At 38.1% G+C, this 72,089-nt stretch overlaps 2 protein-coding genes across 2 annotated transcripts; both read left to right on the top strand.

Moving 5' to 3' along the window:
- Positions 1–8,719: 8,719 nt before the first annotated feature.
- LOC138881576 (uncharacterized) lies at positions 8,720–12,277 on the top strand. Its single transcript, XM_070161812.1, has 4 exons — positions 8,720–9,598; positions 11,500–11,558; positions 12,005–12,071; positions 12,173–12,277. The coding sequence occupies exons 1-4, from the start codon at positions 8,720–8,722 to the stop codon at positions 12,275–12,277; spliced, it is 1,110 nt and encodes a 369-aa protein (XP_070017913.1).
- Positions 12,278–28,197: 15,920 nt separating this feature from the next.
- Positions 28,198–33,236, top strand: LOC104246605 (serine/threonine-protein kinase D6PKL2). The gene is made up of 2 exons (XM_009802450.2): positions 28,198–28,897; positions 31,823–33,236. The coding sequence occupies exons 1-2, from the start codon at positions 28,290–28,292 to the stop codon at positions 32,619–32,621; spliced, it is 1,407 nt and encodes a 468-aa protein (XP_009800752.1). The 5' UTR covers positions 28,198–28,289; the 3' UTR covers positions 32,622–33,236.
- Positions 33,237–72,089: the final 38,853 nt, after the last annotated feature.

Raw genomic sequence — 72,089 nt, forward strand, 5'->3', positions numbered from 1 at the left:
GTCTTTTATTTTTGGAAGTGTTTGTTGAAAAAAAAAAGTCTTTTATTCTTAATTTGGAAAAATAGGTTGTTTATTGTTTGTTGAAAAAGAAAAATGAAAATGAAAAGAGTATTGTCTTAAAATAGGTCAGTTAATTTGCCCGAACTACGCCGGTTTGATTCTCACAGGGTGTGAGATACGTAGGCAATCCTCAACGGATCCAACCTTTCCTTTGCAAAAATAGCCACAAAAAATGTCAAAATTTTTATTTTTCGTTATAACAAAATTGGGTGATGTTGTTTTGTCAAAAATAGCCAAATGTTCCCAAACGGAACGCCGGAAGGCTGACCTTGCATAAATAGCCACCTTTGGTCATGTTTTCATTTTTTTCGACCCTCACAGCCTTAAGTTTTCGTCCTCGAGGCGTTGAAAGGCCGTGTTGCAATACCAGGTCTTTTATCTTAAATAAAAACAAATAAAGAGTTGTGAATAAGCTAAGTAGAGTCGTCTTGTCATAAATAGCCGAATGTCCCCAAAAGGGATGCTGGAAGGCTGACTTTGCAAAAACAGCCATCTTGGTCAATTTTTGATGTGTGACCGGTTGACTTCCGCGGCCTTAAAGTCTTTGTCCCCGAAGTGCTGAAAGGCCGCGTTTGAGAATTGAGTTCTTCATTTGAAAATATAGGGGTAATTTTGAGTCGGCAATGTAGATAGTTTTTTTTTTGGAGTCGAATAAAAGTTTTTCGTTTTTACTTAATCGCCTTAATAAATGTGCAGGATGAGCACGATGATAAATGAGCCTTTTTCAATAATGACCAAAATCCCTTTTGAGCTGCAATTATGGTGGAATGATTTAGGCAAAGAAGGGCAAGATGAAATGAAAAAATATTTGAAAGATCATCCGGATTTATTAGACATTCAGCCTCGGGGGGATATTATCAGGGCATTGGTCGCTTATTGGGATTCAGCACATAATTTATTTCATTTCTCGGACTTTGAGCTCACCCCAATATTGGAAGAAATAGCGGGGTATATTGGAAGTGATCAAGCTCCATTGAGGTTCAAATACTTGATTGCTCCTAGGGCCATTACCATACACCGGTTCTTGGATTCCTTGAAAATACCCCGAACAGTTCATCATCCAGATTTTGCAAAGGGTTTCTGCAGTTTCCGCTTCATATATGATAGATATGGCCACGTGGGCGGGTTCAATAATCCAGACTTTAAGCTATGCAGTAGAAGTAACCGACAAAAATGGGAGGAACACAGACGGGTGGCTTTTATGATAGCCTTTTTGGGCCTCATAATATTCCCAAGGAAAGATGGTAATATTGATTTGAAAGTAGCGGGGGTCGTCAGTACCTTGCAAACCATGGGGAAAAGCACTTTAGCACCTATGATCGTGGCTGACATCTTCCGGGCTCTCACTGCGTGCAAAGCTGGGGGCAAATTTTTTGAGGGATGTAACTTGTTGTTACAAATGTGGATGACTGAGCATGTGCCCTCGCTCTCAGCTATTGAGTTATGGTTCGGTTGAGAAAACTTGTATAGGAGAATTTTACACAAGAATCAAAGGGTCTAGTCTACCCGAAGGAGTCACGGCCTGGACATCATTATTTCGGAACCTTAATGCCAGCCAGATACAGTGGGTGCTTGGATGGTTACCTGTCGAAGAAGTCATATATATGCCAGCAGCCTAGCCGCATTTTTTGTTGATGGGACTCAAAAGCATCCAGCCCTATGCACCATATCGGGTTCTGAGGCAACTCGGGAGGTATCAAGTAGTACCGAGAGATGAAGATCGGAGTACCCAAGTGGTCTAAATTAGTCCTGACGGTCGGTTCCCCGAGGAAGAGGTTCGCCAAATCTGGAGTGAGTGTCAACATTTGATGGCGAACACTTGTGTGTCAGATAGGGTCAAAGGGGAAGTTGCCCCATGGTATCATGATTGGTTCAAAGGTAACGTGGCATGTGGGAGACCGGCTAAAAGACCTCATCTCGAAGATTTCGCCAAGTCGTCCCAAGAGCAGTGGGATTGGTTAGCAAAGGAAGAAGGCTATCGAGTTGAGATTAGTAAACTGAAGCAGCAAGTTGAGAGTCTGAAAGTCGAGAACAGTGTACAGGTTGCCGCGGATCAAGGTGAAAAGAATAGACTGGCTCGAGAAAACGAGGCGCTTAGGGCCCAAATCAGGCAATTGAGGATAACCGTCAATAAGCAACCAAGGAGCCGATCAGATGAGCAATTGATAAAAAGGCTGGAAAATAAAGTCAGGGAATGGCGGGATGAATTAGAAAAATCTGAGAATATCATGGCAGAGCTTAAAGCGCAGTGGGATACAAGAATAGAGGAGCGTCGCCAGTACTTGAATCAGTTGAAAAGGGACCATGAGAAAATTGTTGCCAATTTAAAGAGAAAAGTGGTTGCCCTTGAGGGTAAAGCGGTTAGGCAGGCTAGAGATTTTGGAATTGAAAGTGGACATTGTTACGACTTGTTGGCCCAAATGGAGGTAGAAGTGCAGCAGTTGCAAGATCAACACCTGCAGGACTCTCGAGCTTTAAAGACGTGCAGCGATCAGATAAGACGCTTGCTTATAGAAAAGAAGCAAACAAAAGACAGGATTAGAGCCATTGCTCATGCCATTTTCAGGAGATGCCGGGTTTGTGAAGACATGACCTATACTAATTTTTTCTCAGCAGTAATGATCTATGTGAAGCGAACCATGAATGAATTAGAGCAGCTTGAAAGGGATTTGGATCCTAGGACCGCGGCGAGGCCGAACGACGCCCCGCGGACACCTAAGTTTGAAGCACTAGAGTATGCATAGTCCGTGTCTGTAATTTTCTACCATTTTGAGTCAGTCTTTCGTATGTCCGTAATCTTTCCAGGTCAAGTATGTCTGCAGTCTTAGAGTCTGTGTTTGCTTTTAATTTGCGTCTGTTAGTTTCATTCCGAAAAGTGTTTAGTTTGTAATAGTTTGTTTTAGTAATGAAAATTGAAATTTTCAACAAAAAAAATTCTTATTTCCACCCTTTATTTTTGCATTTATTTTCATGAACTATGCTTGGTCTGATTCGTGCGGGGTCACGATACGTAGGCAATCTCCATAGGATTCGACCGTAATCGTAAGGAAAAAAGAAGAAGAAGAAAAACCAAAGAAAGAGACAAAGAAAGAAAAGAGCGGAAAAACAAAAAGAGAAATGAGCGAGAACACAAAAGAGAAAGAAATAAAAGAAAGAGAAGAGCACAAGAGAGGGATGAGGTGATGAAATTTGAAAGAAAGGTAAAAAGAAACAAGGAACGAAATGTCGGGATGACGCATGCAATCGAGCAAACGCATAATAGAAATGATTAACTGTATAAGTGCATTCATGCCAACATGCGGTTGTCAAATCTGTTAAGACTTAATCGCTAAGAAAGTGGCTGCTTAAATGTGCGAGTTCAGACAAGTGGTTAGTTGATTGGCAAGTCTGGCAACTCACCCGTACAACACTCGGTCGAAAGATAAAGTAAAAATGACAGGGCGGGATTTGGAAATCAGCATCATAGACCCTTCGAATGAAGTTGAGGTAACAGATGTGGGTGCTATGAAAGAAGAGATGAGGAAACTAAAAGCACAAATGGCTGAAATGCATCGGGCATGGTCTCAGGAACATCCGGCACCACTATATCCCGCTAATCCATCTTACATCCCACCCCTGGCTCAGGCTCAGGAACCTACCACTCCCCACGCATCTTCAGCCTTCCCCTATCACGCCCAGGGCTATGGTACCACTTCATATGCTCCCCCATCTCCACCCCCCAAACAGAACCCTCCCCCACCCATGGTTCCAGTCTTTGTGGCACCTCCCCCAGCCCTACTACATAGATCGTCCAGTGAGCCGCTATTCCAAGCTCACGACACCCAATATTACCCTCCCGAACCCACTTTCAAAGCGCCTGATCCATATACCTATTCTCCCCATTTTGAAATCCCGGGAGAGGTTAAGAAACCGGTTAAGAATACAGAACAGGAGGAAGTGATTTGTAAAGTCAAAAGCCTGGAGCAATCCTTCAGGAACATGCATGGTTTAGGTAACCAAGTCAGCATTGCATACAAAGATTTGTGCCCTTTCCCTGATGTTCAGTTGCCTGCGGGGTTTAAAATGCCGAAATTTGACTTGTATGAGGGGCACGGTGACCCAGTAGCCCATCTGCGTGGTTTTTTGTAGCAAAATGAGAGGTGCTGGGGGGAAGGATGAATTGTTGATAGCATATTTCGGTCAAAGCATGAGTGGATCCGCACTAGAATGGTACGCGAGACAGGACCCCGGCCGCTAGTATACATGGGATGATTTGGCACAGGCATTCATTGGACATTTTCAATATAACCTTGAGATAGTCCCCGACCGTCTGTCATTGTTGAAACTGGAAAAGAAGCCTGGGGAAAGTTTTAGAGAGTTTGGTTTCCGCTGGAGGGAACAAGCAGCAAGGGTTGATCCTCCAATGAGGGAGAGTGAGATGGTAGATTACTTCTTGCAAACATTGGAGCCTACCTATTTTGGTCATCTGGTGACATCTGTCGGAAAGTCGTTTAATGAAGTGGTAAAGATGGGAGCCATGATTGAAGAGGGATTGAAATCTAACAAGATCTTGAGCTACTCGGCATTGAAAGCAACCACCCAGGCCATCCAAAGCGGTACTGGTGGTGTGCTTGGAAAGAAGAAGAAGGAAGAAGTTGTTACGGTTGAAGCTAGTGCTTGGTCCAGGCCCAATAACCCTCCACTCTACTACAACCAACCCAGACCCCACCACCCAAACTACCAATATACCCCATATGGCCCACCGCAACACTACTATCCACCACCAGAACCACACTTTTCTATCCACCACGCCCAGACCTACATTCAGCCTCCGGTGCACTCGCAATGGCGTGCACCGAATCCTCAAAACACACATCCACCCCCACAAAACACCTATCCACCTCCCAGGGCAAACAAACCAGGAACCAGCTTCCGCCCAAACCAAGCTTTTAGAAGTGAGAAGGCCCCAAACAGAAAAACATTTACTCCGGTGGGAGAATCTTACACCGCTCTCTTCCATAGATTGAAACAGTTAGGAATGTTGACCCCAATTGAGTCCAAAGCACCAAACCCCTTCCCAGAAACCTGGACCACTCTGTTAGCTGCGAGTATTGCTCAAGGATGCCGGGGCACGATACTGAAAAATGTTGGAAGTTGAAAAATGCGATACAAGAACTCATTGATAATCGCCGTATTGAAGTACAGGCTCCAGAGGCCCCAAACATCTATCAAAATCCGTTACCAGCGCATTATGAAGCCAATATGATCGAGCTGATACATAAGGGGACAGAGCCTAAAAAACCCTCACAGACGGTTATGGTGATCCGTTCTACGGAAGCCAAGGTTCAAGAAAAGACAGTGAGCGCAAGGCCAGTGGTTCAGTTAAAAGCAATAAAAGATAAGCCAGTGTTGGCAATGGGAAAAGGACCATTTGTTGCTGCAAAAAAGCCAGATCCTGTCAAGTTAGTGGTACCAAGGTCATCATCTGCACCCGTGGTTGTTGTGAAAGGGGCCTACATAGAGCCAGTTGTCATAAAACTGGTAGTCCAATTACCCGTGGTTGATAGCAAAGCCGTACCGTGGAAATATTACAAGGTAGTGGTAACGTACAAAGGAAAGGAAATTGAGGAAGAGAGTTGTGAAGCACAAGGACTAACTCGGTCGGGACGTTGTTTTGCTCCCGAAGAGTTGAGAAAGGCTAAGGGTGCTAAAGACAATCCAGTGCTAGTCAAAAAAGCTGTGACGGAAGAAGAGGCAGAAGAGTTTCTGAAAAAGATGAAAGTGCAAGATTATTCCATTGTTGAACAATTGAGAAAAACACCGGCCCAAATCTTGTTTTTGTCATTATTGATCCATTCTGACGAGCATTGCCGAGCTTTGATGAAGATATTGAATGAAGCTTATGTGCCCGATAAAATTTCAGTGAACCATCTAGAGACAATTGCCAACAAGATCTTTGAGGTAAACAGGGTAGCATTTTCTAATGATGAATTGCCTGTGGAAGGCACAGAACACAATAAAGCTCTCTACTTGATGGTCAAGTGTGAAGGTTCAATGGTTACTCGGGCACTGATCGATAACGGGTCAAGTGCTAATATTTGTACGTTGTCCATATTGAACAAGTTGAAGATTGACGATGATAGAATCCGCAAAAATAGCATTTGTGTTCGAGGGTTCGACGGGGGGGGGACAAATACAGTAGGGGATATTGTACTCGAATTGACTATTGGCCCAGTCGAGTTCACTATGGAATTTTAGGTGTTGGATGCTGCAGTATGCTACAATCTTTTGTTGGGTCGACCATGGATCCACGCGGCCAAAGCCGTGCCTTCCACACTGCACCAAATGGTCAAGTTCGAGTGGGACAGACAAGAAATTGTGTTATATGGGGAAGATCCCACATGCGTCATGAATGATGTCATTGTGCCCTTCATAGAAACTGAAGATAATAAGGGATTCAGGTCTTCGACACGGTCCCGATGAGCAGAGTGCCCGAGGGTAAAATCATTCCATGTCCCAGGGTGGCAGCTACGACTGTCACAGTAGTATCAGAAATGCTGAATAACGGGTTCGTGCCAGGAAAAGGTCTAGGGGCTGAACTTCAGGGCATTATTCAACCTGTTTCTCTACCCAAAAATCTGGACACCTTCGGATTGGGGTTCAAACCAACAACAACAGATGTTAGAAGGGCTCGTAAATTGAAAAAGAAAGCTTGGGTTCTCCCCAAACCGATTCCACGCTTGTCCAGGTCTTTCATCAGGCCGGTTAGCAAGAAGCAGTCATTGGCAAAGGTGTCGGGTCCACTGATTGGGGCAGAAGAGAATTTGGATAAGGTGTTTGAGAGAGTATTTGCTGAAGTGAACATGGTTCAGGCTGAGGAAGGGTCAAGCGGAGCAGACATACAGTACATCGGACCACATGCTAACATCAACAATTGGGAAGCTACTCCTCTTCCAGTTCAGAGGGAGTCATGGTAGTGGGTTTTGTTTTCCTTTTGTCACCTGGATTATTCCAGGGTTTGTAATCCAGTTGCTATGTTCCGTCTATTTGGATGAGTTAAAAACCCTGTTATCTTTACATTCAATGAAATGCAATTTTCTTTGTTCCTAATTTTGTTTCCATTTTTTTCTTTCTTTTGTACAGTTCTTTTTATGCTGATATCAATGATATGACATGCATGAGGAATCTGCGGCCCAGTTTTAAAAGCCAATCTAGCTCAAAAATAATAATACAAGAAATCGAGTGTGATGATGGGGTGGATTGTAACAACGATGAAGCTTATGAGGAAATTAGTAAGGAATTAAGCCACTTTGAAGAAAACCCCAAACCTAACCTAAATGACACAGAAACAGTTAATCTAGGGGATCAAGACAATGTGCGGGAAACTAAAGTAAGTGTTCATCTGGAGCCACAACTCAAGGAGGAGATAATTAGAGTATTGCATGAGTACAAAGATGTTTTTGCATGGTCGTATGATGATATGCCAGGTCTAAGCACCGATTTGGTAGTCCACAAGTTGCCCACTGATCCGGCAGTCCCTCCTGTCAAGCAGAAGTTGAGAAAGTTCAAAACGGACATAAGTGTGAAGATCAAAGAGGAAATTACCAAGCAATTTGACGCGAAGGTCATTCAGGTTACACGGTATCCCTCTTGGTTAGCTAATGTTGTGCCTGTGCCGAAGAAAGACGGCAAGACCAGGGTATGTGTCGATTATCGGGACCTTAAAAAGGCAAGTCCAAAAGACAATTTCCCACTGCCCAACATCTATATACTGATTGACAATTATGCCAAACATGATATTGGTTATTTTGTGGATTGTTACGCGGGTTATCATCAGATTCTAATGGACGAGGAAGATGCAGAAAAGACGGCATTCATCACGCCGTGGGGAACGTATTATTATCGGGTCATGCCGTTTGGTTTGAAAAATGCTGGGGCAACTTATATGAGGGCCATGACAACCATATTTCATGATATGATACATAAAGAAATCGAGGTGTATGTGGATGATGTGATCGTGAAATCTAGACAGCAATCCGACCATGTCAGAGATTTGAGAAAGTTCTTTCAAAGGCTTCGCAGGTACAATCTTAAGCTCAATCCTGCAAAGTGCGCTTTCGGGGTGCCATCTAGGAAGTTGTTGGGGTTTATAGTCAGTCGGCGGGGTATTGAATTAGACCCGTCGAAGATCAAAGCTATTCAGGAATTGCCCCCTCCAAGAAACAAAACCGAGGTGATGAGTTTGTTGGGAAGATTGAACTATATCAGCAGGTTTATGGCTCAGCTCACGACAACCTGTGAGCCGATTTTCAAATTGTTGAAAAAATCGGTCAAATGGACTGATGAATGTCAGGAGGCTTTTGATAAGATAAAGGGGTATTTGTCGAACCCACCCGTGTTGGTCCCGCCAGAACCAGGGAGGCCCTTAATTCTATATCTGACGGTTTTGGATAATTCATTCGGTTGTGTACTGGGGAAGCACGATGTTACGGGTAGAAAGGAGCAGGCTATCTACTATCTCAGCAAGAAGTTCACGTCTTACGAGGTTAAGTATACTCATCTGGAGAGGACATGTTGCGCCCTAACTTGGGTGGCACAGAAGTTGAAACATTATTTGTCATCCTACACTACTTACCTCATATCTCGCTTGGACCCGTTAAAGTATATTTTTTAGAAGCCCATGCCCACCGGGAGGCTTGCAAAGTGGCAGATCCTGCTTACAGAGTTCGACATTATCTATGTGACATGGACTACTATGAAAGCACAGGCATTAGCCGATCATTTGGCTGAGAACCCCGTCGATGAAGATTATGAACCTTTGAAAACTTATTTCCCTGATGAAGAGGTGATGCACATTGATGAATTGGAACAAGCCGAGAAGACGGGATGGAAACTTTTCTTTGATGGGGCTGCAAATATAAAAGGCGTGGGAATAGGAGCAGTACTTATTTCTGAAACAGGTCAGCATTACCATGTTACAACTCGGCTTCGTTTCTACTATACAAACAACATGGCAGAATATGAGGCGTGTATATTGGGATTGAGATTAGCTGTAGATATGGGTGTACGGGAAGTCTTGGTCATGGGTGACTCGGACCTACTAGTACACCAAATTCAAGGAGAATTGGAAACACGATATTTAAAACTTATACCGTACCGGCAATGTCTGCATGAGCTTTGTCAGCGATTTCAGGCTATAGAGTTCAGGCACATTCCAAGGATTCACAATGAGGTTGCCGACGCTTTGGCTACTTTGGCGTCGATGTTGCATCATCCAGACAAGGCTTATGTTGATCCGTTGCAAATTCAGGTCCGTGATCAGCATGCTTACTGTAACAGGATAGAAGAGAAAATCGACGGCGAGCCGTGGTTCCATGATATCAAAGAGTACATCAGGACGGGAGTATACCCGATACAGGCCACCGGTGATCAGAAAAGAACGATTCGGCGATTGGCAAGCGGGTTTTTCTTTAGTGGAGGAGTGTTGTACAAAAGAACTCCAGACCTCGGGTTGTTGAGATGCATGGATGCAAGACGGGCCACATCTATTATGACTGAGGTACATTCCGGAGTTTGTGGACTGCATATGAGTGGGTACGTTCTAGAAAAGAAGATTCCCCGAACAGGTTATTATTGGCTCACTATGGAGCGGGATTGTATCAGTTTTATGCGTAAATGTCATCAGTGCCAAGTGCATGGAGATTTGATTCATTCTCCACCATCAGAACTACATACGATGTCCGCGCCATGGCCTTTTGTTGCATGGGGCATGGATGTTATTGGGCCAATTGATCCAGCAACGTCAAATGGTCACAGGTTTATTCTGGTAGCTATAGACTATTTTACCAAATGGGTGGAAGCTAAGACGTTCAAGTCTGTGACTAAGAAAGCTATGGTCAACTTCGTGCACTCAAATATCATCTGTCGGTTTGGGATTCCGAAGGTAATCATCACGGATAATGGAGCTAATCTTAATAGCCATTTGATGAAAGAGACATGTGAGCAGTTTAAGATTACCCATAGGCATTCTACTCCATACCGTCCCAAGGCAAATGGTGCGGTTGAAGCAGCCAATAAGAATATAAAGAAAATACTCCGGAAGATGGTTGAAGAATCTAGACAGTGGCATGAGAAATTACCTTTTGCATTGTTAGGATACCGCACCACCGTTCGTACCTCGATGGGGGCGACTCCTTATTCACTGGTGTATGGCACCGAGGCAGTAATACCTGCAGAGGTGGAAGTCCCGTCTCTGCGAATCGTTGCGGAGGCTGAGATCGATGATGATGAATGGGCGAAAAGCCGCCTTGAGCAGTTGAGTTTGATTGATGAGAAAAGATTGGCATCAGTGTGTCATGGTCAACTGTACCAACGAAGAATAGCAAGAGCATATAATAAGAAAGTGCGTCCAAGAAAATTCGAAGTCGGACAGTTAGTATTAAGGCGGATTTTGCCTCATTGGACTGAAGCAAAAGGAAAATTTGCCCCAAACTGGCAGGGACCATTTGTAGTAACCAGAGTGTTGTCTAACGGGGCATTATACTTGACAGATGTAGAAGGAAAATGTATAGAAATGACCATCAATTCCGATGCAGTCAAGAGATATTATGTATGATTTCTTTATTTCTGAATGTATCTGTTGGTATTTGGCATATCTTAAAGATTGAAATGACGAAGGCATTTTATCCTGCTATCCAAACACTTTTATCCCTTGTCATCCCCTATGAGCCTTACTTATTTTTCATACCCCTCTTTCGGAATCAATGACACTATCAAGGAACACAGGTGTTGAACATAAAAAAAAAGCAAAGGGAAAAAGAGAAAAAGAGAAAGAAGAAGGAAAAAAAAAATGAAAGGTGAAGGGAAAGAGAAAGAGAAGGAAAAGAAGAAGTAAAGAAAGAAAAGAAAAAGAAATAAACACACAACAACAAAGGTGACTATGATAAAGTGAACTACGTTTGACTTGATCCCGAAAGGGTACGTAGGCAGCCTTACTCCGAGGTTCAGTCATACCAAAATAAAATTCCAAAAATCCCCAAGCAAGAAACTGGGGCAGAAGTTGTGATTTTGTGAAAATTGGATTCCGAAAGTTGTAATTTAAACCCATTTGAATTGTTTTGAGCCTTTTATACCTTTCTTTCTAACCCAATCCAAAAGCCTACACTGCGGTCCAAAGAAAGACCTTCTGATCAATTTCTAAGAAATGCCAGGTCGAGCAGGTAGCAGTAATTCGTAGCAGTGGCAACACTCTGGTTCAAGCAAGAAAGAACAAAAGTAAAAATGAGAGAGTCTTATTGGTGAAAACCTTCACGGGCACCGTAAGGCGACGGGAGCTGAGAGAAAATAAAATGAGAGAGTCTTAGTGGTGAAAACCTTCACAGGCACCTCAAGGCGAAAGTGAGTGGAGGAATGACAAACTGAGAAAGGTCTGGTGATGGAAACCGTTGCATGATACTGCAGGAAAACAGGGTTAAGGTCTGGGTAATTCAAACAATTGATGGAAGTTCTGAGCAACAAAAGTATGGCAATTGAAAGTTGGTTAGTTGGATAGATTGGGCCGATTAATCCAAAATGCATGTCATGACCATTGGTACCAGTTGTCTCGCTCAGATAAGTTTCTTTTCCTTCTCTTTTTAAACAGTCATCTGGTTTTGGATTCTTCTTATCCTTAACTCAAAAAATCATTGCATTTCATTTTTCTTTTGAGGGTTTTATCTAGCAAAGATATTTCAGTGCCAGTTTTGTTCAATGCAAGCAGAAAGGAGTTCAAAGCTCACTACCAGCTTCCGGAATTGTAAATCATAACGTGGTCAGAACATGTCAAAAATAACCTGATGTCAAGTGGAATACAGGGAATTAACGGAAGTTTCATCGGTGAAATGATTGGAGAATGTCGTGGAAAGGGCAAAGGTTCAAACAAAAGGGTCAGGAAAGTGAAATAACAGCATGGGTGTAAAACATTTAGGTTGCCAGAGGTTGGGAAATTTAAAAGTTGGTCAGAAAGTCAAGAGGTTCAGGGTCAGTGCGTGGAAGTTAGTCAACACAAAGCAAGGCAAGGGAAGGATGATGCAGCAAGAGTGCCATCAGCTAACCACAATTTTTAAACTAACGGAATTTTCTTTGATCAAAACAGGGCAGGAATTGTTTGACGGAAGGGATCTCCATGAGGGAAGAGCAGGTATTAACCCAGTTTAATCACAAGTATGGCATGGTTAAAATACAAGAAAAGGAAGAGTAGCATAGGGAGACATAAATTGTTCCAGGTCTGCACTTTAGAGTAGTGGTAAAGTGTTGAAGTGGGGAACCCGCCCCTATAATAGAGGAATACATCTCAGTCTGTAATTTTTAAAAGCATGCAAGTTTTAGTTTTTAACCCTTGTTAGTAGGTGGTAACAAGCCCCAGTTTCCCCAAACTGGGGCAGAAAGTTTTCTTGGTTCTTTTATTTTTGAAATCAGGAGTCCGCTTGGAGAATAGAGACATTCAATTTCAAATTCAGAAATCAGGAGTCCGCCTGGAGAATAGAGACATACCATTCAAATTTTATACAATCAGGAGCCCGCCCGAAGAACAGAGGTGATACAATTCGAATTTCAGTTTTCAATCAAATCTCTTGTCTAATTTGAAAGCAGGAGTCCGCCTGGAGAATAGAGACATACAGTTCAAGGTTCGGAAGTCAGGAGTCCGCCTGAAGAACGGAGACATACAGTTTAAATTTTAAAAAATCAGGAGTCCGCCTGGAGAACAGAGACACGTATTTTGAATTTTAGCAATCAGGAGTCCGCCTGGAGAATAGAGACATACAGTTTAATTTTAGCAATCAGGAGCCCGCCTGAAGAACAGAGGTCACACAATTCAGATTTTAGTTTTCAATCAGTTTCTTGGTGTGTTCGAAGGCAGGAGCCCACCTGGAGAATGGAGGTGTTAAATTTTTAAGTAGTCGAAGTCAGGAGCCCGCCTAGATAATAGAGGAGTAGTTTCAATTTTAAGTTCAGTAGTCAGGAGACCGCCTGGACAATAGAGGAGTAGTTTCAATTTTAAGTTCAGCAGTCAGGAGCCCGCCTGGATAATAGAGGAATACATTCGAGTTCGAGTTTATTCAAGTTAAGCAGTTTGGAGAGAGGGAATAACATCTCAATTAACCAGGGGAAATAGCAACAGGGAATTTTATCGAGAAAGCACAAGACAATGAGGCAATAAGACAACACAAGACAACAAGGCAACAAGGAAGTATAAGAGCAAGTTTGAAGAATCTAGATAGGACTTTTTGTAATTCATAGAGCACAGATAGTTTAGCTTCTTTTATTTTTACACGGTGTAATAAGAGAAGTCAGCAAGTAGCAACAACAGCAATCGCAGCGAAATCACAGCTCCTGGCAGTCCCACCTACCAGACATTCCCGAACTACACTGACCTGATTCCTGTTTAGCCCAGGATATGTAGGCAACCACTGAAGCAGGGTGCGGTCAAACTTTTCAAAATGCTTCACAACGGAATATTTGAACGGGCAAAAATCGCTCGTATGTGCTCACTTATCTTTGCCCGAAAACCTTTCGTGTTTCCGAGCAAAGAGGGGCAGCTGTGAGCACGTGATTTTTGCCCTATATATGAATAATTCCCAAAAATTCAAACAAAATAATTTTTCTCTATTTTACAATTTTTGTGAATTTTGGTGTCATTTTGTGTTAATTGTTTGCATTTTATTTGTGCATTTTTTATTCATATAAAACACAAAAATATGCATTTGCATTTAGGATATAATTTTATATTTTTAGGACCGATTAGGGGTTAGTTTGTTTTAGAACCAAACATGAAAAATTACAAAATAGCTCACTTTCGCATTTTAATTGTTTTAATCGTAAATTTGGCGTAAAATACGTTTTTAATAAATTTAGAATTTAATTAGTCTAGTTTTGAAATACATTAGGACTTTATTTTAATTGTTACAATTTTATAAAATCAGAAAAAATAAAGACAAAATTACAAAGTGGAAAACAAAATACAAGAATAGATAAAAGAAAAGAAGAAAGCAAGCAAGAACAAAATTGGGCTCATCTCAATTTAACCCAAATCCTATACCCAAATAGTGCCCAATTTCGGACCAGCCCAAATGCCCAAAACCCCTCTTCTTCTTTAAACCAAGCCCAACCCCCTTCTTCTCAATAGCCCACCCAGACGCCTGACCCGACCCGTCCATATACACTCAGAAGCCCAATCAGTCGATCAACCCCCTAGACCCCTAATCCCATCCGCGACTGTTCTTCTTCTCCCAAAGAACATCCGAATCCAACCTTAATCCTATCCAAATCCATGGCGAGTGAGCCTCAAATCCACAACCCACGCGTTCCCCCATCCCTCCTATCACCGTTCTAACGGATTTTCCCACGCGAGATTCCCCTCCCCTCTCACTCGAATGTTTTTTATCCATCTCACGCGATTGGAAGGTCCTAGAGATGATTCGTTGGATGAATGTGAGGCATCGGATTGATTTCGTTCAATCCGAGCCCCACATTCATCCGGAGTTCGTTTCATAAAAGGACTGAATCCGATTTTTTGAGGGGGGGATTTTTAGAAGAAAAGTGGGGAGGTTCAATTTCTAATTTCTATTTTTGATTTTCTGATTCTTGGTTTTGGTTTGATTGATAGAGAACCCTCGTGTTTTTGGATTTTTTGGAGCTTCAATCCCAGAAAATACAGAAAAATATCCTATATTTCTGTTTTTCTTTGTTAAGAGTAAAAACGAATGAAAAAATAAAAAGAGTTTCGATTTCTTTGCATATCATCTCTGGTTTAATGGTGCTTGTGATGGAGTTGGTTTACAAATGGAGCTCGTTTGAGAATTGCTGAGTTCGTCGTTGTTCAAACTTCGTACTTTGACTCAGCTACTACTGATTTGCTGTTCCTCGAGCTTTGATCTGCCATCGTGTTCTTGTGATAGTTTTTGGAGTCGAAACTGTGTAATCGTCTTCGATTTTGTTATCAAAAGAAGTTCGAAATTTCAAGTTCAATCTTCATCTATTTGTTTCTTGCGATTCTATTCTGCTTCAGTATTTTGAACTATGTGTCTCTGTCTCGAGTGCGCTATTTGTGCTATGATCGAATTTCTTGTTGACTGAATCCGTTCGCGACAATGTGATGTATTTGAGTATTTTCAGCTAGTTGAAGTCGATTTTGATTGGTCATTTCTCGCTTATATGGTTTAACTGTTATTATGATGTTGAGTTTTCATTCAAATTCAGATTTCATCGATCCCAAATAATTGTTATAGCTCAGTCAGTTCGTCAGTGGGAAATCGCTCCTGCCTTGTTAAAATTTAGAAGATGAATCATAGGTTGGCTTGGTTTTGAACATGACAACATGAATATAACACATTGCATTTGAGCTGATATTAGTTTCTGTCGAAATAAGCTCTCACGAGAAGTTTTCTAGAAGTGTTAGGGTCACTTTGACCAGGCTTGTGCCAAGTCAGATTCTGTGTGCCTAGTTTGGAATTCAGAAGCTTGCATTAACTGTGGATCCATACGCTGAAATTTCCTATCTCAACTTAAAGGATTGATTCCCTGTAGCTTACTCTTTCTGTTCTTTCTTCTGATTTTATAATACCTGTGTGATGCTTAGAGTAAATCTGATCATACTTACTGTTCTGTATCGACATGATCAATAGGAACCACCGAATAGTCTCCTTTTTCCTGCTTCCATGACCATTTTTTGCATGTTCTGCTGGGCTGAAGTTGCTAAGATAATCCTTGTTAATATTTGCTCTCTATGGCTCCCCATGTTTGAGAGGATCAAGTGGATGCTCATGTTTCCGGCACGTCGATTCTGTCATTGATTTCTTAGGCAGATTACATTTTAAAACTTGTGAAGTTGTGTGTTTGTTTACTTTAAAAATCAGTTTGTAATTGCTAATCGAGTTGATACTTGATGTAGTTTGGAAATTGTTTGAACTACTAGGCATGCTAAAAACCTTCCCTGTTCGCACTGTCTAGGCAACATATTTGCACAATTTTGAGTGCTAATTCTGCATTCAAAACCTGCCCCGCTTTGCACTGTTTGATTGCTAACTTTGAGTGCTAATCCTGCTAGGCTAGGTTCCCTGTTAAGGATTAAAATACTGAAGTAAGTTTTTCGGTTTACATTTTAGTTAATTGAGATTTTCTTCTTATTCTTTCTACTGGGGTTTTGGCTCATGGCAAACTCTTGCCTTTCAAAACTTTCCTTTCTGTTTCTATGGAGCTCTAAGCATGATTGAATGCTCAGCAAGATTCGTAAGGTAAATATGATTGTGAGTTACTCAATGTGATGATCCTAGACACCTTCTGTGAGTATTTCTGCTATCTTCACTAGAAGTAGCATATGAGAACCACTCTAGTTTCTTTCCAGAAAGCGTGTGTTGGTTGAAGCTTAATTGATATGCTACTGTCAACTGAATCATTGATCTAGAATTGCACTCTAGTTATTCGTTTTCGGCCGTTGGCATAAAGGCGAATCGATCATTCATTTGTTGGTGATTGTCATGGATGTTTCTATTTGCTAAGTGAAGTTCGACACAAATGCGTTATGGAAGTTCTTTTGATGCAAGATTCTGTCAGATTGCTTGGTTATTTTCTAATTAAGCTTTGGTTTAAAATGGCATCTGAAGTCAAATTGGGTTGTTGAGTTGCTAATAAGCTGCTATAAGGTGACATGGGTCCTTCAGTGAAAACGAGGTTCTTGTAAATCATGGTATTTTATTCGCAAACATAGATGAACTAGTTTAATCAACTTTTTTTTAGTTATGAATTTCCTTAGTTCATTTAGTTGAATAGTTTTGAGACGAGCCTCACCGAGCAAAAATAAATAAATGTGGGGCCCTAAATAAATGGTTGATTAAAAATATTTTAGACTTCGGGATGAGCCGTTTAGTGACCTTCACGGCTTTTTCCCAAAATAATATTGCGTTAGAGTCTTTAGGCGCGATTTTAATTAAATGACCTTCTTAAACTCGGGTGCGCATTGATGCGACTCAAATCCAAATCTCGACGAAATCGAAATATGTTGATAACCACGGGTGCATTGATTGCGACGTGGTTCGAAACGCGTTTTCACGACGTCGCAATTCTTTTAAAATAAATAATGATAAAAAGCAGTTTCACAAGTAAAAGGCACATAAGCTAGCATGTGTTAAGATCAGATACAATTAAATACAACAGTTAAGTGACCGTGCTAGAACCACGGAGCCCGGGACTACCTAATGGCTTCGTAAGTGGATCAGCCAAATTCTTATTTGATCTCACATATATTATAGCTATAGCTCCATTTGTAATTAATTCTCTTATATAAGCATGTCTCAAGCTTATATGTCTCGATTTCCCATTATATATTTTATTGTGAGCAACACACATTGTAGTCTCACTATCACAGAATATGGAAATGGCTGGCATAGGTTGTGGCCACAACTTTATATCAAGTAACATATTCCTCAGCCATTCTGCTTCTTTTCCAGCAGCTGCTAATGCAATAAATTCAGATTCCATAGTAGAATGGGAAATACATGTTTGTTTCTTGGATGCCCAACTAATGGCTCCACCGCCTAGAGTAAATATCCATCCTGATGTGGATTTATTATCATTAACACTTGTAATCCAACTTGCATCAGAATATCCCTCTAATACATTAGGAAAACCATTATAGCAAATGCCTAAGTGCTTTGTATATTTTAAATATCCAAGTACTCTACTTATTGCTTTCCAATGATCATTACCTGGATTACTGGTAAACCTTGAAAGTTTACAAACAGCAAATGCAATGTCGGGTCTAGTGCAATGCATTGCATACATCATACTACCTATCGCACTTGCATACTCCAACTGTGCTACTGCTCTTCCAGTATTTGCAGTTAGCTTAACACTAGAATCATAAGGAGTATTATACCCCTTTATTCCTAAATGACTGAATTTAGTAAGGATTTTATCTATATAATGTGCTTGTGACAAAGTCACTTGCTTGTTATCTCTTTTGACCTTGATTCCCAAAATAGTATCAACTTCATTTAAATCCTTCATTTTAAAAACTGAGGTTAGATACTTCTTGGTCTCGGTAATTCCTTGTAGATTCGTACCAAAAATCAGCATGTCATCGACATATAAACAAATTATTACTCCATATTCTTTTGTAAATTTAGAGTAAATGCACTTGTCTGCATTATTATGTACGAATCCGGTTGATAGTATTACACTATCAAATCTTTCATGCCACTGTTTAGGCGCTTGTTTAAGACCATAAAGAGACTTTATCAATTTACAAACTTTCTTCTCGTTTCCCGGAAGAACAAATCCTTCAGGTTGTTGCATATATATTTCTTCACTAAGGTTCCCATTTAAAAAGGCTGTTTTAACATCCATTTGATGTACGTAAAGATCATAGATAGAGGCCAAGGATAAAAGGACTCTAATGGATGTTATTCTTGCAACAGGAGCATATGTATCAAAATAGTCTATGCCTTCCTTTTGAGTGAAACCTTTTGCAACTAATCTTGCTTTGAAGGTTTGGACAGAACCATCTGTATTGTACTTTCTCCTAAAGACCCACTTACAACCTATAGGTTTTGATCCAAGAGGAAGATCAACCAAAACCCAAGTGTTGTTGGATATAATTGAGTCCATTTCATCATTAATGGCCTCTTTCCAAAAGGCAGCGTCTCTAGAAGACATTGCTTCTTGAAACGTCTTTGGGTCTTCTTCAACATTTAATACAATAGGAATTTGATTACAAACGTTTGTCCTATCTCCTTCAACAAGAAATACTATAGATTGTGAAGAAATAAAATCAGAACCAAGATGTTTTTCTTTTCTTATTCTTTGGCTTTTCCTTGGTTCTATCTGCATATCATCACTTCTTTCCTTAGTTTTAATAATTTCAGAAAGCGACAATTTATTAGCATCGATACGTTTTCCATTTATTTCAGTCATTTCATCAACATTGTCATTTATAAATCTATTTTCAATAAATTCAACATGTATAGATTCTATAATGACATTAGATTCTAGATCTAGCAGTCTATAAGCTTTGGAGTGTTGTGCATATCCTACAAAAACACTTTTAATTCCTCTAGGACCCAATTTTGTTCTTTGATGGTCAGGTACTCTATAATAGGATATACACCCCCACACTTTAAAATAATTTAAATTTGGTTTTCTACCATTCCAAAGCTCATAAGGCGAAATATGCATACTCTTTGAAGGCACTCTATTTAAAATATAACATGCAGTTAGTAGTGCTTCACCCCATAAATTATGTGGCAAATGTGCATTAAGTAACATAGCATTAACCATATCCACCAAAGTTCTATTTTTTCTTTCCGCTAACCCATTTTGTTGAGGAGTATAAGGGGCACTCATTTGATGTATTAGGCCATGCTCTTCACAGAACTTATTAAATTCGTTAGGAAAATATTCTCCGCCTCTATCACTTCGAATAATTTTAATTTTCCTACTCCTTTGATTTTCCACAACAGACTTGTATTCTTTAAACTTTTGAAAAGCTTCGTCCTTAGTTCTAAGTAGGTAAACATATGTAAATCTAGAGAAGTCGTCTATAAAAGTAATAAAATATCTTTTGCCTCCTCTAGTTAATTCTCCATTTAATTCACACAAATCTGAATGTATTAAATCTAATAGTTCTGTGGATCTTTCAACTTTACGAAATGGTTTCTTTGTCATCTTTGCTTGTATGCAAATTTCACATTTTATATGTTGAGTTTTACATGAGATATAACCATTTTTGGACATATAATTCAAGGAGCCAAAATTTAAATGTCCTAGTCTAGCATGCCATAAACAAGAATCAGACTCAACGATGTAAGCAGAAACATAATTTATTTCATTAATACTCAATTTGAACATGCCGTTACAGTTATAGCCTTTTCCAACAAAAACACCATTCTTAGACACTATTACATGATCAGACTCAATAACTATCTTGAAGCCTTTCTTTGACAGCAAAGCAGCGGACATTAAGTTTTTCTTCATATCAGGAACATGATACACATTCAGTAACGTCAACTTCTGGCCAGATGTGAAGTTAATCTCAATACTTCCTTTTCCAGCAACATCTGCCGCAACATGGTTTCCCATCAAGACTTGTTCAGAATCCTGCACTTCTGCATATGTCTTGAACATCTTCTTGTCATAACAGACATGAATAGTAGCACCCGAATCTAGCCACCAGTCTTGAGTATTTGTAGCAGCGGTAGCCACATTCAACTCTGTGACCATACCAATTTGCATTGCGGAAACCATGGCAACCAGTCCTTGGGCAGAATTTTCCACTACGTTTGCCTTTTCAGAATTTCCAGATTTTTTAATCTTTCCAGACTTTTCAGTTTTGCCAGCATTGAAATTTATTCCTGCCTTTCTATATCTGCAGTCCCGAATCATATGGCCTTTCTTTCCACAATGATGACAACTAAAGTTCTTTCTCTTTTTAAAAGAAGACTTTTTGGAAACTTTCAGATGTTTGTTCCCACTTCTTGAATCATTCTGACTGACAAAATTGACTGCGGAACTCGAAGGCTGATTAATAGCATCACGAGCACGAGTCTCACTTTCACTTGTGATTTTCTATATCCACTTCGTTGGAATTCTTGTGTATTTATAGGCAACCAACAGACCCTTTCAGAAAAGATGTCTTGTTTCACAAACAGACACGACTATTTATTCGAATTTTGAATTTAAAATTCAAATAAATTTGATTTTTCTGTTAAAAATAATTAACTCTAGGATCTCGTGCCTGTTGAGTCAATCTCGTGCCTGTTGAGACAATCTCGTGCCTGTTGAGACAATCTTGTGCCTGTTGAGTCAGTCTCGTGCCTGTTGAGACAATCTCGTGCCTGTTATGTGCTATTTCATAATGATCAGTTCCGAGGCTAACATGCACGGTACGAGTAAGGTCGGTCCCGGGAGTGTTTCACATGACAGGCACGGAACTTCTTTCTTCCATTGTGGGAAGAATCCCACTTCCAACTTGCCAATAACAAACTATCTTACACCTTGTTTACATGACATGACGGAGCTGCTCTCGAGCTCCACTTTGAGACTCTATGCCGCTGTCTAGAACCGAAGTCTACATTATCATCACTCGCCCTCTCTCCGAAATAAATCCGAACAGCAAAAAATGGATAAAGAGGCGCTGAAACAGGAATTACAGAAGATGTTATCCTTCTGTTAGGAGCCAAATGGGGCTGTTTATGCATGCTTGATTGATGACTAACATTTTACTGTGTGGTTATCTTTTAATTTCAATTGTGTCATTTATTTAAGTTGTGCAATTAACTTTAAAACCAAGTATTAGTCCGCGATTACTCACTATGCCTGCATTTGATCACATAGGATCTTCACCTCAAGTTAACAATGAATTACTAACTCTAAAGATCAGTCTTTGGTTTAGTTAAAATGTCAATAATAGATGCTTTGCGTGGTTCGTTTTTTAAGGTATTTTATTTGGGTTCAATAATGAATATTGTTTTGATATAAGTCTTTGAATTGTTGACGAACTATTTTCATTTTGTTTGATGTAAGTCGAAGATGACCGGCCTTCCTCTACTTCAAAAGTCAATTTTTTATAAATTAATTTTACTTTTATCAAATTTCTCAAGTCTAACGTTGGTGTGTCATTTTGGACTTTAGTCCATTTTTTAGGAAATTGTCTCTTTTCAAAAATTTGGTTCTTTAGACTCTAAAAGGAAAATCAGATTTCTAAGTTACTATACTTTAAATGACGGATTCTATTAAAGTTATATTTATGTTACTTAAACTACTTTTACACTTAGCCTTAATTAGTTCAAGTCCGACTAGTAAACCATTTTAATATGAATTTTAAAGGGTGCCTTAAAAATCTTCCCTTTAGATTAATCGAACTCTTACCTAGAATATTTAGGTTACGTAGACCATCAATAGAGTTATACTTTAAATTACTTTAATCAATATTAGATGTCTTAATTCACCATAATTAATTAGGTGGCGACTCTTTAACTTTAATCAAACTCGGAATCGCCTATATGTTGTATCTTAATTAACCCGGTTTAAAATTTGGTATAACAGGTAGAGTTGATCCCGTTTTGTCGATGGGAGATTTGGATCATTAGAAATAGCAATTGTTTCAATCAAAAAAGATAGCCAGTTTCCTGCAAAATCGCCATAACTAGAGCTGTTGAATTCATTCATGTGGCTGGAGGATGCACTGTCATACCTAACACTGTTATACAAATTAAGTGACATCCTCCCACGAGAGGCTCCTATAAATTTAACATAGACGGTGCAACTCTACAAAAGGGGTTTATAGGAGGAGTAGTAAGGAATAGCAATGGGGATTGGGTAATGGGATTCATGGGGAAATAAATTATACCAACACTCTCCACTCTGAACTGACAGCTCTTATGCATGGACTAAGAATGACAGTCTCAAACAACCTTATGCCTTTGGAAGTTAACATAGACTCAATTGAGATAATACACTGTATCAATAAAGGCAATCTGATTTATAAAACTATTATATGTGAATGCAGGTCTCTACTAATAGCGCTGGGGCATCCTCAAATAAATTACAGCTACAGAGAGGCCAATAAGGTGGCGGACAAGCTGGCCAAGGAAGCAGGGAAGATGGCAGAAACAACAACAAATTTTTTGGTAGTTCCCCCGGTGTTTGTCAATGAAGCAATATGGGCAGACATCCTAGGAACTATTTTTAAAAAAGATAAGGGATTGTAATATTTCTAATATAGCGATAGACTACTCTCTTTTGTGGATGCTGATATTTCTCCATATATATATATATATATATAATTAGGTGAGACATTTGCATTTATACCCGCTTTTTGTGTCATGTTTTAACTTGTGCCGCTTTGCAAAAAAAAAATTACAAGCATACCCGCTTTTTCACATAACTTCAACATACGGGGCTGAAGTAGCAAAGGCAATCACGCAAAACTTCACCATTCTTGTAGTCGGGCCTGAAGTTCAGCTTTAGAGCTGAAGTTTTTGTTTTGTAACTGGCGAACTTCAGCTCTATAGCTGAAAATTTGGTTTTTGTAACTGGCGAATTTCAGCTCTAGAGCTGAAGTTTTTGTTTTGTAACTCGCGAACTTCAGCTCTAGAGATGAAGTTTTTGTTTTTGTAACTGACGAACTTCAGCTCTAGAGTTGAAGTTTTTGTTTTGTAACTGGCAAACTTCAGCTCTAGAGCTGAAGTTTTTGTTTTGTAACTGTCGAACTTCAGCTCTAGAGCTGAAGTTATTTGGAAGCTAGCTTTAGAATAGGATCTGCTCAAATAAGCTGGGGATCCATCCATCAAACAACTTGCTAGTTTGTTAAAATCTTTGGGGTAAAATCTCAGCACTGAGCTCAAGAATTTTTATGTGCTAGCATACTCAATTTAGCTTTACAAGAAACAACTTTCGCCTTAATAATATTTATCAAAACAACCCAAAAAAAAGGAAGTAAATAAATGCAAATTAATCATCCCTGATTGCGAGAACAAATAATGAGCTCCGTAATACGATTAAAATGCAAAGACGTCGTCACTTAACAATGGTATCTTGATAGTTTCCACACAAAAGGAACTATGGAAAATAATTTCTTTTTTAATCATATAAAGGTACAAAAGAAAGTTTTAACTTCTATGCACCAACAATTTAAAAGAAATTTTACCTAAAAAATAATCTGCATCAACAGCAGCAGAAGAAAGAAGAAAAGAAGAAAACGAAGGAGGAGAAGGAGGAGGAGAAAGAGGGCTGAAATTATTTAAAAAGTAGGTATAAGTTAAATGTTTAAAAAAAATGGATATAGGTTAAATGAGGCGACCAAATAGGACGCCCCGTGCAAGTTTTACAAATTAGGTAGAAACTCACATTTTATCAGAATTGGACTTGAGAATGAATATGGCCCAAAGAAGTAGTGCGGGTCGAGCTTAGGTCCGATCCAAATAGATTTAGGATGGATTTGATTCAAAACTGTTGGATCAGTCCAATGGCTGATAGCCATTTGATCAAGATCCACCCAAAGACGGTATACAGTCTTAATAATAACCTAAAAAGGCCAATTTTTTCCTTTAAAGATGTGAATTTATAATTTGAACTTGCTTGGTTCAAATTTTAAAATTCTTACGCTTGACCTTATTTTGAATTTTATACTATTTAGTATTTATTGAGATTACAATTATTTTCACATTTATATTTATGTTTTGTTTCAATAGTCTTAGGTAGAGTTAAAATCATTAAACGAATGCTATATTGGCATCTTGATTTGGATCCATATAGGTAATTGTATTGATTACTTATCCGCATTGAGTGTTTACACCAAATTAATTAATACACGATTTATATTTTTACAGACGTGATTATTATTAAACCATAATTAATTACTTAATACATTTTTACTTTAAAATATTATTTAACCATGATAACTTATATGATTTGGTGCAAACAATCGGTGCAAAGTTAGTTTTTAACGATCATATGTTTTTAGTTGTAGTGTGTTAATGCCAACTTTTAGTTTGTCCCCTAAACTTTGAAGTAAGAACAATTATATTCCGTTAAAAGCACTTTTCCTACCAATGCCCTTGATAATGATGAGAAATTGGCAAAACTGTCATAGTCGAAAATTTAAAGAGAAAATAAATGACGGTAGGAATTTAAATATACTAATTGAAAAAAAAAAGGAAAATATATTGCAAATGTAGTATGGATACGAATAAGGACAGGATATATCTTGGATTATGATATAATGGCTCGAAATGGCTAACTTCTTTATATATATAAATATAAATGAACAAATAAGTATTGGTAGTTGGAAACAATATTAGCTGAAAAAAGAAGGTACGAGTCTGATCCTCTTTGTACAACGTTTAATTATGAATAACTAGAGTTCATTAATTAAATTTATAACACCGTGTAGGGCTGTGTTGGTCAACCTATTATTGGTATACCATTATTGTGAATTAATTTGATATAACTTTAGGAAGCAAGTTAGAAGGTATGTTTACTTCAATACTACATGTTTAAATTATTATAAATATACTATGTGGATAAACCCTTTTCTATTGATATAAATTTGTGGGACATGATTATCATTATGGAGTAGGGTTGGACTGTAATTATAGGATAGTTATGTCAAACTTAAGAAGGAAATGTCTCATTGCATGTAAATGCATTAGAGCATAAATAGTTTAGTTTAACTATTTCAAATTTTCAGGTATGGAATAATCATGAAATTATTTTAGAAACAATGTCTCCTCGTGAGAGATTGTTCGAGTCAGAAAATATTTTCCATGTTCTCGAATATAAGAATTTTTTTTTTTACAAAAATACATATGAATTTAGAAAATTCAAGGGATTCTTTTATTTATTTTTTTGTTGACAAGGGAGTTGGAATAATAAGTCATATACTGATTTTTGTGAATAAATTATTTTCCTTCTTTTAGTGAATATCAGCCTTCAAAAACTAAAAATGTCAACTATTCCAATCTAAGGGCATTACAATATGATACATGACGGGCATTTTCGAATTCACTCCCTTATCCTAGAGCTCTCCCTTATTTTCGTTTTTTTCGTTTAAAATATTTCTTCATTTAGGGCTGGACCAGATGACGAATTGAGTGACCATAACCGTACGCCTCACCTTAAATGATCCAATGGTTAAGAATAGCAGAGAAATTTTCCTCGTTTTTAGGTCAAACACTCGTCTGGCTGCTAATTCTAAGGTAAGTCCAAAGATGAGTAATTGATAAGCATATAGGCTAATTCTAAGCACAGTAAATAAACAAGCTAAAGACTAAATCATCTAAAATAAAGAATTTTATTAGCTATAGAAAATAAAGAAGCAGACATCGGAAATATGATACATCAAAACAGTAGGTATTAATGAATTTGGTGATAAATGGACAAAAGCATATTTTATCACCCCCATGGCTTCTAGTTCAAATTATCATTTATTGAACATCTAATCTAATTAAAATTAACAAAACAAACGGAACTCAACAGCTCCACTACGGAAATATTTAATTCAAAACAAACAGGAAAAAAGTTCAGCCAACTATTTCTTTTAGGTGATATCACCTAGTTGTAACTAAACAAGTTTGGTACCTTTTCAATTCAGGGTGTGTTTTGTAAAGAGGAAAATATTTTCTAATAAAACATTTTTCAATGTTTCTATGTTTGATTGGTTAAAATGTAAAGCAAGTTCCTTACAATCATGAAATTAATTTCCTAGTAAGAATAGGAAAAAAAAAAATAATAGAGGCCTTTAGTCTTATAATTAGAGTGAAGATCACGAAATAGCAAGATGTACGACCGACGAATAAGTAAAAAATGGATTGCTCAATGTAATATAAGCGGATAGCTTAATTATAATTAGCTTATGTGTGACTTCTTAGCTCGAATTCTGTTGCTTGATTCAGCAACGATAAGAAAGAGTAGAAAAAATAAGCTACATAAGTAATTTTCCACATGCACCAAAGGGGTGTCAATCGACACCTCTTCGCCGGACAATTATATTATATAACTCTGTAATTTTTTTTATAAATATGTATATATACTATATAATGACACACATTAACTTCTTGGTGAGTTTGTTTCTTTATATTTTGACTCCCCGATCAGCTCTCACTTCTCAAACCATACAGTGTTTGTCTATGCTATATATAAATGCTCTTCTAATAATATTTTCTGTTTACTATCAAATTAAAAAATAAATACATAAGTAAACCACTTATGTTTTAGGACGCCCCTAGTCAGAGACTTGGGTGCTGCAACAAGAATAGATGTGAAACTCTAATCAAAAGGGAAGAGTCCATTTGTCTTAAATGATAAATTATTTGCCATTATCATAACGATTTAGATGAGTACAAATCATTTATATATTGGGGTTTTTAAATAATATTTAAATAAAGATCATTATTTTTGTTTTATTCCAAAAAGAGCACATTCATTTACAATTACAATATTTTTTCAAAATCATGTATGTTTAGTACTCTTCAAATTTTTAAACATAGTCCACAATTTAAGGATTTAATTTTGATCCATATTAATTTATTCATATTTCTCTCCCATCATTAATATATACTTGTCATTTTTATGAAATTTCCCCCTCTTAGAATCCCCTTTTTCATTATTATATCAAACAAAGTCTAAGTAAATTCACATTTTTATTCCATGTTTGAAGGTGTATATATGCGATATATTTTTTACAATATAATTTTAAATGTATACATATGTAATGAATATATTATGTATATTTGCCTATACCGAACTCGTTTTATGTCTATACAACGTATAATTTTTTATACATAACGTATAAACAAATATACATGTTCAATATATGTAGTATGTATATCTAATGTATAATTATAAATACTTGATGTGATCGATATATAGTTTAAATATATTTGACATTTGAAACATATACTCCGTATATATATGTGATATATTTTAAATTTATATTTGATGTACATTATGTACAAACAATAACATATAAGTGTATAAATATACTATTAGGATATTGAAACAAACACATTTACAATGGAATAAACTATAAGTTTACAGATCCATAAAATACTTATAATATTTCATTAATCTGATTATATTTTTATTACTATATACGAAAATAACAACTAAAAAATAAAATAAGTGCTACTTTCCTTTGGAGGATTCGTATATTATATGTTTTTTGGTTTGTGACATTAATATTAGAAGAGAGATGTGTGTTGAAGGTAATTAAAATGGGTTGTATAATCTGATCAAATATTTTGGTATAGATGAGTATTAATAGGACTAATTTTCGGTAATTAATAGGACGGATTTTCGGTCCTTTGTTTGATTAGAATCTGTTCACACATGTGGAAACTTGATTGGTCCAGCATTATATATTTTGGTCAGGACTGTAATTAATTAGGTGCTAGTTTGTTAATTACTAATTCGTAGGATTCTAAAAAAAATTCTTGAATATTGCCTAATTATGTTTTTTTTCAACTCAAACTAATTTGAGATTGAAATTTTTTGAAATTCGAAATCTCTCATATGAGAAAAGACAATACTCATAAATATTCTGCGGGCCCAACGGCACCCAATATCAACTACACGAGCAACGGACTTTACGTGGCCCAACTCCCCTATTTCACGGCCCAAAGCTAATTTAGCTCCCCGAGAAAATTCACCTTCAAAAAGCTCTCTACCTTCTCTTCATTCTCTCATACTTCTTCTTGTTCTTCTTCACCTGAGCCCAAATGGAGCCATGGCTCGATGACTTAGCCGATGATCTTCAGAGCATCAGCTTCAACTCCACCACCACTTCCACCACCACTGACATTAACCGCTCCACCAGTTCCGGTTCCGAAGCCACGTGGACTGCAACCACCGCCTCTTCCGCCTCCTCTTCCTTTAACCAACATGTCATTAAACCACGCGCCGCCACTCCCTCCGGTGACCCTTACTGGGACGCCATTACACGTGTCATTTCCACTTCTCCTTCGTCCTTAATTTCCCTCAACGACCTCCGCTTCCTCCACCGCCTTGGCTCCGGCGATATCGGTTCCGTATATCTAGCCGAAATTAAAACTCCGGCGCCGGAAAGTTCGTCGAAGGCGTCGGCGGTAGCTTACTTCGCGGCTAAAGTTATGGATAAGAAGGAACTGGCGGGCCGTAATAAGGAAGGAAGAGCGAGGACAGAGCGGGAAATACTAGAAATGTTGGATCATCCTTTTCTACCGACGCTTTACGCCTCCATTGATTCTCCGAAATGGTCGTGCTTGTTGACGGAGTTTTGTCCCGGCGGTGACCTTCACGTCCTCCGGCAACGTCAGCCGGCCAAACGCTTCCCTGAATCCGCCGTCAGGTTTGCTCATTACTACTCTCACATTACACTGAAAAACACTTACTATTTGAAATAATGTCCAAATATTCTTTCATATTTACATATAATATGTTGGAGAAATTTATCGACTGTAATCTCTTCTATTTTCAAATTTTAAAAAACTCGAAGAAGATGAAAGTGACGTGTCTTAGTGGGACCTACCACCTGGAGAGGAGCTGGTGATTGCCAGTAGTAGGGCCCATCTAGTTGGTCACTGTATCATCTTCTTCGATCTTCTTCTCTTTAATGACGGAACACAGGATCTATGGTGGACTGTCGTACATCAGATCCCTGAAAGAATGGTAACTAAGGAAGAAAATTAGTATATGTGTCTTATTTTACACGAAATTCAAAAATCTTTTCTTTTCTTAAACTCCGTGCCCATTCAAATGAGTTCACATAACACATTGTAACGTATGTCATAGGCACACGTGCCCCAATCTATGACTTTAAACTTCGGCTGAAAGCCAGAGTTTGAGTTTAGCCAATAAGAGAGAGAGACACGTGGTTATGCTTATGTTCTTGCACCACTAAATAAGGCTAAACTTGTTTCACATAATTTTGTTTTGGCTTTTTACTAATCACCGTCGGCTGAGGAGTGTGTTGCATGTATGCTACAATTTATTAGTACATTTACTACTAAGTATTTTCATCTACTCGTATGTTTTATAGTTGACCCAATGGGGGTGCATGTGGGAGGGGATTGACTTAATCACGTGTCCTCTGCTTCATGCTTGTGTTTTCTAATTTTTGAAGATTTGTTTAAATCAAAATCGGTAATAATTCAAATAGTTTAATATTCTACGTGCGCTGTGTTTTGGTAAATGTTGGAAAATGTTCTATTCTGATTTTCATGGGCGTTGGTTGATGGTTTATTAAATGCTCCAAAGCTTGACGGTTACCCCTCGGTCCGTCCTATTTTAATTGTCGTTTTATATCTTTTCATGCCATAAGTACAAGGTATAGTTGAAAATAATTACAAATTTAGTTGACTAAATGTTTTTTGAGAATGAAATAGTATTAAAAAGAACTACTGTTTCTTTAATATTAAATTAAAGGTATAAGTTGAAAATTATTACAAATTTATTCTTGAATTCTTAAAGCGTAAATTATTGGGATGGTATTTTTAAGCTGAAGTGACTGTTAATTTGGGAGGAGAGTACTATTCTTGAGGGAAGCTTTGTAGCAAAAGTTGAAGACCAAAAATAAACTAGTCCAAGGTTAATGTGCCTAATTAACTTTTCTGAGAATTTTGTAGTTTGTCCAATTATCAATAATCATTCCCAAAATTAGGGGAATAGTCAAACCGTCAAAAGTAAGGGAAAAGTAATCAAGATGCAATTCCATTAATTTTTCCGGAATATCAGGGATTTCGAATTTTAACGTGGGGAATATTAATCTCGACGACCTTTTATTTCTCTCAATGTTCTTTACCATAGTGGCCCTATATAGTACTATTTCTATAATTGACAAATATGCCATGTTGGTACACAAGTTATACAGATGATGACAACCTAGCTAGACCAAGACGAATGTGACTAGAAGGAAAGTAGTGGAAATGATTCAACTCTAATTTCTCTAGCTTAGTTTAGAAAGTAGTTGTGATTGAGCTTAAAACAAGGTCCTGGAGTTTATAGCTTTTTTCTGACTTGACATTTCACTGCCTGAATTTGGGACTTTATGATTTGGAAGGACGTCTCTTTTGATTATGTATGACCCCTTATGTCTCATAAAACATAATAGCAAACTAGATAAGTCTGTCGATTAAGGGCCAAAATTGAAAAGAAAAAAATATAGTATATTATTATTCTGAAATAACCTCTTCAACTTGTGGAATTATATTAAGTTTATTATTGTTGTTGAACGTTTAATTCTTGAAAACATCAATCATTCTGATTAGAAGAATTAGATGGGAAGTAATATTCTATAACAATTTAATCCCTACCAAAATGCAATATTACCTACTAACTGAGCTGAATTATTGGGCTACAGAGTAGCTCCTTCTTGATTCCCCTGTTTTTCCGTTCTGCCTACAAAGATTTGCCAAGATTGAGTAGGCCGTACTTTTTTTAACTAATTTGTGGGTAGTTTGCTCTAATCTACTTGCAATATCTTTTCATTTTTCCTCATAATGAATTGCCATGATATTTTCAAGAAAATTTATTTACTATGATATAGGAAAGGGAAAATATCCCTGATAAAAACTACTCTAGTGATGGGGAAGTCCTTGATATTCTTATATGAAATAACTTTTTCTTCTTTTGTGGATATCCCACGAACTTCTTTTTCCTTTTTTCTTTTATAAATCTAGTACACGATGTAATCATGTTACACTTGTGGAAAGCAACTAAACGAAGAACACAAAAAGGAGAAGAGGACAGTAAAGTTGCGCCATGATCTAGACAGTGTGCACGGACCCAGTTCTTTTAATCTTGCTACGTTGCATGGGGAAATAGTGAGGGTCCAGGATTCCACATAATAAAATAATATACTATCTTTATAGAAGCACATTGGTCCCCTCCTCTATCCTCATATGATAAGAGTTGAAACATAGTGCTGCTTTGTGCACCTGTAGAGTACATCCACTTTATTACAGTTTTTTCCTTTAATTTTCTCATGCATCCATCTTTTGTATCATGATTTTACCTGAAAAGAAGTTTTTTCATTCTTTTTCCGTTGTTCTAGGGTTGTCTACACGTATCTAAAGGATATAAATTATATAGACTAACTGTATCAAGCATTTAAACTCCCAGTGTAATTTTACTTGTTATGGAAGATTATTTACCATTTATTACGTATAACTTACCAATGAATGTTAGGTTTTCTTATACGATCAGAGCATGGAACTTAAATTCATATTTATAAATTGCTTGTGCGTACATTAGACTAATCTCATGGTGTCTCCAGGTTTTACGCATCTGAGGTGGTGGTAGCACTGGAGTACATTCACATGATGGGAATTGTTTACCGTGATTTGAAACCTGAAAATGTCTTGGTCCGATCAGATGGTCATATCATGCTCACTGATTTTGATCTCTCACTAAAATGCGATGACTCCACATCAACACCAGCTCAAGTGATTTCAAGCCAAAATACACCTAATGGAACTCAACAAAATGAGTACAAAATTGAACCACCAAAGTTTACATCTTCTTCATGTATCCTTCCTAACTGTATAGTACCTGCTGTTTCATGCTTCCACCCAAAAAGGAAGCGAAAGAAGAAGCAAGGCCATCTCGGTGGACCTGAATTTGTTGCTGAACCAGTCGATGTTCGATCAATGTCATTCGTGGGAACTCACGAGTATTTGGCACCAGAGATTGTGTCAGGTGAAGGCCATGGTAGTGCAGTTGATTGGTGGACACTAGGGATTTTCATATTTGAGTTGTTATATGGTGTAACACCCTTTAAGGGGATAGACCATGAACTAACACTAGCTAATATCGTGGCTCGAGCCCTTGAATTCCCTAAAGAGCCAGCAATCCCGACCCCAGCTAAAGACCTGATATCACAACTACTTACAAAGGATCCAGCTAGAAGATTGGGGTCAACTATGGGTGCCACAGCAATCAAACACCATCCATTTTTCCAAGGAGTCAATTGGGCACTTTTAAGATGTACATCACCACCATTCGCTCCTCCACCATTCAGTAAAGAATTTCTGTCTGATGGAAGTTGCCCTGATACCCCAGTAGAATACTACTAGTAGTGTGAATAAAGATTCAAAAGTCAATCCTTTGGACCAGATAAGTTACAAACTTACAGCTTCATTTCTTCTGGCTACAGAAAGGAAGAAAGAAAGAATGAAGAAAGCTATTTGTGGACTTTTCTTGGTGCTTATTACTTGGCTAGCAAATGAATATTTATCAATACAACAATATCTGGAAATGACCCACCAAGGCAAAATATGAGGTCATTGCATTGTTTGCTAGCCTATGGCTCTCTTGCAATAATAGGTGGACAAAGGAAGGTTCATTTTCCATTCTTTTATCTCAAAGTCAATGGCTTTGTCGGAAACATCGGATCTTGACAAAATACATGTAGACATGGATACACAATCAAAGGGCCGGTGGGCTGAAGGGTTTGGTTGGTTGGTTGGTGGTGGAGGTTGTAGAGTGGATCAAGGATGGCCCTGCCCCCATGTTTTTGACTCTTGTTCTTTTCCTTATGGAAAAGCATGATGTTTCCATGTGAGTTGTTTATTAATTAGCATTTGTAAGATTGTAGGATAGTCATGGGTGTCTTGTGAATTTTCTTTAATTATATAAATATCTTTACAAAAATGATTATAATGGTATTAGTAATTTCATCAACCCTAAAATGTCGCGTTATTGCCAATCGTTTCATATCAATGCTGTCCCGTCACTCATCAGGTTGTTTAAACTTCGATATGTTTTATCGGGTACTAGGAGTAAAATCACTTAGTTTTTTTTTTATTACATTGATGCCAATTATTTTGGTAAGATCAATTTGTTTAGTATTGGTTGTTACGACTTACGTGCTTTGTTGATTTGATTTGGTTAATTGGTTTGTCTGTTGATTATGATTATTGTTTTGACTGTCTTTAGGAAAGAGTTAATTATGGAGAAAAGTCTAATCACCTTTTTCTAGTACTTTAAAGGAAAGGGTGGAAAGGAAGGAGATAATCACCTTTTGGACAATTTGACTAATTGTGGTTACCGTAGCTTTCATGGAAATTACCAGTCCATTAATAAGTAACTCATTACAAAAATTGGCGAATTGATAAAATATTACTAATATTAGCCAATTAGCTATTTGTAGCAAAAACAAATATCAAATTTTTGCCTTGTTTTGAGTGGGTGCTATTAGAATAAATTGGACACAACTTAAGGAGCTTGAATCTCAGTTTTGGGATGATTTGGTGAAGTTTTGAGGTGGTTTGAATTGAAAATTCGAAGTAAAAACTGAACATGAAAAAATGATATGTGTATCACACTGTGTATCATTTGTGTATCACATATGTATCATATTTGTATTAATTATGTATCACATGTATACCTGTGTGTGAGATACATGCGTGATACATGTTTGATACATGTGTCGCAGAAGACTTTTTTGAACTCGATTTAATTACGAATTTTGATACAAAACCAGTCCAAATCACCTCCAATCTTCCTCAAATTTTGTGTATTGACTTATCTATATATTTTCAATGAATTTCAACTATACCCATTGAAAAAGTTCCTTTTTTGTTTAGATTTTTGGAATATTGTGTATATTTTTGTATTTCATCACCTTATTTGCTACCTCGTCCATGAAATTTTTTTTCCGTCTTGTATCTAGTGTTGCTAATCAAGCTTAAAAATATGGAAGGTGATTTTTGCATGTGATTCTTTGAGAGAAAGAACCCTATTATTTGGTTTTTCAATTTTTATTGGCTAATTTTATTAAGTCTATGACTAATGGCTAGAGGATGGTAAGTTGAAATTTATTTGGGATATTTGTGAAAATACAAAGCATCTTTAATTCTAGGTGGAGTCTTGAGGTGTGATTGGAAATAATGCCATCAACTTTGCTATGTAATTAGTTCGAATTAGAATGTGGCCTACTTCAAATGACAAGGTTGGGTCTACGCACGAGGGTCACCGTTCCCACAAAAGGAATGAGACAGAGTTGGAGTCGGGGAGGGGTATCACCCACTATAAACTTGCTCCCCCATCAATTATGTGCACATTCAAATATCAACAAGAATTCTGATGAGATTAATAGGATTGTTTCACTTTTTAGTTAAAGTTCTCAAGTTCAAATCTCGGAAATAGAAAAAAAGAATGATAGGGAGCATTTAGTCTCCTAATATAGGTTTGCATGTAATCTAATGCTTGTTATGATATCGATAAAGTACGACAAATACTTCTGTCACATTATTTCATAAGTTACAATAGATCTATCTAATTTTTTTTTAAAATGCCATCACGATGATCAACGGAGTCACGGTTATGCATTAACACATCTTTGTTACTTAGTTTTGTTAGTTTAAATAACACTATTATGTAATAAACAATTTAATTATAGCAGTCACAATTCATAAAAGAAGCACAAATACATATCATTTATCTTAAATAAATAATAAAATTATATATATGACACATATCTTGTATTTATTTATTTATTCGATAAATGCATATACAATTTTTCCGTTGACGAATAAACTTTTCTAATAATGCTTTCTATATCTCGATCAACAATCAAATTAGAGCCAAAGGGGGTAAAGGTAACAAATTGGCTTATTTTGACAAGTATCTCTCTTTAATAAATCGTGCCCATTAAGAAAATCTACATTTATTCTTATCCTCTTCTACCATATGACTCGACGTTTTCATTCCTGACTTGAATCATTTTTCTATACTTTCAGAAACAAAATGTCGGGTAAAATGAAAAGAAAATGTTGTATTGGTTACAAAAAATTCTCATAGAAAGAAAACAGAATTATATAGACCAACCACAAATTACTATAACATGGACCAACCAAAACTTGGGAATTGGGATCCTCAAAAAAGCCGGTGGGTTTTGGTTGTAAATATTGCGCGGGGCGTCCTATTTGGTCGCCCCCATTTAACATATACCCATTTTTAAAAAAAATTTAACTTGTACCCACTTTTTAAGCAACTTCAGCCCCCTTTCTCCTCCTCCTTCTCCTCCTCAAAGTTATATCCGCCTCTTCTTTCTCAAACTTCTCCTTCTCCCTTTTCTGCAAGAAATCTGTTACGGCTATGTATATAACCTGTATTCACACAACATTTTTATCTAGGATTTCGTTTTCAAGAAATTAATAATCATTTTTAGAAAGAGCCTCTAGTACTTGGGATTTTTCCAACATAATTAGTGGAGAAACTTATTGCTATAGCCAGAAGCATAATTGAAGCAAGTAGAAAGCTAACCTTGTATATGTGAATTAGATGTTTCTGTGTTCAGAAAAAGAAAAATCTGTGTTGTCTGAATGTATAATAGAACTGTATAATGTATTTTCGAATATCAGTTGCTTAGCAATAAAAATGGGTGAGCAAAACTGAGTGTGAGTTAGACGAAATGAGGTTGCTGCATTTAAAGCGGACAATAACATAAAAAGCTGATTTTTCCAGAAAAAACTTTAGCTCTAGAGCTGAAGTTCGCCAGTTACAAACAAAAACTTTAGCTCTAGAGCTGAAGTTCGACAGTTACAAAACAAAAACTTCAGCTCTAGAGATGAACTTCAGGCCCGGTTACTAGAATGCTGAAGTTTTGCGTGATTGCCTTTGCTACTTCAGCCCCGTATACTGAAGTTATGCGAAAAAGCGGGTACGTTTGCAATTTTTTTTGCAAAGCGGACACAAGTTAAAACGTGACACAAAAAGCGAGTATAGATGCAAATGCCCCGTTTTGGTTAAGCACTTATCAACGCATGAAATTGGGCTTTAATGAATGCATACCCAACTCAAATATATTGTTTAACTAGTGGTTGATGCAACTCTTAGGTGATGGACGTTTGAACCAAGCATTTTCAATACAAAACATATATTTATGTCTAAAATACATTAAAAATTTTGGGTTTTATTAATTAAAACAAAAGGATGTGAATGGAAAATTGTGGGAAAAGAAATGGAGGGAAATGGAATTTTGAATTAGTCCCTCTTGCAAAGGAACTTTGTCCTTCATAGGATAGGAAGAGGAAAAATTTTGTGCTTATATATAGAAGCACTTCTTCTAACTCTTGGAGATTTGAGAAGAGAGTAAGCCCCGCGTCATCGTCGTCGTCGTCACTCGGCTTCGGTTCCGGCTCCTTGTTTTTCAAAGAAAAAACGTAAGCATTTTGTGTGATTTGTTCCGCCATTTGAGTTCGCTAAAGTTCTGTAATTTAATGTACCGCTATTACAGAATAGTTATTCCGTTCTATCCTAGAAGGAATTAATCTGAAACCTTGGGCAACTGTAAGGGATTAAATTCCCTAAGGATACACAAGAAATTTGTCGGCTCGGAATTATGTGTTTTTATTTCCTTAAACTAACGTCTTTTGATTTTCTAGCTTTGAATACAGAATACTAACAAGCTTAAGGACTTTAAAATTTATTTCTCTATTCATCTTACTTTCTTGTTTGGGAGCCTAAAATCCTGGCGATTTTCTACTCCCGTTTTGGAGATAAAAATCTTCGGGTTTTCTACTCAATTTGAGATTAAAGTCTCTGTGACTTTCTACTCAATCTGAGATTAAAATCATTGTAATTTTTACTCGGTTGTTTGTATTCAGTTTGAAGATATATAAACTTCACCGAGATACTCATTATGTTTGTGTCAATTTCTTCTATAGAAAAAATAACAACAAGTACGGAACAACAAAGTGATTATGTTGGGACGACTACTGCTGCAATGGCTACTGCATCTTCAAGCCTGCGCCGGCGATGACACTGGCAGAAAAGCCCAAAAAAAATTTCGATGTGGACTTCAAGCGCTGGCAGAAGAAAATATTCTTCTATGTGACCACACTCAGTTTGCAGCACTTTATCGGCGAGGACGTTCCAGTCTTGGGAGAAAACACTCTGGCTAATGAACGGTTTGTAGTCATGGAGGCATGGAAGCATTCTGACTTCTTGTGCAAAATTATATATTGAGTTGTTTGGAAGATGACTTGTACAATGTTTACAGTGCCATGAAAACTTCGACAGAGTTGTGGAATGTTCTTGAAAAGAAACACAAGACGGAAGATGCTGGACTTAAGAAGTTTGTTGCCGCAAAGTTTGTGGACTTTAAAATGGTTGATAATAAGTCTGTCATAACTCAAGTTCAAGAACTACAAGTCGCCGTTCATGACCTCCTTGCCGAAGGATAAATCGAATCAATATTTTTATTAAAGATATTGATTATATCGTTTACTTCTTATGCTTCCTGATAACTCCACAACACACCTCAATAAGATATATAATATAGTCATATACAATAATAATTACCCAATTATTAGTCGGGGTCGAATCTACTGGGAGTTATAAGGGGTGTCTGGAGTATATATTTGAAGCAAGCGAATTGACTTCCTAAAATTGTACTTTCACAATAGAGTTTTAATTTCTACTTCTACTATTACTCTAATTATTGCAAGCTAAGGAAAATATACTAGAGATGAATATTTTTTATGTTTTTCCAAATAGTTTAAAGGCCTAGGGATATGACCATAACCTAGGCGTTTGCCTAATGGAATAACGACGTTAGTACTTATTTTGTTGATTGGGGTATATTATATCTTTCAACTCTACATTACCCACTCAGTACCTCTCGGTCAGAGAGTGATTTTGCCCAATTTGGTTTTCTCAAGTCCAAATGGGTGTCAAACAAAATACTTGATATGAGCTCAAGTAGGATTCTTACTATCTCTAGTTTCAACCCTTTAGTTAGGCTAATCAATCTCTCGCTTAACCCAATTCCTTGTTAGCCAAGTTATCCAAGACTAGGTCCCTCTTTCTCAAGAAGATACTAAGTCAAATAGGCATGAATCAATATTTGCAACCATTAATTCTAAAATTGAAGCATGAACTAAGTTAAATAATTAACACTCAATCATAAACAAGCATTAAATTAAATGCCCATAAGGTTTACACACTAGGGTTGGGTCACAACCTTAGTAAAAATCTAGCTACTCATAATGAGAATTGGAGAAAATAAAGAACAAAAGCTAATTAAACTCATAATTGAAGATTAAAATGATGAAATCTAATATTTAAACACTAAAATAATGTAAAACTTCCTAAAGTAGTAAAAAGAAACGGCTACATCAGCTTTTAATGTTCAAACTTGACCTAAATTTGTGAAACTCATCTATTTATACTAGGCCAAAAATCGCGGAGAAAAATGTCCCTCGGGAGGTTATGCAGCCGCACAATTCCATGTGCGGTCCGCAGATTCAGTTGATAGGAACATGAGTTTTGTAGCTGCACATTTTTGGATTGCGGCCGCACAGTTCTTGTGCGGTCTGTACTTTACAAAGGCGTCAGGACTTGGTCTTTTTGTATATTCTCTGAACTTTGAATCTTTGTCAGTGAAAGCCCAGTTCTGTGGTCTCACAATTCATGTGCGGTCCACACATTGCTGAAAATCCTATTGGGTTCTGCTGCTTGGTTTGCTACCGCAGATGGAATTCTGCGGACCACACATCTTTACTTCTGCACCCTTTATTGCCTTGTGCTTGGAAACACTCCTTTTTGAGTCGAATTTCATCATGGGAGCTTCCAGCATTTCTGCAATTTGCACAATTTCATTAATTTTTGAGAATGCAATTCAATATTTTCCGACTAAAATAAAAGCAAAAAGGTGTTAATAAGCAGTCAAAATCCCCACTTATCAACTCTCCCAAACTTAAGTTTTTTCTTGTCCTCAAGCAAATAAATTAGTTCCCACCTCCAAAAATTAAGGGTCATTTCAGCGAGTCAAAGGTGAGTCGTTCACACATCAGTTGGGGCCAACAATTATCCACACTTCTCATGCATTATCAACAAGGCGACAAGTTAAACATTCATGCACATATAGTTCTAATGTGACATTTGAGCTTCAAGAATTGACTTTACTCATCAAGGACTCTTGCACTATCATATAGGCCATGGTGGACTCCAAACTCTTCCTCCTCTACTTTTCATTTGCCAAGCTCACTTAAGAAATTTAGCACTCAATCCAAAGATTCATGAAGGGTTCACTCATCTCTCACAAGTGAATATCATAAGTACGACTTCAAGTACCATAGGCTTGCCCCTCATGTAGATTGCCACAAATGTAAGCTCACTCGGTTTGAAATCAAGTAAGACTTCTTTCGGGATGTAATGAAGGCTTTTAGGTTAGGCTTAATGCTGTATTGTGGTCCGGGCCCGGGACTAATGGGCCAAATGAGTGGAACCGGCCCACTGCGGTCCTAAGCCCACATGGTCCCGGGCTAAATAGGCCGGGCCTGCAGGCCTAAAAGGGCTTTTTCGTTCCGGGCTATTTTTTTTTTTTATCTAAGGCAATTTCTTGTAAACTATATATGTATATACTAATATAAATTGCTTATATATAGCTATATAAATATATATAGTATGTATATATAATTATATATTGCCTTATATAATATATAGCTTATATATATTATATATACTATATCTATATCTATAATATATATATATTGCCTTATATATATATATATATATATATATATATATATATATATAGTGCATTATATATAGCTTATATATATTAGATATATAGTGCCTTATATATAGCTTATATGTATTATATATATATAGTGCAATATGTAGATATAGTATATATAATATATATAAGCTATAGATATAGTTCAAATTAAAGTTTACATTTAATACTTCAAATTAAAGTTCAATACCTTCAACATAATACTTCAAATTAATCTAACAAACTAGAACATTAAGCATAATACGTCTAATAATTTTAAAATAACACAAATTATCTCAAATCAACTTAAAATCTTAAATACGAATGTCTGGAGAACACTCAAGACAACTCTTTATATGCCTCCTTAAAGAGCATGTGCCCTCCTTTCGACGACGAGTGTAGACTCGACCACAATTCTTGCACTTTATTATGTAAACTTCTTCATTTTCTTCTACCACATTAAAGTGTTCCAAAACAAATGGGTGCAATCTAGAATCACCGGTCATGATTTAACTTGAATTAAGAATTGAAGTTTGAGAAATGAGAGATGAGTGAAGACTTGAAGACTTGAATACTTCAATTTGAGTTTGAGAAATGAGAGAGATTGATGAATTTGTGAGTAAAAATGAAAGAATGAGGGGGTATTTATAGTTGAGAATAAGGAAAAGTGTAATTATTAAAAGTTTGGGGTTAAAACAAAGTTTGGGAGCCAAATGACTATTTTTGAAAGTGCCAAACGGCTAAAAATGCAGTCCAACGGCTACATTTTAAATATCTGACCGTTGTCCCTTTTTTTATTTTTTTTTATAAAATTAGTTGTTGGGCCCGTTTGGTCCTGTTGAACCGGCTCAGGCCTGCCTGCCGGTCCTGGGCTCACGGGCTTTTTGGTAAGGACCGACCCGCTATGGGCTTTTGCACCACTAGAGACCGACCCGTTTAAGACCGGCCCATTTGGCATGCGGTTTCGGGCCGGTCCCGGGCTGGGCCCGGCCCACAATACACCCTTAGTTAGGCTAGGATACCGTATGGTAAGTGGTTACACCTTTCCTTAAGCACTCCATTTTTCATTTCTCGGCTCACACTTGCCAATTCTTGGAGACACTTTCTTTTCATTTGGGACTAGAGAGATTTCTTGTTCATTTCATTCTTTTTTTCTCCCTTTTTGATTTCTCAATGCTTGGGGTCATTACCTTTTTTTGGAATCATTCAACCTTTCCGCTTATTCACTTTTTTCATTTTTCTTTTATTCTTTTCTTTTCTTGTCTTCTCTTCTCATAGAGATCATTTCTTTTCTCTTTTTGTGCCTTGATACCTTTTTCAACTACCTCATCTCTCCCCAAAACTTACATTTTAATCCATTTGTTTCACGATAGTGTTAAAGAAAGCTCGAGGGTCAAGAGGGGATCACGACAAAATGAGTAAAGGCTTGTAACATGATTATCAAATGAGAAAAACAAGAGGATGAAAGGGGTTGACTAGGGATGATGACATTGGTTGGAAATAGAAAAACTCAACGGGCCTAGGAGAGCCTACAATCACTTTTCAAATCAAGCAAAACTTAGGATTTCGCCATGAAATACATTTCTAGACCCTTCACACGGATACTTGGACTAGCAACAATTCATCTCACCCCTCACGCAACTAGATTGTAAAAGAGGATAGAGTCTAGGGTCTACAATAAGCACATTCAAGTTTAAAGATCACTATGGTCCAATTAAACCACTCGATGATTGCCAACGTCAACAGAAAAGTCACAAAGTCACTACTAGAGCTATTTTTTTCAAAAACCTTGTCTCTAACCATAAACGCGTAGTTAAGTGTGTTGGTGCCAATTAAAGCATGTTTGACTCTTTGAGCATGACTTAATTAGGTATTTTTATTCATTACTACTACTATTATTACCTAAACACGAAAATGGACTCATTCCCTTAAGAAAGTTGTCACGCCATCCATCGTTGGGACAAGTCACCCAGTTCACACAACAACTACCTTTGGAAAGAAATGTGGCATTAAGAAAACCAAAGGCTTATTATCTACTAACACATAAAAAGAATCTACTAAACAAAACCAGAACTAATACGCTACTGAAACATAAAAAGAAACTAATAATCAAAAACAAAGATAAATAAGCTAATGACCAAAACTACTAAAGATAGAATGAACTTACATAGTAAGAGAGAGAGAAGATATATACAAGTAAATAAGAAAAACGATAATATCCTCAAATTATTACAAGCCAAATGTATCAAAGTACTAAATGTGTCAAATAAACTCTACCCCTCCCCCCCCCCCCCCCCAATAAAAATAAGCATTGTCCCCAATGCTTAGCAAAATAAGAGTAAAAGAGGGAAAAGGTGAAGAAAACTCCATATGGCTCCTTGGACATCTCCGTGTCTCCAGAAATGTCATCGCCCTTAGGATCAACCAACTGAATCTCATCATCCTTAACTCTAGGTGTGGCTGGGTTGGTGAACATCTGACGCATTGCCTCAGCAGTATTGGCAGCAAGGTTTGGCTCTTCAGACTGGCCAGCTGGTGTTACTGGTGTAGATGGTGCTGAAGGATCTATGGCGGAATGGAGTGGGTCAAGCAGCATATCAAAAGGGATATCTCCAGCTATAGCAATCCTGGTCACCTCTCTCAAAAGCTTGTCCACTGGCTTCTTGTTGGCCAGGGACTTCCTCATCTTCTTTACTTCCTTTCCCAAATCTTCAATCATCGACCCGTGCTATACCAAGGTGTCCATGATAGTCTTTTGATTCTCTAGAATTTTTTTTAATGTCTCCTCAATGTCAAAAGGAACCTGTGGTGCATGTGAGGTGGAGTGCGCTACAACAGTACTGGATAAGTCAGACAACTTTACAGTGGTTATCTGCATCCAGTTGTTGAGACTCGCCAATGTCTAGGAGACTCGCAGTGCAGATAGTGGGTGAGTAGGCAGCTTCAAAGTCGAGGTGGGAGTTATGGCAGAAGCTGTAGTAGGGATTATGGATGATGATGGAGGCACAACTGCGACACTGGAGGAAGGCTCAGCCGAAGTGGATGGAACATTAAATGTCTCAGAGCTACCACTGTTGGATCATCAGACTGGCCTATGGTGGTAGGAGGCCGAACTTTCTTCCTCGGGTTGCTCGCATCCATCAGTGAGTACCAAGTAAAAGGCTTCTTCGGCTTCACCTTTGTGTCATAATCCCTCGGCTCTACCTTTGCATTTGTGAGATATTCTGTAATATTGTTGGGATATGGGTAGGACGAGTCATCTTGCTGAGCGATCACTGAGATGTTGGCGGACATCACGACACCCACATTTATTGGGTACCCGACCATAATTGAAGCCACTAGAACTGCCCTAGGAATCGGAAGTTGACCCCAACGTTAATCCATGGTGGTGGTGGTCCTGGTGGTGCCAAAATCTTAGCTAGCCAAGGACGGATTGCCTCCTTTAGTTCACATTTCTCCAAATACTCTGTTGGCTCAACATCCTAGGAGCCCAAGTACGTGTTGAGTGTATGCTGATCAAACCTCACCTTGAGGTTAAGTACTTTGGTCACCTTCGTCCCCTTTTTGATATGAGCCACATTGGCGTAGAATTCACGGACAAGGTACTCTTTAGAATCTACTACATTCTGGGTGAACCACATCCACCCATTGCGTTCCCTGAACTGTCTTAAAACATCTGGGTTGTACCTCTCCAAATTCGTAATTAAGAATTGTCACTTAAGAGTTAACGACCTTACTGGCCACCACACACGGAAGCTGGTGAAGGCAGCCAGGCTGACAAAACGGTCCTCCCAAACCTCTTTCTTCTTTGATCTTTCAAGACCGACAGCTGTAGCATCTCTCCCTCTACCATCATCGGGGATATCCTGAACGGGTGCCTCATGTGCCTCACGGACTATTGTAGCCGATGGCTCAAAAGCTGATGACTCTCTGATCCCTCGAAAGTGCTATGAGATAAGGACGGCTTTTCCCTAAGTTGGTATCTCCCTTATGGCCTTGATTGTATGGACGGCTTCTCCCGAACAGAGCCTGAGTTGCCCTCTGATGCTTCCCCAGACAGGATATATGAGCCCGTCTCGGAGAGATCTGTACCTCTCCCTCTGTCGTTGTTTCTTTTTTATAATTGTCTTTGGTTGGCCAAGGGTTAAGGCACTCTTGCCTCGACCCCGAGAAGGTTCACCTCTCCCTTTTGAAGTGTCGCCTTATCGCGCAAATCGAACCATTATCTGTATCAAGCATAGGGTATTGTTCGTTACAATTCAATGTTCAAACATACACAAGAAACATGCAAATAATGGATAACCAGTGTCGCACCCCTTTTTTCCTTAATTTCCTTTCAGAGAGAGAGGGAAGTCCGGGTTTCGACACTCATGGAGGGTAATAACTCATTTCCTTTTGGAAATTGGATTTTTTGAAGAGTCGCCACCTAATGAATTATGGTGCGTTAGGGCACCTAGAGTGATTAACTCTTATACTAGTTTGCATTACTAGAGATTTAAGGTAAGGGCTCAAAATGACCTTGAGGGAAAGGTGTTAGGCACCTCTCTCGGTCCACAACGGTGGGTCCTGACCGAACTTATACTTATGAATTAGTCCTTTAACAAATAGATGGTTTAAACACATATTTGCAAATAAGGGCATGTTTTGGACATTGTTTGGCTCAAGTAATAAGACAGAATTTGAACAAGTTGCATATAAAAGAGTAAAGTTTAAACATCGAGGATTGGAAAGAGGGGTCCTAGGTTAGTTAGCCTATAGGATCACCCCACACAATGCTCGGTAAACACTCCTCAATGAGGGGATACACGTGACATTAGCGCGTAGTCATCATATCCTTACTACCCAATCCCCTCCCCTTAGTCATAGCCTAAAGCATTCTAATAATCTTGAAAGATGTCCTATGCGTGCACTACCCGTCCCTTCCTTGTGGCCCTGAAGGCATTTAGGACCTCTACTTTTGGACAGTTCTAGACCTTCCTAAGGTTTTAAAGGATAAAAGTCTAGGCGTCAATCAAGAACAATTAGGACTGCATTTAAAGAGAACAGATTATAGGCTCACAGTCACCTCCATAAATAGAACAAGTTGCATGTCTTCAAACAACAATCAGGTATTTAAGAGAAAATCCTAGAACATGATATCTAGGTGAGAAGGGATTATGTAGTATTGACTTAGGACAAAGTGTAGAAAATCCTATTTAGCTTGCCTACTGATTTATACCTGTTAAACCTGAACAGTTTTAAATAACAAAGCACAGTTTTAGAGTTGCAGAATTTAAATCGCCATAGAGGTTTGCCTAAATGCATAACAGTGATGTCATAAGAGCATGATATCTACATTGATTAGGTAAAACAATGAACAGTTTTAAATGGACACTTGAGATCTTTAGACATGCTTTCTAGCGATAGTAAATTAAGGCAGTGTTTGAAAACTCATTAAAGAAGCGGACAATTGATTAAACCAATTCAAAAAATAACTAACATGGATTAAACTGATTTGTTTAACTAAATTGATTTTAAGTTCTATAGGCGGGATTTCTGATTTTAATTCCTATAGGTATGGTATCTAATTGTTAAAAGCTGATTTTCAAACTTATAGGCATGATTTCTAGTGAGACGAATGTAGATACATGCAATGGCAGAAATTGAACTCAATCACTTTACACTCTACAGGCATGGTATCTAAATATAAAGTTGAATTTAACCCTATAGACATGGTTTCTATTATTGAATCCATTTAGATCCTATAGGCATGATTTCTAATATCGTGAAAGCAAAGAGGCATGGTATCTACCCAAGTTACCCAACAAATATGTAGCTACCCAGCCCTTTTCACTAATCACCCCAATGTTGTTTACAAATAATTATTACAGACCAGCTGAATAAATTACATAAACAATAAAGAAAAAGAAGAAGTTAATTATAGGGAGCCTGAAGCAGGCCCAAATGACTTTCCCAGGCCTCCAATAGCCTCAAATGCCAAGGTTCCATAGACAGTATCTTGTCTAGGTGTGTCAGAGTTCCCTAAGGGCCTCAAGGATTCCGGGCAGTGCTCACACCTAGACTTTTCTCAAACAAGAACTGATTTAAGTGCAATGTGGAAAGGCCAGCTCTGACATGCCAGAGTTCAGAGAAATCTCAAGGATCTCAAGGCAGTACACATTCCAGAGGGGCAGAACCTAATATTCTAGGAGTAGTGTGAGAGTGTTTGACATAGTTTTGTTTTGAAAATAGTACAGAGATGACTTCAAAAGTAGGAAAGTTTTTTTTCTTCAGAAAACAGGAAATAACTTAGTGGTAAAAGATAGTTTGAGAAGAGTATCAAGCAGCAGACAAGCAATTGGTCATATTCAGATCACTTAACAATAGAACTTCACATGGGAATGAAAGGATTATGGCACATAAGAATCACTTCAGGGTACAGGGATAGGGATAGTAGAAACATACAGTCACAAACTCCCTACACACTTAGGATCTTGGAGACTTAGTAAATAGTTTAGAACATAAATAATAGTTGTCCTGTCTTGAATAGGATTTAAGCATATAGTTTGGACATGCTAAGTAAAGAAGTAAGCAGAGTGTAAAACATGCATTGAACATGATAGAATTTTAGACATATTAAGCAAATGAGTAAGTAGGAGAGAGGGCAGAATGTAAAACATGCATTAAATAGGACAGAACTTTAGACATGCTGAGCAAAGAGATAAACAGGAATACAAGTTGAAATCACAATTGATGGACTAATGCAGGAATGAAACACATAGGGCTTGATTTTCAAAACTTAATTAGGGACATATCAGTTAGGGAGAGCAGATACAAAGTATAGAGCAGTGTAGTGCAATAACTAGCCTTGGCTTACAGCCGGCTAGTTCAATAGAAGTAGCAAGTAACAGAAAAGAGTAGAAAGCTTAAGTATAAGAGAGAGTTTTTGAACTAGTGTTCGTTGTTATTGTCCTTGAACTTAAAAGAAGAGGAGGTTTATATAATAATCAAAAGCTTGACACATAAGTTAAGAGATCAATTAAGTAGTAAATCAGGGAAGTCATACGTAAATCAGCAAGATCCTCCCTTAATCAAGGGACAGTTCAATCAACGGTAAAATATACTTAGTATTTAAGGAAAAGAATAAAGTAAAGTTTAGGTATAGAATAGATAATTAGGGGTAAATGAACAACAGTTTAATTAAGGAAACAATTCAGTAAATAATCAGTGGAATACAAACATGGCCGGGAAAAACAATTAAGGTGTAACACTCCGTAAATATTTGGCTTAGGTATGAATAGGTTAAAGGAGTAGTAAGGATATATTTTGATCATGTGAAGTCCCATCAGGATGATTATGGGTGAAAATAGTTATTTCAAAATCAAGATGGAAAGTGAGGTGCATAAGATTTGAAAAAATCGACTAAGTTTGGAGAAGGTTCATATTCCAGCAGGTTTTAGTAAAAATGTGTAAGGAATTTGGGAAAACTCAAAGCATGAAAGTTGTAGGCCGTTGAAATATATTTCCAACAATATATTGTGGAGTCCAAACGGAGCTCTGTGCAGAACTTTATGCTTGTTTTACAGAGAGGTGTGCAACCACCACGGTCCTGCCGCGTTTTACCGCGGCCGTGGTGGCGAGGCAGTGTCTCAGTGATTTACCGTGGTCGGGACCATGGTCACGCCAATCGGGATGCGGTGGACGACTTGGGAGGTCATTGTTTTATCCTTATTTCGTCCCTTACAGCCCAAGACATAAAAAACTTGTCCTAGAAAGGAAAACTCTCAAAAACCTAACTCCTTAAAGGTCCCTCCACCACCCAAGGTAAGTTCTAATGGTGATTCTATGTTTATTTCAATTCCCCAACATCTTATTAACATGGGTAAACCCTACATATCATTAGATATTCAATTGGGACATCATTGTTGGGAAAAGAAACCCTAGAACTCGAATTCAAGGAGATTGAACGTCAAAAAGGTAATATCTTCACCCTCTAATTAATTCTATCATTGAATTAATGATTATAGACTCTAGTTCATGAGATATGAGTTGATGGGTTTGATAGAAAAGCGTGAACAATGATAGATTTGGGGTGTTGATTAGTTATTATTGGTTATGGGTGTTGATTACGTTATGGGTGATAAAGAATGATGTTGATTATAACCATTTGAGACTTTAGAATTTATCTAGAAGCAAGAGAATGGGTTATTGGGTGTAGAGACATCATTAATAAGGGCTATGAAGCTTTATGCCACCAAATGTTTGATAAAATGCCTAAGTGACCAAAACATGATTATTATTGTTAATATGGAATCCCTTTGACTTGTATTTATATATATTGAAGTTGAAAGGGTTGGTGAATGTTGTATTACGCTCAAGAACAGGAAGTTAAGGTATGTGAGGCTAACTCTCTATGTTTGGGAATGTTAATTAGTCTCCCTACATTACGTTTATTTTACGACATATCAGTTGCCTCAGAAATATAGTTAAGCCTAGTTCCTTGAATAGTTGTAGAACTTCTATTCTCTAGCTTCGTAACTCGTTCAAGACTTTCATTCTGAACATTGTGAGCTCAGTTCGTATTCAATATAGACTTTGGCTTGATGTCCCTAAGTCTCAGTATAGCTTACTCAGTATGTCATAAACAGTTGAAGTTTCAGTGTTCATAACCAGTTCAAGAATACATGTCTCATTCTAGTCCTATTCAGTATTCCAGTATTATGTAACTCAGTATTTTAGTATTATGTAACTCAGTATGATTCAGTATTCCAGTATAATGTAACTCAGTGTGATCCAGTATTCCAGTATCATATAACTCAGCGTGATTCGGTATTTCACTATTATGTATTGCAGTATGATTCTCAGTTCCTGATTTTAAATCCCTGAATGTTGAACACCTATATTTGGGCCTGAGGCCGCAGCTAATGCTTTATGCATCTTTGGGCCTGAGGCCGCAGTTTATGCTTTATGCATCTTTGGGCCTGAGGCCGCAGTTTATGCTTTATGCATTTTGGACCTGAGGTCGCAGTTATGTATACGAATACTTGGGCCCAAGGTCGTAGTTTGTGCACACATATATATATATATTGGGCCTGAGGCCGCAGTTTAATATTCAGATAAATAGGTTGTTCATCATTCAGAAGAGGGAGTATTCATATCCTTACTTCCTTTCAGTTCAATTATTAGTTACCGTTCAGTTATCAGCTATCATATCAGTTACCAACTATAATATCAGTTACCAGTTATCAGTTCAGTTCAGTTTCAGTTTGAATAGTTATCATTTCAGTTATCAATTATAAATTCTCAATTATCAGCTTAGTTTCAGTTTTAGCATTTATAATTCTTTCTTTCAGTTGCTTTACATACCAGTACAATTCAAATGTACTGACGTCCCTTTTGCCCGGGGCCTGCATCTCACAATGCAGGCAATGAATTACAGGCTGATGATTCCAAGCACTAGGATTCTCGTACCAGCTATTTGTTGATCCCAATTCTTTCGGGGCATTATCATTACCTTACAGTCTTCAATATTGTTTTTAGACAGTCAGTGTTTTCAGTACTTCATTAGAGGCTTCATAGACTAGAGTAACAGTTAGACAGAGTCTCAGACTTTTCATATTAAGCTATGTTGGCTACAAATATGTTTCAGAATTGTAGTAGTATTTCTGCACTTTGATTTGTATCATCCAGACTTTCAGTATATCAGCATGTGCTAGTTTATCTTCCGCATTCAGTATGTTATGATACCACATGTTGATTCAGCCAGCCAGTTGGTTCGCTCGATCACATGTAGCCAGGCACCGAGTGTCGTGTTACGTTCAGGCCCAGGTTCGGGGCGTGACAAAGCTTGGTATCAGAGCACCAGTTTCAAGAGTCCTAGGGAGTCTATGAAGCCCTGTCCAGTGGAGTTTCCTTTATATGTGTGTGTCGGCCACTCATATAAATGGTTAACTACCAAGACATCCAGGGTTGTCTCATTTCTTTCTACTCTAGATCGTGCCATGAATCTTAGAGCAATAGGTAACCTTTTCTTCCTATCGAATTCCAAACGTATTGGATGCCCAAGCGACGCGTAGGAGAAACCTAAAGTCCTAGAGAGGATAATTGCCCATTGAGGTATAATTATAGAGTACAGGTTGGTAAATACGAGACTTTAGAGGATGTAAAAAATGGGATGCAATGGATAGTGTGACAGATTAGAGCATAACCTTATCAGAAAGTACAAAAGCAGTATCATGTCTTATGGTTATCAGTTTACCTCAGTTACCAGTTATATAGTCTTTCAGTTAGCATGTTTATGGTTATTCAGTACGCCAGTATTCAGTTATATGTTTACCATATATCCAATTTTCAATGTATTTAAATTCTGGTGAGGGGTGAGTAATACAGTGATGCCTATGGGTTCTCAAAAGAAAATGTAAGTAAGGGTGGTTATAGCTAAATCTTCGCATATTTTAGGTCCGGATTAAGACCCAAGAATTGTCGGATGGTGCAGTAAGTGATTTATTAGATGATGGTATACTTTGAAGGATAAGTTTGTGTATGGTAATCATATGTGTTTTACCTTAGAGAACTATTTCTTTAATTTTGGAAATGGAGCCACAAGTTGGATGATGATAGTTGAGATGTCAGACCCTAGGACAGAAAAGAGCCTAAGGGCAAAATATCTAGGAGTCAGAAACGTTTGTTATGACCAAAGATATGATTTCGTACAATTCATGCAAATGACTAGAAGATATGATCTATGAAATGAGAAACAAGAGTAGCCAATAGTGACTTTCAGGGAATGATTTTAAGTTGTTCATATTTATTCAAATTAGAACTATAAAGTACCATGTTAGTGAATTTATATACGAAGTGGCTATTATTGTGAGATAAAAGATATGACAGTTCCCCTTGATGTGACTATGTGTTTAGGTTGGAGGTTTATAATCTGATATGATTTTGAAGTGTATAGAAAGTTTGGGGTTAGATATTCCAATTTTGTTTAAGACAGATGAACTTTCCCTAAGTGCGATCCATGTGCATAGTTCAAAAGAATGATAGTGTACGGTAAAAGAATATGGTCAGATGATGAGGGAAGTTAGGTGTAACCTTATTCTTCATTTTAGTTATTCAAAGCAGGGGGAAGAAAATATGATGCTAGAAGGTGGTTATAAAAAGGATATTAAGTAAGTGTTGAGTAGATACAACAAATTAGCAATTTCACCAAAGCTAGTAGAGGTATTATTTGATTCACTTAGCCAGGTTATCTCTAGTGATGGATGGCAGTTTGAAATGCCGAACGCATGTATTAGAACTCAAAGAGTTTAAGTTAAACTCGAAGTACAGTGGCAATGGGAAAAAAATTAGCTACGCAGTGAGAGAGAAAACTATAGAATAATAGCCTTTAGAAATTTTCGTAATATGGTTTCTCCAGGATTGACAGTGTGAGTAGAGTTAAATCATTAATATTGTGTATGATAGTTGTGAATACATTAACTTTCCATTAAGTGAATAATTTTGTTTTTCCTAGTAAGAAAGATTTCTCAAAAGTAAGTTGGAAGATGAGTCGTCATTGACGTAGAGTGCAAAGAATTGCAGAAAATAAGGAAAGTTATTTGGATCCCAACAAAAAGGAAAAGGATCCACAAGTATAAGACCTTTGGTCTAAGGGGTGATGTGAAAATCATCAGTAAGTCTAGATAGAGATTTGAAACTCGAATAGTTAGCATGGGATATGGGAAAAAATTAGTTCGGTAATGAGGAAAAATTGTATAATTACCACATGGATTATGTCTAGCATGTGTAAGAAAAACAAAGTGAGTAGAATGATCACCGAGCTTAGCTATTGATGATAAAATGATCGCAGAAAAACTATAAAATCATGCCCAGTTATGTATCACAAGGGTAGTGCCATCACATGAGACTTCGGAGTATAGACATAGCTCACAACAATTCTATAAGTGTTTTCAGGAAGTGCTTGAGAAGATAATCAAGTGTGGGAAGTATAACTCATGATCGAGGTAGATAAGATAACTCTGGTGAAAGAAGTTCACCGCTTAGCCTAGCTAGGAGTTCAATTTGCGTACTCCAAAAATAGTAGAGTTGTTGTCTAGAATATGACTTGTTCCCCCCCCCCCTTAGTAGGCGAAGTGAAGAAGAAATAGTTGATGATCCCTACTTGTTGTAGATGAAAGGGGGTATTCACAGTCATAAAATGATAGCTTTGGAATAAGGGGGAGATGATAGTGCTTTTAGGTACCACGACAGATTGTGTGTTCAGACATAGATGGGCTTAAAGAGGGAAGATCATGCTAGAAGCCCAGAATTTCAGGTATTCTATTTACTCAGGTACCACAAATATGTATCATGGTCTTAAGGAGATTTATTGGTGGAACGACATGAAGAAGGACATTGCAGACTTTACGGGCAAGTATCCGAATTATCAGTAAGTGAAAGTCGAGCAGCAGAAAACCCAGTGTTTTATCATAGAATACACATATTTTGAGCGGAGATGGTAAATGTGGGCCTTATATTATCTTGCTCATTTTGAAAGCATGATTTTTATGGCCGAAGGTGTAGATCACCAATTGGTTGGTCGAAAGTTGGTGAAAGGGAGTGGGACTAAATTTGGTCTATCAGACTATAGAGAAAGTTAAATTGATTCAAGAGCATTTGAAGATAACTCAGAGCCTCCAAAAGTCCTATTCGGATGTGCGGCATAGAGACCTAGAGTTTCAAGTTGATGATTGGTTGTTTCTGAAAGTTTTGCTTGTGAAAGGCGTTATGAGATTTGAAAAGAATAGGAAGCATAGTCCCTGCTATGTTGGGTCGTATAGAATCTTGTGAAAGATCAGTCAATTAGCTTATGAGTTGGAGTTACCACCAGAGTTAGCGGTGGTACAACCGGTATTTCGCGTGCCATGTTATAACATTCAAGTTTCCAGCACTCAAATACTCATGTCAGTTCAGTACTCAAATACTCATGCCAGTTCAGTACTTAGATACTCATGCCAGTTCAGTATTCAGATACTCATGCTAATTCAGTACTCAGATACTCATGTCAGTTCAATACTCAGATATTCAAGTCAGTTCAATACTCAGCTACTCATGTCAATCCAATACTTAGATATTCATGCCAGCTTAGCACTCAGATATTGATGTTATTTCAATACTCAAATATTCGTGCAAGTTTAATATTTATATATCCATGTTAGTTCAGTATTCACGTATCCATGGCAGACCAATATCCAGTTAATACAGTAGTCATTCAGTTCAGTATCTCAACAGTTCAATAATCATGAATTCATTTAATTTAGTATGCAAGTCTTAATGAAAGTTCATGTTTCTACCAGACCCGTTTAAGGTTCGAAGTTAGCAGAAGTTGCAGCCACGACCTTCATTCGAGGACGAATGATTCCAAAGGGGAGATAATGTAACACCCCGTAAAAATTCGACTAAGGTATGAATGAGTTAAAGGAGTAGTAAGGATATATTTTTATCATGTGAAGTCCCATCGGGATGATTATGGGTGAAAATAGTTATTTCAAAATCAAGATGGAAAGTGAGGTGCATAAGATTTGACAAAATCGACTAAGTTTGTAGAAGGTTCATATTCCAGCAGGTTTAGTGAAAATGTGTAAGGAATTTGGGAAAACTCAAAGCATGAAAGTTGTAGGCCTTTGAAATAGAGTTCCAAAGATATATTATGGAGTCCAAACGGACTCTGTGCAAAACGTTATGCCCGTTTTACAGAGAGGTGTGCAACCACCGCTGTCCTGCCGCGTTTTACTGTGACCGCGGTGGCGAGGCAGTGTTGCAGTAATTTACCGCGATCGAGACCGCAGTCATACCAATCGGGACGCGGTGGACGACTTGGGAGGTCATTCTTTTAGCCTTATTTCGTCCACTACAGCCCCAAAATATAAAAACTTGTCCTAGAAAGGAAAACTCTCAAAAACCTAACTCCTTAAAGGTCCCTCCACCATCCAAGGTAAGTTCTAATGGTAATTCTATGTTTATTTCAATTCCCCAACATCTTATTAACATGGGTAAACCCTCCATATCATTAGATATTCGATTGGGACATCATTGTTGAGAGAAAAAACCCTAAAACTCGAATTCAAGGAGATTGAACATCAAAAAGGTAATATCTTCACCCTCTAATTGATTCTATCATTGAATTAATGATTATAGACTCTAGTTTATGAGATATGAGTTGATGGGTTTGATAGAAAAGCATGAACAGTGATAGGTTTGGGTTGTTGATTGGTTATTATTGGTTATGGGTGTTGATTACGTTATGGGTGATAAAGAATGATGTTGATTATAACCATTTGAGACTTTAGAATTTATCTAGAAGCAAGAGAATGGGTTATTGGGCGTAGAGACACCATTAATAAGGGCTATGAAGCTTTATGCCACCAAATGTTTGATAAAATGCCTAAGTGACCAAAACATGAGTATTATTGCTAATATGGAATTCCTTTGACTTGTATTTATATAGATTGAAGTTGAAAGGGTTGGAGAATGTTGTATTACACTCAAGAACAGGAAGTTAAGGTATGTGAGGCTAACTCTCTATGTTTGGGAATGTTAATGAGTCTCCCTATATTATGTTTCTTTTATGATGTATCAATTGCCTCAAAAATATAGTTAAGCCTAGTTCCTTGAATAGTTGTAGAACTTCTATTCTCTAGCTTTGTAACTCGTTCATGACTTTCATTCTGAACATTGTGAGCTCAATTCGTATTCAATATAGACTTTGGCTTGATGTCCATAAGTCTCAGTATAGCTTACTCAGTATGGCATAAACAGTTGAAGTTTCAGTGTTCATAACTAGTTCAAGAATACATGTCTCATTCTAGTCCTATTCAGTATTCCAGTATTATGTAACTCAGTATTCCAGTATTATATAACTCAGTATGATTCAGTATTCCAGTATAATGTAACTCAGTGTGATCCAGTATTCCAGTATCATATAACTCAGCGTGATTCAATATTTCACTATTATGTATTGCAGTATGATTCTCAGTTCCTGATTTTAAATCCCTAAATGTTGAATACCTGTATTTGGGCCTGAGGCCGCAGCTAATGCTTTATGCATATTTGGGCCTAAGGCCGCAGTTTATGCTTTATGCATCTTTGGGCCTGAGGCCGCAGTTTATGCTTTATGCATTTTGGACCTGAGGTCGCAGTTATGTATACGTATACTTGGGCCCGAGGTCGCAGTTTGTGTACATATATATATATATATATATATATATATATATATATATATATATAGGGCCTGAGGTCGCAATTTAATATTCATATAAACGGGTTATTCATCATTCAGAAGAGGGAGTATTCATATCCTTACTTCCTTTCAATTCAATTATTAGTTACCGTTCAGTTATCAGCTATCATATCAGTTACCAATTATCAGTTCAGTTATCAGTTATCATTTCAGTTTCAGTTTGAATAGTTATCATTTCAGTTATCAATTATAAATTCTCAGTTATCAGCTTAGTTTCAGTTTTAGCATTTATAATTCTTTCTTTCAGTTGCTTTACATACCAGTACAATTCAAATGTACTGACGTCCCTTTTGCCCGGGGCCTGCATCTCACAATGCAGGCAATGAATTACAGGTTGATGATTCCAAGCGCTAGGATTCTCGTACCAGCTATTTGGTGGTCCCAGTTCTTTCAAGGCATTATCATTATCTCACAGTCTTCAGTATTTTTTTTCGATAGTCTGTGTTTTCAGTACTTCATTAGAGGCTTCATAGACTAGAGTAACAGTTAGACAGAGTCTCAGACTTTTCATATTAAGCTATATTGGCTACAAATATGTTTCAGAATTGTAGTAGTATTTCCGCACTTTGATTTATATCATCCAGACTTTCAGTATATCAGCATGTGCTAGTTTATCTTCTGCATTCAGTATGTTATGATACCACATATTGATTCAGACAGCCAGTTGGTTCGCTCAGTCACATGTAGTCAGGCACCGAGTGTTGTGTTACGTCCAGGCCCAGGTTCGGGGCGTGACATAAGGCAGGAAAATTCAATCAAATTGAGTAAAGAGGTAAGAATCAAACGTTTAAAGGAAAGTGTTCAAATTAAACCAGGAATTAAGGGATTCAAAATAATCAAGGGTTCAGTCGAAGAGAAAGTCATGAAAGAATCAGCATGCTTAGCATATAAATTGAGGTAAAGATACAGGTCTTGATATGAATTGTCAAGACGAACACAAGCCCATAGCATCAGTGAAAGGTTAAACTAAGAAGTTCAGTAGAAGTATATTAGGGCAAGAAGGTCACGAGAAATCACAAGAACTCAAAGCAAAAACATAGTCAGATGCACCGGTACTCAGAAACCTAACGAAGAACCCTAGAAAATTAGGGCTTTAGTACAAACAGGCTAGGGTTGTAGCAGGTTCATAAAATCAGTCAAAAAATGTATAAGAAGCAGACATTTAAACACGAAGAATCATCGAACTAATTTTAAAAAGAAATTCCGGAAACCCTAATTTTAGAAAAAGATGAAAATCACTTGAAATCATACGATTCTTGTAAATAATCTCAAGGCTATTGTAAAATTCATGGGAAACAAACTCAAATCACCTTAGATCTGCACAAATCTAGGAGGTTTTTAGAAAAGAAATTAGGGTTTCGAAGAGAACCATACAGAGATGAAGAAACCTGTTTAGAAAACCATAGATCGTGGCTAATATATGACGATCTCACTCAAAATCACAGCGGAATGGCCTGGAACAGGCGAGAGATGAACCCTAGATGCAAGTCGACATAGCCCTGGTCCCTTGAGGGCCTTAGAGATGGAAAGCATGACAGGAGAGAGTCCATTGGAGGCCTGAGAGGTGATGAGAGGTTATCGGAGATAGCCATAGATGGGGTCAGTGAGATTGGGGATTAGGGTGAGGGTGAGAGCATTTGAGAGCAAAGAGGATTTTAGGGCAGCGGTGTAAGGTGGGAAATGGTTAGGGTTTGGGGGGTATATGTTAGTTTATTTTAGGTAATGGGAGATCTGGACCATTGATCAAAATGATCAACGACCAGGATCTAACAAGAGCTGGGTAGGGTAGGTTTGGTAGGTTCAGACGGGTATTGGGCTTGGGTAATTTAATAAAAAATTGGGCTGGGTATTGGGGCTGAAATTGAAATGAAATTAGGCTAGATTTTAAATAGCCATTTTAACACTATATAATTTATAAGAAATAATAAATGATTTTTAAAAAATAATTTTGTGTACCAAAATGATTTAAAATAGTTATTTAACATTTTAAAATATAAAAGATCATTTTATGCATCAACAATGTAATTATGCATTGATAGTGCTAGTATTGCAAATATATGCAAATTAGCTTAAAAATACAAATGCAATTGTAAAAAAATGCACTAAAATATTTAAACAATATTTTGGCATAAATAACAAATTTAGATGGCTAAATCACCGCAAAAATAATTTGAAGGATAATTATTGGAAATTTTATGAGTAAAAGGGGAAGAAATAAATCAATTTGAAGCCTTTAAAATTATAGAAAAATTATAAAAAATACGTATGCATGCTTATATATGCATATATGCTATTTTGGAAGTATATATACATATTAAAAATATATAGAAAAAAATTGGGTATCAACAACTGCCCCTCTTTATCAGGGAAAGAAGAAAGAGTTTTCGGGTAAAGAACTAATGGCCAATTTTGACCGGGCGGGATGCTTTGAAAGACAGAGGCAGGGCTCTGGTCTTCGAGTTACCTATATATCCCTGGTTTTATAGGAATCAGGCCATGTTTAGTTTTGGATTCATTGGCGGAATATACCGATGAAGCCACTGCAAGAACGGGCACGGGACGCAAAATCGGCTATGGTGAGCGATTAAGGTTCGAGACAGTTCAAGGAACTGGGGCGAGATCGCTCCTGCTAGGATAGAGGTTGCTTACTGGTTACCTGTAGATAAAAGATGCTACAAACATGTATTTGCGAAAATTTAAACATGATGCAGATTCCCTTTTGGACCATGAAGGTTGTCTTTGGACGGTTAAAGATGACGTCCTTGGACCATGACGTCCTGAGCCATGAATTGTTTAGTGAGGGATTCGTAGGCCATGAAATGGTATTCTCGGGCCATGAAGATGGTGCCTCCGAACCATGACGCCTTTGAATAATGATATACAAATTTGAGGGATACTCAGGCCATGACATGGTGTCTTCCGGCTATGAGGATGATGTCTTTTAGACTATTATGCCTTTGGATAGATTGACGATATTTCAGCCCATGATATGCAATAATCATGATGTTAATAAGACAAGGCTTAGTCTTGTGAAATGGAGGGCAAAGCTTAGCCCGATTGAAAAACAAATAAATAATACTAGAAATAGAACACTATTTGTGCAAGAGGGAGGCAAGGATTAGCCTTATGCAGATATAGAGGAAGGGATTAGCCTCATGCAAGATAGGGAGGCAAGGATTAACCTCATTCAAGATATGGAGGCAGGGATTAGCCTCATGCAAGATAGGGAGGCAGGGATTAGCCTCATGCAAATAGGGAGGCAAGGATTAGCCTCATGTAGATATGGAGGCAGGGATTAGCCTCATAAAAATATGGAGGCAGGGATTAGCCTCATGCAGATGTGGAGGCAAGGATTAGCCTCATGTAGAGAGCAAGTAGCAAATAAGAGTAGTATATGTCTTAGCTGGACATATATTGGGTGTCTGATGGCCTGGTTAATAGTAATCTTGTTACGTGCATATAGTTGCGGATGTTATCGTTACGTCAGATGTGTCTGCATTCAAAGAGAAATTGTAAGTTCTATGGGAAGGAGGTTGGTCCGTGCTTCTGTCGGCTAGCTTTGCTTTGCTTCATTCTGAAAGCCTTTTCGAGTTCCACTAGGTGACACCTGACTGTTATGGAATAGAGTTTACGAAAATATGCAATTATTGATAAAAATAGAGTTGTTTTAGAAACGTATTGATATATCAAGTAATTTTTGATGAACCAGTGACTGTAACACATCTCAAAGGCATTGCACCTCTCTTACATTGGAATTTTGAGGGTCCTCCTCAAAATTCTACCCCAGTTTGGTGGATGATCTTTTGACTATTTGCGGATAATGGGTCTTGCTGAACCTTCTTTAGAATTTTGAGAATCCTTCTCAAAATTCTGCCCCAGTTTCTTAATCAATTTCTGACTTTCTGGCATGCGATGGCGTTGGATGGACTTGCTCCGGAATTTTAAGGGTCCTCCTCAAAATTCTGTCCCAATTTCTGATCTTGGAAAAAATGAAAATTTTATTATGATTTGACCGAACCCATAAGGTTGTCTACGTATCCCCTCTTAAATGGGAATCAGGTCAAGTGTAGTTCAATTACATCAGATGAGGAAATGTAAATACTCTTAGCATAGTATCTCTTGACTGCGCCTGAATTGATTGGTTTTGGCCAGATTTTTCCATCCATTTCTGCAAGTATAAGTGCTCCTCCTGTCAGCACCCTGTGAACCATGTACGGACCTTGCCAATTGGGGGAGAATTTCCCTTTGGCTTCATCTTGATGTGGGAAGATCTTCTTCAGCACCAACTGACCTGGTGCAAATTGCCTTGGTTTGACCCTTTTAATGAAAGCTCTGGACATTTTGCTTTGATAAAATTGGTTGTGATATACTGCATTCATCCTCTTTCCATCGATAAGGGCCAATTGTTCATAGCAACTCATTATCTACTCTGCATCGCTGAGTTCAACTTCCTGTATGTTTCTTAAAGAAGGAATCTCTACCTCGGCTGGGATGATAGCCTCGGTACCATAAACCAGCATGTAGGGAGTTACCCCGGTTGATGTGCAAATTGTAGTGCGGTATCCCGATAAAGCAAAAGGTAGCTTCTCGTGCCATTGTTTGTGGTTCTCTACCATCTTCCTTAGTATTTTCTTGATGTTTTTGTTGGCGGCTTCTACAACTCCATTCATCCGAGGTCTGTAGGCTGTGGAATTCTTGTGCTTGATTTTGAAAGTGTCACACATAGCTTTCATCAGATCACTATGGAGATTGGCGGCATTATCAGTAATGATGGACTCGGGGACTCCGAATCGGCAAACAATACGATCTTTGACAAAATCTGAGATGACTTTCTTGGTTACAACTTTGTAAAATGCAGACTCCACCCATTTTGTGAAGTAATCAATGGCTACCAGAATAAACCTATGTCCGTTTGAAGAAGTGGGCTTAATTGGACCAATAACATCCATTCCCCAAGCGGCGAATGGCCAAGGTGAGCTTGTTGCATTGAGCTCGTTTGGCGGCACTTTTATCATGTCGGCGTGCACCTGGTATTGAAAGCATTTGCGGACATGCTGGATGCAATCTGTCTCCATGGTCATCCAAAAGTAACTGACCCTGAGTTTCTTCTTAGCCAAGACGAAACCATTCATGTGCGGGCCACATGTCCCGGCATGTACATCCTCAAGTAGCTTTGAAGCTTCCTTTATGTCGACACATCTTAGTAAACCCAAATCAGGCATTCTTCTGTACAAGTTTCCTCTATTGTGGAAGAAGTGATTGGACAATATCCGGAGTGTGCGTTTCTGAGTGTGATTTGCATGCTCCGGATATTCTCCCTTTGACAAATACTCCTTGATGTCATGGAACCAAGACTTTCCATCTGTTTCTTCTTCAACATGAGCACAATATGCCTATTGATTATGGATCTTCACCGGAATGGAATCAATATAATTCTTATCTGGATGTTATATCATAGACGAGAAGGTGGCCAATGCATCGGCAAACTCATTCTGAATTCTGGGCACATGTCGGAATTCTATCTTTGTGAACCTCTTTCTCAATTCCTACACATGGTGCAGTTATGGCAATATCTTGGAAGTCTTGGCGGCCCACTCTCCTTGTACCTGGTGCACAAGCAAATCTGAATCACCGATTACCAACAACTCTTGAATGTTTATGTCGATTTCCATGTTGAGCCTTAGTATGCAGGCTTCGTATTCCGCCATGTTGTTGGTGCAAGGAAATCTAAGTTTAGAAGATACCGGATAATGTTGACCCATTTCTGATACCAAGACTGCTCCAATGCCCCCTCCTTTGAAATTTGCAGCTTCGTCAAAGAACATCTCCAACCATCGTACGCTTCGGTAACGTCTTCTCCTATGAACGATACTTCTTCATCAAGAAAATATGTTTTCAACGGTTCATATGCTTCTCCCACTAGATTTTCAGCAAGATGGTCTGCCAATGCTTGTACTTTAAACGCCTTTTGAGTTACATAGACGATATCAAACTCACTTAATAGTATCCGCCATTTGGCCAACTTTCCAGTCGGCATGGGTTTCTGGAATATGTAATTTAGAGGGTCCATCCTAGATATGAGGCACGTAGTGTAGGCACAGAAGTAGTGCCTCAATTTCTGGGTTGTCTAGGTCAAAACACAGCAACTGCGTTCCAACTGAGAGTATCGTGCTTCGTAAGGTGTGAACTTCTTTTTTAGGTAGTATATGGCCTGCTCCTTCCTTCCTGTCTCATTATGTTGTCCCAAAACATATCTGAAGGCTCCAACCAATATAGATAGATAGAGTAACAAAGGTCGTCCTAGTTTTGGCAGGACCAAAACTGGCGGTGTGGACAGGTACTATTTCAAAAGCTTTCTAACAATCCTCTGTCCAGCTTGTTTCAGCATCTTTCCTCAGCATCTTGAATATGGGTTCACATATGACTGTGGATTGTGCTATGAAACGACTGATGTAGTTGAGACATCTTAGGAAGCTCATCACGTCCTTTTTGCTCTTAGGCGGTGGTAACTCCTAAATAGCCTTGACTTTAGACGGATCCAGCTCGATCCTTCGACGACCGACGATGAATCCCAATAACTTTTCTTTGGGAACCCTGAATCCACACTTTTTGGGGTTCAGTTTCAAGTTGTACCTCCTTAGCCAGTCAAATAACTTTCTCAGGTCTGCTATGTGATCTACTGCCCTCTTGGATTTGATAATGACGTCATCCACACATACCTCTATTTCCTTATGTATCATATCATGGAAGATGGTTGTCATGGCTCTCATGTAAGTAGCCCCAGTATTCTTTAGACCAAATGGCATCATCTTGTAGCAATATACCCTCAAGGTGTGATAAAAGCTGTTTTCTCTACATCTTCTTCATCCATCCAGATCTGGTGATAACCCACGAAGCAATCCACAAAGGATTGGAGTTCATGCTTGGGGCAGTTGTCGATTAAGATGTGTATGTTTAGTAGTGGGAAGTTGTCCTTGGGACTTGCTCTATTTAAATCCCGATAGTCAACACACACTCTGAATTTCCCAGCCTTCTTTGGAACTGGCACAATGTTAGCTAACCAAGTTGGGTACTCAACCACCCTGAGAACTTTGGCTTTAATCTGCTTGGTAACTTCTGTTGCGCCCCCTTTTTTACCTCCCCTTTTTGACGGGGAAGAGGTCCGGGTTTCGACATTCACGGGGTGTAATGACTCATTTCCTTTTGAGAATTGGATATTTGAAGAGTCGCCACCTAACAGATTATGGTGCGTTAGGGCACCTAGAGCGATTAACTCTTGGGTTGGTTTGCATTACCAGAGATTAGGGTAAAGGCTCGAAGTAACCTCGAGGGGAAGGTGTTAGGCACCCCTCTTGGTCCACAACTGTGGGTCCCGGCCGAACTTATTTTCACAAATTAGTCCATATAAACAGTTGAATCAAATAAATTGCAAGTAAAGCACGTTGGATAATTCAAGTAGTAAGATAAAGGTTTGAACAATTTGCAAAATAAATGTTTAAAGAAAGGATTTTGTAAAGAAGGGTCCTAGGTAGGTTATCCTAGAGGATCACCCCACGCAATATCCGGTAAACACTCCTCAATGAGGGCTACATGTGACATTAATGCGTAGTCATCATATCCCATGTATACCCTTCCCATCCCCTTATTGGTCATGCAAAACGAGTGTTTGGTCATTGATTTCTATTACGTGCTGCTACCCATCCCTTCTTGCTGGTCCTGGAAGGAGTTTGGACCTCTACCTATAGGTAGTTCTAGACGTACCCCTAAGGTTTAGAAAGGCGAAAATTCTAAAGTGACAGTCAAAATTAGGATTTTCACACATAATGGGAGCAATTAAGAGGCTCAGAGTTTCCTCCTAAAACAAATACATAAGCAGCACTACTCAAACACAGTTAAAGTCTTTTATTAATCAATGTCCCAAAGCAGGATATCTAAGTGAATATGCAAACAAACAAAACTTTTTTAGACTTAGAAGTTATACCCTAGTAGTTGCCTAGGGACTCTTTTAAAAAACTGTTAGGATCAGAAAACATTGAGCGATAGCGACAGTTTCAGAGAAATGCAATTTTTGAAAATGCCCTAAAGGCTTGCCTATACACAGAATACTGATGTCTACATTAATGCAGAAATAAACAGATTTTGAAATAGACTCCTTTAATACCTATAGGCATGATATCAAATAAGATTGGGGCAGTTTTGAAAGAACTCGCTTCAGGAAATGCTTAATACTTAATATGGCCAATTTTAAAGAACTAGGCGTAATCAAGTTGATTTATTAGACTAAATTAAATTATCAAATAGTATTGCGAGTAGAGCTCCCTATAGGCATGATATCTGGGTGGATTACTGATTTTAATCGATTTGCAGCAACATACAGAAATACTCGTTATGACTGAATCGAAATTAAGTCCTATAGGCATGACATCTACTATTGAACTAATTTTAAGACATGATTGTTTGGGACTTATAAGCATGGTTTCTAAACATGACAGAATGTAAAACCTTATAGACATGGTTTCTACTTGATGCAAACAAACTTAAAAGTGAAATCCTATGAACATGATTTCTATTAGGCAAAACAATCAAATTATAGAGAAAAACTCTATGAGCATGTTTTCTATTGAGGCAAGCAATCAAACTTTAAAAATAAGGTCCTAAGAGTAGGATTTATACCCGTATTACCCCATAAAGTATGCATCTACCCAACCTTTTTACTAAATACCCCAATATCTATTTACAAATTATTACAGGCTAATGAATGAATTAAATAAGTAAAATATAAAATCAAGAAGCTATTCTATAGGGAGCCTTCAATTAGGCCTAGGTTTCCCAAAGCCTCCAATGGTCTCATAAGCCGCAGTTCCATAGACAAAATTAGAGTCTAGGTGCATCAAAGTCCCCTAAGGATCTCAAGGATCCCGTGCAATGCTTACTAGGGTTGTTCATTCGGATCGGATATCCAAAATCCGAACCGATCCATTCAATTTTGGATTTCGGATTGGATCGGATTTCGGATTGTGTTTTTTAAAATTTCGGATTTCGGATCGGATTCGGATTGGTATATTTTAATCCGATCCAAAATCCGAAATTATTAGGGCATGTATATTACTAAACTTTAATTTCAGATAGTCAGTACTTTCTTTACATCAACCTCCAAGTTATTACCTTTACAATTGCTAGATTTAGCTATATTGGCACCATAGTACTCTCATAATTGCATAAACATGATTTTTTCTTAATGTATTGCTTCTTTTACAAAGAAAATATACATATTAGCTTAACTTTGAGGCATAATAATACGATCCAAAATTCGATCCAATCCAAATTTTAAAATCCAATCCAATCCGATATAATTCGGATCGGATTCAGATTGCATTTTCTAGAATCCGAAATCCGAAATTCGAATTCGAAATGTGCTAAATCCGATCTGATCCGATCCGTGCACAACCCTAATGCTTACACCTAGACTTAGTAACCAAAGATTTGAACAAGTGTAGTGTGGAAAGGCTAGCCTCAGTATGCCAGAGTTCAGAGGGCTCTCAAAAGGATCCCAAGGCAGTACACATACTAAAGGGGGCAGAACTTATTGACTAAGAGTAGAGTGAGAAGTGAAGGACACAAGTTGAAAGAGTTTTAGTAAGACTATGTTTAACAAAAGTCCTTTTTGAAAGTAATTCAGTAAAGCAACAGAGATTGTTTGAAAAAGAGACTAGAGTAGTCAACAAAGTTCAAATATATTAGGATAGGATCATACACAGCTAGTTCACAAAACCAAGTGAATTCAATAGTCACACACAGGGGTCAAGGGGTTTGGGACACATAGAACATTTGACTGCAAACACTTAACCCAGCAAAGCTCTTAGGACTGGTTTAGACATGCTCAGAAATAGTTGACACTGGCATAGTCACAAACCAGACACGAAGAACACAACCACATAGGGGGGTGATAGGGATTTGGGGATTCATGGGATATAGGATGGTAAGTATACAATGAGTAAGAGACAATTGGTAAGGCATGCTCAGAAACACACATAAGGGGAATATACTAATCTAAAGGAAGGGGAAGACATAATAACATGCGTGATAATGTAACTCTTAACTATAAATTTCACAACAGAACCACAAATAGAAGCAAACCAGAAACAAGAGAAATTGAAACAATAGGAGAAGCATGTTGCTGTTGGAAATTTGAATTGAAACTAGGACATACCAGTGAAGAGGAGAGTAAGCAAAATGAAAGAACAAGAGAGCACAAATGGTTAGCCTTGGCTTGCAGCCGACTAACAGTAGAAAATAGCACAAGAGAGAGAGTAGAGATTTTTTAGTATGAGAGATAGTTTTTGAACCCAAGTGTTCATGTCTGTGCGAAATAAAGAATAGAGTACTTATAGTTTGAAAACTGGTAGTAAATAAGGTAAGAATCATAGTAGCATGGTAATTAAGGAACTCAGAATCAGTCAGTCAGCAATCAAGGCAAGTACTCCCTTAAGTTAAGGGAATTACTTCAAATGGTAAGAACTATTAACATATAAGGCAAGAGAAAATCAGTACATGACTAGTAAGGAAATAATAAAGGTTTAGTGAGCATAGGGTGGCCAATTAGGACCAAGTTCAGCAAACTCCAATTAAGGAAAAGATTCAGTCAGAATAAAATACCACAGCAAATAAGGTAGAGAATCAGTAAATTTAAGCAAACGAGGTAGAATTTTAGGGTTTTACAAGAAATCTTTCAATCAAACCATCAATTAAGGAAATCAGAATCAATCAAGAGGGAGTCATGATTCTATACTTCAACATATAAATAGAGAAGATCAACAGACGTAGCAAATAGGCAAGGTCAGCAATATTGACAGAAAGAGGCAAGAGATGAACAATCAAGATGAATACAATCACATAAGTGTGATATAAGTAGACTAAGGACTCAGTAAAACCTATTCGAAGCAGGGTAACCAACAAAAACTTAACAAGAGTCGAGTAGTCATGCTAACACACAGAATCAAAACAAGAATATCTAAAAATTAGGGCTTTTAACAAAGGCGAGTCGAAAAGGCAGTAAGAACATAGAATCAGTTAAGATATGCAAGGAAAGAGGTTTAAACATAAAGAAAAATCAGTTTAAACAAGTGTTGAAGAAACTCTGAGAAACCCTAACTTTAAAAAGAGTAAAACCGGCTTAAAGTTGATGATTTTTCAAAAGAATTTTGAGAATAGTGTAAAACATATAAAGAAATAGACTTAAATCATTAAGAAGAGCATAGATCTGAGAGATACAAATGAAAGTTAGGGTTTCAAAGGAAACCCAAATAGAAACGGAAGAACCTGTTATAAACTTCAAAGATCGTAACAAATGTAGCGTTATTTTGCTCAAAATCACACCGGAGAAGCCATGAACAACCAAAATAGAAACCCTAGATGCAAGTCGGTAGGGCCAAGGGCCCTTGAAGGCCTCAGAGATGATGAGCAAGGCAATGGAGGAACCATTGGAGGCTTGGGGTTGAAAGGTGGTCACCGGAGATGGCCGGAGAGGGAGGCGGTGGTTGAAGAAGGCTAGGGTTAGGTTGAGAGAAGAGAGAAGATGAGAGGGTTTGAGGGCGGCAGATTCTCAGAAATTAGATAGGGTTAGGGGTTGTAGGAATTAAAAAAGGTAAGAAGTGATGTGGGTCGTTGATCTGGGAGATCAACGACTAGGATTTGATCGGGTAAATGGGTTCCAGGTTTGGGTAGGAGTTTATAGGGTTGGGTTAGGTTAATTCGATAGGAAATTGGGCAGGGAGTGGGTCCAATTTGGGCTACAATTGAAAGCCAAATCTGGCTAAAATTTAAATAGCCACTTTTCCCATGTAATTTTTTAATAAATAATAAATAGTTTTCTGAAAATAATTTTTCTATACCAAAATGATTTAAAATATGTGATCATCATTTCAAAAATATAGGGGACAATTTCACGCCTATAAAATATAATTATACATTAAAATGGGCTAACATTGCAATTATATGCAATTTAGCTTAAAAATACTAAATGTAATTATAAAACTGCATGAAAAATATATTATCCATATTTTGACATAAGTATAGAAATTGAATGAATAAATCACCATAACAATAGTTTGGAAAATAATTATTGGAAATTTTATGCATAAAAGGGGAGAGAATAAATCAATTTAAATCCTTAAAATTATGAAGAAAAAAATTATAAAACCTTGTGCATGCTTATATATGTATATATATGCTATTTTGAAGGTATTTATGCATATTTAAAATATATAGGGAAAAATTGGGTATCAACAATTGCCCCTCTTTACCCGGGAAGGATGAAAGAGTTTTCGGGTAAAGAAATAATGGCCAATTTTCACCGGATGGAATGTTTCAAAAGATGGAGGCCGAACTTCAGTTTTCAAGTTGCCTGGATATCCCTGGTTTTACTGGAATCAGGCCATGTGTAGTTCTAGATGCACCCGCGGAGTATGCTGGTGAAATTATTGCAAGAACGGACACGAGATATGGAAGCGGCTATGATGAGCGGTCAAGGCTCGGGACGGGTTGAGGGAACTGGAGCAAGATCGCTCCTGCTAGGATAGCAGTTGCTTACTGGTTACCTGCAGATAAAAGATGCTACAAACGTATTTGCAAAAATTTAAACATGATGTATATTCCATTTGGACCATGAAGGTTATCTTCGGACGGTTAAAGATGACGTCCTGAGACATGAATTGTTTAGTGAGGGATTCGGAGGACATGAAATTGTGTTCTCAGGCCATGAAAATGGTGGCTCCGAACCATAACGCCTTTGAATCATGATATGCAAATTTGAGAGATCCTCAGGCCATGGCATGGTGTCTTCCAGCTATGAGGATGGTGCCTTTAGACTATGACACCTTTGGACATATTGGCAATGTTTCAGTCCATGATATGCAATAATATGATGTAACAAGTCAAGGCTTAGTCTTGTGAAGTGGAGGGCAGAGCTTAGCCCGATTGAAAAGCAAGATAAAAGTAGAAATAGAGCGATATCTATGCAAAGAAGGGACAGTGCTTAGTCTCGTGCAAGTAGGGAGGCAAGGATTAGCCTTATTCAAGTGGGGAGGCAAGGATTAGCCTCGTGCAAAATATGGAGCCAAGGACTAGGCTCATACAAATATGGAGGCAAGGATTAGCCTCATGCAAATATAGAATCAGGTCTTAGACTCATGCAAGTATGGAGCCAGGGCTTAGTCTTATGCAAAGAGAAGGCAATGCTTAGCCTTATGCAAATGTGGAGGTAGAGCTTAACCTCATGCAAAGAGAAGGCAGTGCTTAGCCTTATGCAGATATGGAGTCAGGTATTGGACTCAAGCAAGATTAGAGACACGGCTTAGTCTTATGCAGAGAGAAGGCAGTGCTTAGCCTTATGCAAATATGGAGGTAGAGCTTTACCTCATGCAAGATTCAGGATAGGGCTTAGTCCCAGGCAAATGGGGAGTCAGATATTAGACTCATGCAAGATTGGAGATAGGGCTTAGTCTCATGCAGAGAGAAGGCAGTGCTTAGACTTGTGCAAATATGGAGGTAGAGCTTAACCTCATGCAAGATTTGGGACAGGGCTTAGTCCTATGCAAATGGGGAGTCAGAGATTAGACTCATGCAAGATTGGAGACAGGGCTTAGTCTCATGTAGAGAGAAGGCAGTGCTTAGACTTATGCAAATATAGAGGTAGAGCTTAACCTCATATAAGATTCGGGATAGGGCTTAGTCTTATGCAAATGGGGAGTCAGAAATTAGACTCATACAAGATTGGAGACAGGGCTTAGTCTCATGCAGAGAGAAGGCAGTGCTTAGCCTTACGCAAATTTGGAGTCTGGGATTGGACTCATGAAAATGTGGAGTCAAAGATTAGACTCATGCAAATATGGAGTCAAAGATTAGACTCATGCAAAGAGAGAATAACAGATGAGAGTAGAGTATGTCTTAGCTAGGATATATTCAGTGTCTGATGGCCGGATGGATGGTGAATTTTCTTTGTGTGTACATGTTTCGCGAATGCTACCGTTACGTCAAATGTGCTTGCGTTCAAAGAAAAATCGTAAGTTTACGAGGGGAGGTTGGTTCTTGCTTCATCTGTCGGCCTTGCTGTGCTCCGCTCTGGAAGCCCCCTTTGAGTTCCCCTAGGTAGCACCTGACTGTTATGAAAAATAAAATTTTCGAAAAATATGCATCATTGATAAAATAGAATTGTTTTGGAAGCATATTGAATATCAAGTAATTTTTGACGAACTAGTGACCGTGACACATTTCAAAGGCATTGCAGCTCTGTTATATTGGAATTTTGAGTGTCCTCCTCAAAATTCTGCCCCAGTTTGGTAGATGATTTTTAACTGTTTGCGGATGGCGGACCCCGCTGAGTCTTCTTCGGAATTTTGAGAATCCTTCTCAAAATTCTGCCCTAGTTCTTGACTGATTACTGACTTCCTGGCGTGTGATGACACTGGCTGAACTTGCTCCAGAATTTTGAGGACCCTCATCAAAATTTTGCCCTAGTTTTTTATTTGGGGGGTAAAAATTTTATTATGATATGACCGAACCTATAAGGCTGCCCACGTATCCCCTCTTAAACGGGAATCAGGTCAAGCGTAGTTCAATTACATCAGAAAAGAAATGTGAAATAATCTAGGCATAATATCTCTTGACTGTGTCTGAATTGATTAGTTTTGGCCAGATTTCTCCATCATCTCTGCAAGTATGAGTGCTCCTCCTGTCAGGACCCTGTGAACCATATACGGACCTTGCCAGTTGGGAGAGAATTTCCCTTTGGCTTCATCTTGGTGTGGGAAGATCTTTTTCAATACCAACTGCCCTGGTGCGAACTGTCTTGGTTTGACCTTTTTGTTGAAAGCTCTGGACATTCTGTTATGGTAAAGTTGGTCGTGACATACTTCGTTCATTCTCTTTCTATCGATAAGGGCCAACTGTTCATAGCGGCTCCTTATCCATTTTGCATCGCTAAGCTCAGCTTCTTGTATGACTCTTAAAGAAGAAATCTCTACCTCGGCTGGGATGACAGCCTCGGTACCATAAACCAGCATGTAGGGGGTTGCCTCAGTTGACGTGCGAAATGTGGTGCGGTACCCTAACAGAGCAAAGGATAACTTCTCATACCACTGCTTGTGATTCTCTACCATTTTCCTTAGTATCTTCTTAATTTTCTTGTTGGCGGCTTCTACGGCTCCATTCATCTAAGGTCTGTAGGCAGTGGAATTCTTGTGCTTGATTTTGAAAGTTTCACATATAGCTTTCATCATATCACTATTGACGTTGGAGGCATTGTCAATAATAATGGACTCAAGAACTCTAAATCGGCACACAATACGATCCTTAACAAAATCGGCAACGCCTTTCTTGGTTACAGCTTTGTAAGATGCAGCCTCTACCCATTTTGTGAAGTAATCAATGGCTACCGGAATAAACCGGTGTCCGTTTGAAGCAGTGGGCTCAATTGGACCAATAACATCCATTCTCCAGGCGGCGAATAGCCAAGGTGAGCTTGTTGCATTGAGCTCGTTTGGCAACACTTTTATCATGTCGGCATGCACTTGACACTGAAAGCATTTGCGGACATACTAAATACAATATGTCTCCACGGTCATCCAGAAGTAACCTGCCCTGAGTATTTTCTTGGCCAGAATGAAGCCATTCATGTGTGGACCACAGGTCCTAGAATGCACATCCTCAAGTAGCTTAGAAGCTTCCTTTGTGTCGACTCACCTTAGTAAACCCAAATCCAGAGTTCTTTTGTACAAGTTCCCTCCACTGTGGAAGAAGTGATTTGACAATCCCCGGAGCGTGCGTTTCTGAGTGTCATTTGCATGCTCTGGGTATTCTCCTTTTGATAAGTACTCCTTGATTTCATGGAACCAAGGCTTTCCATCTGCTTCTTCCTCGACATGAGCATAATATGCCGGCTGATTATGGATCCTCACTGGGATGGGATCAATATAGTTCTTATCTGGATGTTGTATCATGGATGTCAAAGTGTCTAATGCGTCGGCAAACTCATTCTGAATTCTGGGCACATGTCGGAATTCTATCTTTGTGAACCTCTTTCTCAATTCCTGCACATGGTGCAAATATAGCAATATCTTGGAATTCTTGGTTCCCCACTCTCCTTGTACCTATGCACAAGCAAATCTGAGTCACCGATTACCAATAGCTCCTGAATATTCGTGATGATTGTCATATTGAGACCTAGTATATAGGCTCCGTACTCTACCTTGTTGTTGGTGCAGGAAAATCTGAGTTAAGTAGATACGGGATAATGTTGACCCGTTTCTGACACCAAAACTGCTCTAATGCCTACTCCTTTGAAATTTGCGGCTCTATCGAAGAACATCCTCCAACGGTCATATGCTTTAGTAATGTCTATACTTCTTCATCAGGAAAATACATTTTCAAGGGTTCGTATTCTCCTCCCACCAGATTTTCAGCGAGGAGATCTGCTAGTGCTTGTCCCTTGACTGCCTTTTGAGTTATATAGACGATGTCAAACTCACTCAGTAGTATCTGCCATTTAGCCAACTTCCGAGTAGGCATGGGTTTCTGAAATATGTTCTTTAGAGGATCCATCCTGGATATGAGGTATGTAGTGTAGGCACAGAAATAATGCCTCAATTTCTGGGTTGTCCAGGTCAAAGTACATCAAGTACGTTCAAGCAGAGAATATCATGCTTCATAAGGTGTGAATTTCTTACTCATGTAATATATGGCTTGCTCCGTTTTTCTGTCTCATCATGTTGTTCTAAAACACAT

This window comes from Nicotiana sylvestris, chromosome 11 (genome assembly GCF_000393655.2).
Source record: "Nicotiana sylvestris chromosome 11, ASM39365v2, whole genome shotgun sequence".
NCBI classification, from domain to species: domain Eukaryota; kingdom Viridiplantae; phylum Streptophyta; class Magnoliopsida; order Solanales; family Solanaceae; genus Nicotiana; species Nicotiana sylvestris.

Coding starts and splice junctions, on each gene's coding strand:
- LOC138881576 (XM_070161812.1), top strand. CDS start 8,720: ATGCCCACCGGGAGGCTTGCAAAGTGGCAGATCCTGCTTACAGAGTTC. Junction 11,559..12,004: donor GGAAGTTCTGAGCAACAAAA/GTATGGCAATTG, acceptor TAAAACATTTAG/GTTGCCAGAGGTTGGGAAAT. Junction 12,072..12,172: donor TTCAGGGTCAGTGCGTGGAA/GTTAGTCAACAC, acceptor TGATCAAAACAG/GGCAGGAATTGTTTGACGGA.
- LOC104246605 (XM_009802450.2), top strand. CDS start 28,290: ATGGAGCCATGGCTCGATGACTTAGCCGATGATCTTCAGAGCATCAGC. Junction 28,898..31,822: donor TTCCCTGAATCCGCCGTCAG/GTTTGCTCATTA, acceptor TGGTGTCTCCAG/GTTTTACGCATCTGAGGTGG.